Source organism: Myotis yumanensis, unplaced genomic scaffold, assembly GCF_028538775.1.
Source record: "Myotis yumanensis isolate MYYU_CA2020_CCGP unplaced genomic scaffold, mMyoYum1.0.hap1 SCAF_37, whole genome shotgun sequence".
NCBI lineage: Eukaryota > Metazoa > Chordata > Mammalia > Chiroptera > Vespertilionidae > Myotis > Myotis yumanensis.
In genome coordinates, this window is record NW_027223788.1 from 350,234 (window position 1) to 411,181 (window position 60,948).

General features: G+C 47.0%; 1 protein-coding gene across 2 annotated transcripts; it reads left to right on the forward strand.

Annotated features, from left to right (window-relative positions):
* The first annotated feature begins 37,169 nt into the window (after nt 1-37,169).
* On the forward strand, nt 37,170-53,972 carry GHITM (growth hormone inducible transmembrane protein). Of its 2 annotated transcripts, none has more exons than XM_070402849.1 (9): nt 37,170-37,270; nt 38,146-38,287; nt 39,055-39,154; nt 40,258-40,369; nt 41,252-41,393; nt 44,514-44,622; nt 49,891-50,079; nt 50,533-50,704; nt 53,679-53,972. In XM_070402849.1, the coding sequence occupies exons 2-9, from the start codon at nt 38,156-38,158 to the stop codon at nt 53,761-53,763; spliced, it is 1,041 nt and encodes a 346-aa protein (XP_070258950.1). In that variant the 5' UTR covers nt 37,170-37,270; nt 38,146-38,155; the 3' UTR covers nt 53,764-53,972. The 2 variants fall into 2 exon arrangements, with proteins under 2 accessions (XP_070258950.1, XP_070258951.1); XM_070402850.1 differs by having other exon boundaries at nt 37,195-37,240.
* Nucleotides 53,973-60,948: the final 6,976 nt, after the last annotated feature.

Below are 60,948 nucleotides of genomic sequence, written 5' to 3' on the forward strand. Positions count from 1 at the left end.
TCTTTCTGTGAAGGCCCCAGTGGGTGGTGAGAGCCGCCCAGGCCGCAGTCCGCGGAGTGGCTGCTCCTGCTGTGTGGCCAGCAGCTGATTCCCATGCGGAGGAAGCGTCGCTTTGCCATCGGTCACCACACCGAGCCCTCCAGGCCCCCCCCCCCCCCCCCCCCGGGTCCCTTCCTGGTGTGAGTTTACATAAGTAAAGACCTGAAGGTAGAAACCACACAGTAAAATATAATAGAAATCATTGTTAATTCGGTAGAAAGTTATTGCTTAGGTAACTAAAAGGTAAAAATATTACTCAAAGGCAGTGATTTCCAACTGGTGTGCCGGGAATTTTAAAACTATTTAGTCGGGGCACCGACCTCTTTTCCCTTAGATGTCAAATGAAAAATGCCAACAGCCAGCACAATAGCCATCTGTGGGAATGAATAAAAATACACCTGTGTTTTGGTCAAATTGGCAAAAAATACATGTTTTGGTGCCACAGGATTTTAGTCATTAGTGTTCTGTGCGCCCTGCGATGGGTCCAAAAGCAAGAACCAGCTGCCCCCGAGGGTGGGCAGAGCAGGGCGGGGCTGGGATTATTAAGTGTCATTTAGAGGAGGGCGTGTGGCACTGAGGCAGGGGCTCCCAGACGCGCCAGCCACCCCGGCGGCTCCCTTCACCCTCCTGGTTTCAGGCGGTGCAGCGCCGGGCAGAGCCACGGGGTTGGCAGAGCCCCAGCCACAGCAGGACGAAGCGGAGGAGCGGGGCTTGGACCGGAGCTCAGCAACCTCATCACTAGCACATTTCCCCCCACGCTGGCTTCAGCCGGCCGGTCCTTCAGCGTGTCCTGGCTCTGGAGGAACCCAAGAGTCCCTGGAATCATTTCGTTTCTGTGGATGCAGGGAGGAGAGAACAAAAGGTGGGCTCCCCTTTCTCTGTCACTCTCTCCTAGCCGTCCTCCCCACAAACAGCCCAGGGAGGAGAGAGAGCAGGACTTTCCCCACAGGCTGTTCCTGCATCCTCCCCTGAACCGTCCTGTAACCATCGCAGCCCCAAACTCCTCTCATTTTATCTGATGTCATTTTTCAGTTTTAACATAGGCTAGATATATAGATTATTTATACAACGGACTAGACTCTAGTCCGCTCGGTGCACAAAATTCGTGCATGGAGGAGGGGTTCCCTCAGCCCAGCCTACAGCCACTACAATTGGGGACCCCTCAGGGGATGTCTGACCACAGGTCGGACACCCCTCTCACAATCTGGGATTGCTGGCTCCTAACCACTCACCTGCCTGCCTGCCCGACTGACCCTAACCCAGCCGTGGCCAAACTACAGCCCACGGGCTGAATCTGGCCCGTTTAAAATGAATAAAACTAAAAAAAAAAAAAAAAAAAAAAAAAAAAAAAAAAGACCGTACCCTTTTATGTAATGATGTTTACTTTGAATTTATATTAGTTCACACAAACACTCTATTCATGCTTTTGTTCCAGCCCTCCGGTCCAGTTTAAGAACCCATTGTAGCCCTCGAGTCAAAAAGTTTGCCCACCCCTGCCCTAACCCCTCTGCCTGCCTACCTGATCACCCTTAACTGCCTCTTCGTGCCTGCCTGATCGCCCCTAACTGCCCTCCCCTGCCAGCCTGATCGAGCCCCCAACTGCCTCTGCCTGCTTGATCGCCCCTAACTGCCCTCCCTTGCTGGCCTGATCTTGCTCCCAACTGCCCGCCCCTGCTGGCCAATTTGGTTCTGATTGGTCAGTTTCTATGCTAATCAGCATCAAAAGCTCCACCTCCTAGGCAGCCATTGGCCCCTCACAGTTGATCCAGATTTGGTTCTGATTAGTCAGTTTCTATGCCAGTCAGCATCAAAAGCTCCACCTCCTAGGCAGCCATTAGCTCCTTAGATTCACCCAGATCTGGTTCTGATTGGTCAGTTTCTATGCCAATCAGTCTCTCTGGGCCTATCAATGGGGCCTGATCAGATATGCGGGGCTGATCAGCAGCCCCAGTGGAGGCCTGGAGAGAAATGGAGGCACAGCTGTTGGCCAGGCTGGGAGAGAAAGAGAGGCAAGTTCTGATCAATGATTGCCACAGAGGCTATCAATCAGACCCTGCCTCTCTCTCTGCAGGCCTCTCTCCAGGCCTGATCCACAGCCCCCTAGGCAGTCAGTGCTGTGTCAGGGCACCCACAGCACCCCAGTCAATGCTGGGTTGCCATGGTAACTCAGCACTGACTTCTGATCTGGTGGAGCCTTTGGTGGTAATGACCCTGGATCTTTATTATATAGATACTTCTTGGCCATAAAAAAGGAGGAAATCTTACCTTTTGAGACAGCATGGATGGATAGACCTGGAGAGTATTATGCTAAGTGAAATAAGCCAATCAAGGAAAGACAAATACCATATGATTTCACTTGCATGTATAATCTAGTGAGCAAAATATGAACAGACTCATAGATATGAAACAGACTGACAGCTGTCAGACGGGAGGGGTGTTGTGTGGGGCTGGATGAAAAAGGTGAAGGGATTCACCAAAAACAAAATAACCTGCATCAACACAGAGAACAGTACAGTGATTACAAGAGGGAAAGGGGCGGGGGAGGTAGGAGAGGGTGGAAGGGAAGAAGACTTGACTTTGGATATGTTATGCCTAGAGTTCGGGGTCCCCAACAATCCACCACCAGGGAGCCTTTTCCGATGCAAAAGCAAAGGGTCTTTATTCAAACCCGGGTTTGGCTCTCAGCCTCTTTCCAACGCAGCGGTGAGCCGAGAGAGCGTGTCCCAGGAGAACAAAGGTTATATAGGGCTAGTTATTTGGGTGGACTTAGGGGGTGACGTGGGTTACAGAGATTGGTCATTTAGGTCAGGGTTTTTCAACAGGGTCTTACAGCACAAAGGTCAGGAAGTGACCAGCACACTCTGAGGCTTGGGCTGTCCCCCACTATATCCTTATTAGGACCTTAGCTGCATTCTTGGAGCTTCATTGGTCCACTCAGGTGGTGGTTGGGGGAGTTAGGACAATACCGGCATTCTTGTGGTCACTCAGAAAAGGAGGGGGCTTGGGCTGAGGGCCCAGCCCTACAAGACAAGATAGAGGAGAGGGAGGAGAGTGTGTTTCTGCTTTGTCCTTTCATGACAACTCGGCTGCCTCGCCCCAGGCCTGACTCCACATCGTGCCTCAGCCTGGGAGGGTCTGCTGGAACCCGCGACTCTCCTCGTCCCTGACCTGGAAACACACCCTGGCCGTGCAGCCAGCCTGGCCGCTTGCTGCCACCCCCCTTTTCTGCCCTGGGTCTGCCTCCTGCCCCGGTCCCTCGACGAAGGCTGTGGTCTCACTGCCCGACAGCACAACTCCATCCCCTCTCACCTGCTGCAGTGGCACCTGGACAACCAACCTGCACTGGCCCCGGAGAAGGGCGGACCCTGCCGACCTCACATGAGCTAAGAGAAGCAGGGAGCCTGCCCTGGGAAAGAGCTCCCTCTGCGTGGGTGACTGAGCAGATGCGCTCAGCACCAGCTGGGACTTCTGCTGTCCCCAGGGAAACAGGCCTGCCACCCGGAAGTTCTAGAGTTCCACTGCTCGACCAGTCGCTATGATGCACACTGACCACCAGGGGGCAGACGCTCCAAGTTCAGCTTGCTGCGGGCGTTGGTGGGCTGGACTGGAAAGTGAGGTGTGAGGTGAGAGCCCTCAGGAAGCTCCCAGGGTTTGGCGGAGCCTCGGGCGAGGCTGCTCCATCTGAGAGGCGTGATCCAACAGCCATGGGCTGTGCAGCCCTCCGCAGCCTGAGTTATCAGTGCACAATTTATAATCTTCAGAGCTGCTTCTTTTTATTTGTTAAACACTAACTACTCCAGGAGAGTGGGTAGCACCATTAAGGGGGGACGGGCCAGGTGCAACTGCGTGAAGCCAAGGGGCGGCCTCGGACTCCTGGGGATGCAGCAGAGAGGTGGGGAGGCGGGGCGGGAGGGGGGGGGGGCGGGGGCTGAGTTGGAGAAACCGAGTCCAAAACTTGAAAGGAAGCAGGAGGCAGCGAGGGGCAGAGGAGCCTAGAAAAGCTGCTGGGTGGGGGCAGCCAAGGAGCCCAGTGCCTCTCCCATGGGACAGGCTCCATGTCCTTCCCTCCTCCTCCCTGTGACCCATCATCCCAACTCTCCTCCCAGCTCTCCACACAGCCCTGCCCGCACTGCTGTCGGGGCATCCCACAGCCCCCTCCTTCCATCTCCCCGCTACAGGCTTTGGGGAGCTCCGCCCTCAGAAGAGAAAGGGGGAGGCTGCAGATAGGAGGGCGAAGGAGGAGGGGGCAGAGCAGGGCCCACCAAGTTAGATGGAGGGGAGGGAGGGAGAGACCCCACAGGACTGGGGACAGAGACAGGCGGGGAAGGAGGGACGTGCAGAAGCTCACCCTTGGTTGCAGTAGAAATCCTGACCCCATTTTACAGACCCCAGCAGAGTGTGTGTGGGGGGTGGAGGGGGTGGGGAGGGGCCAAAGATAAAAGAGTGTGAGAAGGGACTGGATGGATGGAGAGCAGTGACGTTTGATTCATGGCCTATTTATTTTTATTTTTGTTAATATATTTTTATTGATTTCAGGGATGAAGGCAGAGGGAGAGATAGAAACATTAATGATGAGAGAGAATTGATCTGCTTCCTCCTGCATGCCCCCTACTGGGGATTGAACCTGCAACCCAGGAATGTGCCCTTGACCGGAATCGAACCCAGGACCCTTCAGTCTGCAGGTCTTGGCTATATTCACTGAGCCAAACCATTGAGGGTGACCCATGGCTTGTTTAAAACCGCTGCAGTAGGCTGAGCAGGGGGTCTTACCACGATGGTGTTACCTGATAATGAGGGTGTCTCTTATGTTGGGGTAATTGGAACTGCAGTGAAGTAAAGACACACCCATGGAGCCTGAAAAGTGTTTCATGCATACGATGCAACTTACTTCGTGTGGCAGCTGAAGAGGGTGAGCAGAGCCTGGGAAGGACACAAGGGCTCCAAGACCAGGGGCTGGAGGGAAAGTGTGTGCTGAACATTCTATGCTGTGAGTTACAATCTACACCAGTGATTCCCAAAGTGGGCACTACCGCCCCCTGGTGGGCGCTGCAGCGATCCAGGGGGGCGGTGATGGCCACAGGTGCATTTGTTTTAACTTTTTTGTATTACCTTTCTATTCTGAGTTCAATAAATAGTTTCATAAATTCAAACTTCAATGTTTCTAATTTACACCTTTCTTTACTATATTTTACGAAAAAGGTAGAAACATTAATACATATATCTTTCTGTTTAATTGCTATTAAAATTTTTAAAAAATTAATTTCCAGGGGGCGCTGAGTAATATTTTTTCTGGAAAGGGGGGTGGTAGGCCAAATAAGTTTGGGAACCCCTGATCTACACTAATAAAATAGAAACATGCAAATTAACCATCTCTCAGCTACACCCACCAGCCAATCAGGAGCAAGTATGCAAATTAACCAAACTAAGATGGTGGTGGCCACGGAGCTGGAGCAAGCAGGAGGCTTGGGTTGTCCCTGGCGATGGAGGAAGCCAAGCTTCCTGCCTGCCCTGGCTGGCCCTGGGCTCTGCTCAAGGCTACAAAGTTTCAATTATAGAAGATAAATAAATCCTAGGTACTTGCTTCCAGATACCTGCTTCCAGCCGGCCCTGGCCTCCGCTCAAGGAGGCACTGAAAAAAAAAAAGAAAAGAAAAAAAGGAGAGGCTGAGAGCTTGGGTCGTCGGGGGGGTGTGGCCAGCCTCAAACGGCCATCAGCCCCTCACCCAGGCTGGCCAGGCACCCCAGCAGGACCCCCCCACCCTGAAGGGGCTGTGGCCAGACTGAAAACAGCCCTCAGCCCCTCACCCAGGCTGGCCAGGCACCCCAGGGGGACCCCCACTCTGAAGGGGGTGTTGTCAGCCTGAAAACAGCCCTCAGCCCCTCACCCAGGCTGGCCAGGCACCCCAGGGGGACCCCACCCTGATCCAGGACACCCTTCAGGGTAAATCAACCAGCCCCCACCTGTGCACGAGGACTCTATCTATACTAACAAAAGGGTAGTATGTTAATTAGACTGGAAGACCTTCCAGGAGACCTTCCAGATGTTCTTCTGGACAAAGTCATGGTGGCAGGGCTGAGGTAGAGGTGGTTAGAGGCCAAGAGGGGAGGGCAGTTGTGGGTGATCAGGCTGATGGGGGGCGGGGCTGTTGGGGTAAGCAGACCAGCAGGGGGGCCAGTTGGAGGCAAGCAGGCCATCAGTGGGGGGCAGTTGGAGGTGATCAGGACAGCGAGGGGGGGGCAATTTGAAGTGAGCAGGCCAGCAGGGGGGCAGTTGGGGGTGAGCAGGCCAGTGGGGAGGAAAGATGGGGGCAAGCAGGCCAGCAGGGGCGGGCAGTTGGGGGTGAGCAGGCTGGCAGGCAAAGTGGTTAGGGGCAATCAGGCAGGCAGGTGAGTTGTTAGGAGCCAGCAGTCCCGGATTGTGAGAGGGATGTCTGGCTGCCGGTTTAGGCCCGATCCCTGTAAACCGGCAATAGGACATCCTTCTAAGAGTCCCAGATTGGAGAGGGTGCAGGCCAGGCTGAGGGACACCGCCCCCCGGGCATGAATTTTGTGCACCAGGCAATTAGTCTATATATATAAAAGCCTAATATGCTAAGTGTCCAACCCAGCAGTCCACCGGCCAGTTTCTATAACATGCATTGACCACCAGGGGGCAGATGCTCCAACTGGTAGGTTAGCTTGCTGCTGGGGTCCAGCTGATCGGGACTGAGCGAGACAGGCCAGACATGCCCTGAAGCCCTCCTGCGGTACCTCCCGGCCACCGGCCCTGATCAGGACTGAGTGAGATGGCCCTGATCGACCCTGATCACCAGCCAGGCAGAGGGATGCCACCCATGCAAGAATTTCATGCACCAGGCCTCTAGTATCTTCATAAAGCACAAAAAGTGATGAATAAAAAAATGGCTCTAAACAATTACTAATTCTCTTTTCATCTAACACTCAACAGTCTCACCCAGTTGGTATGAAATCCTTTCTGCCTGGCAGCCCCATAGGATCTCATCTGCAGCCAATGAGGTCCTTGTGATTGTGTTTCTGTGGCCAAAATGGCCTTTAAATGGTGGATGCGACTCTGCTATATAAGCCTGAGCTGCAGGGGTCACATCATTCCACAGGTGCCAACTTGCTGCACTCCCCAGGCCACTCCCTTGAAAGGCACCAGGCCCTTACAAGCCCAAAGTAACCAAAGTACCTGTGAGTCCTGCAGGACCAGCAGGGCAAACCCCTCCCGGTTCCACCTGTGCTACTGAAGGCCTCACGCCTGAAGGCCTCACACCAGGAACTCCACGGGGGGAGGGGGATTGGGGTGGGGGTGGGACTCCCTCCAGAGGCTGCAGGGACGGAGCCTCATCCCTCCTTGGCGATGCCTGGCGGTGGCTGGGTCCCCACATGCCACCCCCCCAACCCCTGGCCCAAGGCCCACCTGCTAGAAGGTCGCAAAGGGCATGGGGTGCCTTCCCAATGCTCCAGTGACTGCTGCCCCCAGAGAGAGGGGAGGCCTGGCTCAGGTGCAGGAGGCATGGAGAGTGCAGTGCAGGCTCCAGAGTCCCCCCAATTTTCAGCCCCACCAAAGCTGTTTGCAGCTGCTTTTCCATGCAAGTGGCCTGTCCTGGCTCAGGCTTCAGACTTTCCAAAAAACTCTCAAACAAGTTGCAGCTGGACTCAGTGTGCCCCATACCTATCAATAAGAAGCTCAAGACCTGGCATAGGCACCAGCTGGTCCTCACAGCCCATTGGCCTGGAGGTCAACTCCTCCCAGTGATGCCAACAGCAATCAAGGCTCAACTACAACAGGACAGTACACACAGACCACACAGGGTTGCACCTAGAGTACCCAGCTCAGGTGACTGGGGAGGCTAAGCCACTGGGCCCTACAGGACACCTACTACACAAGACAGTCTGGGAGACATAGCTGCTCTACCTAATACATAGAAACAAACACAGGGAAGTAGCTAAAATGCAGAGACAAAGAAACATGTCACAAATGAAAGAACAGAAGCAATCTCCAGAAAAAGAACTAAATGAAATGAAGCAAGCAAACTACTGGGTACAGAGTTCAAAACATTGGTTATAAGGATGCTCAAGGATCTTAATGAGAGCTTCAAGGGACTTAGTGAGAATGTCAAGGAACTTAGAATTTCAAGGTTCTCAGTGAGAACATCAAAGACATGAAAAAGGATCAGTCAGAAATGAAGGATACATCAACTGAAATGAACAAAAATTTACAGGGAATCAACAGCAGAGTAGAGGATTCTGAGAATCAAATCAGCAATTTGGAATATAAGAAAGCAACAAACAACCAATCAGAGAGCAATAAGAAAAAAGAATCCAAAAATAAAATGGCAATAAATACAGCTCTATCAACAATCTACACTAATAAAAGAGAAACATGGTAATTAGCGTACGACCGCTACCCTTTTCATTGGCTAATCAGTGAGTATATGCAAATTAACTGTCAGCCAAGATGGCGGCCGGCAGCCAGTCACTGAAGTGAGCATGAGGCTTGCTTGCTGCGGACTCCAACGTTCCCTGACTCACTTGCCGGCCTCTCAACTGCAAGTTTAAGCAACTATGTACTATGTTGCAAATAAGAAGGTAAACAAAACACCAGAAACCTGCGGACTGAAAGCCAGCCGGACTGAAACATTGTATCCATGTTTTCAGCAGCGAGGCCTCAGGGCTAAAGCTGGCCCAGAATAAAAAAAAAAAAAAAGAAGAAAACAAGGAGCGGTTGGGAGCTCCAGTCACTCGCCACCCGGAAAACAGCCCTCAGCCCCTCACCCAGACTGGCCAGGCACCCCAGTGGGGACCCCCACCCTGATCCAGGACACCCTTCAGGGCAAACCAGCCAGTCCCCACCTGTGCACCAGGCCTCTATTCTATATAGTAAAAGGGTAATATGCCTCCTGGCACCGGGATCAGCGTGACGGGGCAGCGCCCAAACCCCCTGATCGCCCTGCGGCTCTGTGTGTGACAGGGGGCGGGCCACAACCTCCCTATCTGCCCTGCTCTGTTCGTGACAGGGGAAGGCACCCCAACTCCCTGATCAGCCCTGCTCTGTGCCTGATAGGGGGGAGCTCCCCAATCCCCTGATTGCCCTGTGGCTCTGTGTGTGACAGGGGGGAGGTCCCCAACCCCCTGATTGCCCTGGGGCTCTGTGCTTGACAGGGTGCAGCGCCCCAACCCCCACCCCCGCCCCCATGGGCCCTGCTCTGCGTGTGACAGGGTAGAGCCATAACCTCTCCATCGGCCCTGCCCCGAGTGTGACAGCGGTGGCGCCCCATCCCCCTGATTGGCCCTGCTCTGTGGGTGATAGAGGGTGGCACCCCAACCCCCCTCCACGGGCCTTGCTCTGTGTGTGACAGGGTAGAGCCATAACCTCCCCATTGGCCCTGCCCTGAGTGTGACAGGGTGCAGCGCCCCAACCCCCTGATCCACCCTGCTCTGTGTGTGACAGAGGGCGGTGCCCCAGCTCCCCTATCAGCCTTACTCTGTGAGTGACGGGGGGAGCTCCTCAAACCCTGATCGGCCCTGCTCTGTGCATGACAGGGGGGAGCTCCCCAACCCCCTGATCAGCCCTGCTCTGTGCATGACAAGGAGGAGCTCCCCAACCCCCTGATGGGCCCTGCTCTGTGTGTGACAGGGTACGGACCCCCAACCCCCCTGATGGGCCCTGCTCTGTGAGTGACAGGGGGCAGCGCCCCAACCCCCTGATTGGCCCTGCTCTGTGAGTGACAGGGGGCAGCGCCCCAACCCCCTGATTGGCCCTGCTCTGTGCATCACAGGGGGTGGTGCCACAACCTCCCCATCGACCCTGCCTTGAGTGTGACAGGGGACGGTGCCCCAACCCCCCAATCAGCCCTACACTGAGCGTGACTGAGGGTGGCATCGCAACCTCCAAATCCACCCTGCTCTGTGCATGACAGGGGGCGTCGCCCCAACTCCCCAATCAGCCCGGCTCTGAGCCCGACCAGGGGCTGCACTTAGGGATTGGGCCTGCCCTCTGCCACCCAGAAGCAGGCCTAAGCCAGCAGGTCGTTATCTCCTGAGGGGTCCCAGACTGCGAGAGGGCACAGGCCAGGCTGAGGGACCCCCCCATCCCCCCCCAGTGCACAAATTTTTGTGCACCGGGCCTCTAGTCCTATCTAATAAAAAAGTAATATGCAAATTAACCACCACTTCACGATAAAGATGGCAGCGCCCACAGCCAATAAAGAGGGAATATGCAAATTGATGCCACAAAGATGGCAGCGCCAGCCGGAGCCATGGAGCCAGTGGAGCATGCAGGAGGCTTGGCTTCCTTGGTTGCCCCAGGGACCAAGGAAGCCAAGCCTCCCAGCTGACTCCATGGCCAGCACCCAGACAAAGCCATAGTGGCAGGACTGAGGCAGAGGTGGTTAGGGGTGATCAGGCCAGGAGGGGAGGGTAGTTGGGGGTGATCAGGCCAGCAGTGGGAGAAGTTGGGGGCAAGCAGGCCGGCAAGTGGGGGCAGTTGGGGGTGAGTAGGCCAGCAGGGGGTGTCAGTTGGGGCCAAGCAGGCCGGCGGGGGGGGGCAGTAGGGGATGAGCAGGCCAGCAGGGGGGTGCAGTTTGGGGCGATCAGGCTGGTGGGAGGGCAGTTGGGGGTGAGCAGGCTGGCAGGCAGAGTGGTTAGGGGTGATAAGGCAGGCAGGCAGGTGAGCAGTTAGGAGCCAGCGGTCCCGGATTGCAAGAGGGATGTCCCAGATTGGAGAGGGTGCAGGCCAGGCTGAAGGACACTGCCCCCCCCCCCCCCCCGCATGAATTTTGTGCACCAGGCCACTAGTTGAATATAAAAATCAAAATAAATGAACAAGAAATCTAATGAACAAAATAAACTAATGAATAAAATAGAATCAGAAGCATGAAAATGTGGACCAGACTGACCAGTCTCAGAGGGATGTAGGTTAGGGGAAGAGATTACCCAAAGATCTTATATGCAAATCTTTGAACCCCAGGATGAAGCCAGACCTGGGCCCCAGGTGCCAAATGCCCACACCAGCCCTCCCAGCATGGCCCCCAAGAGTGCTCAGCTCTGCCTTTGGGCCCCAGGCCAGAAGATGACCCCAATCATGGATGCCAGACACCAGCACCCAAAGTTGAATCCTGGATCTTGAACCTAAAGCCAGACCCCAAACCCCAGATGGCAGATGCCAGACACTATACCTCAGGCCAAATTCTAGACCTCAGAATGGAAGCTGGATCCCAGATGCCAAATGCCAGACAGCAGACACCAAAGCTGGACTCCAGTCCCTGGACCTAGAGCTAGACATGGGATGTTAGACACCAGACTCACTCTGGACCCTGACCTGAAGCTGGACCTGGATCCCAGATGGCAGATGCCAGAACTGGACTTTGGACCTTGTATGTCAGACACCAGATACCACAAGCTCACCGGAGGGGGACTCTAGACCCTGGAATTGAAGCTGGTGCCAAGATGCCAGATGCCAGATGCCAGATGCCGGAGCTGGACTCCAGTTCCCAGACCTGAGCCAGACCCTGGACCTGGGTGCCAGGCTCCGGACCCCAGGCCTGAAGCCACAGAAGGAGAAACAACAGCGTGGGCTTCTTGACATTAGACACTTCTCTGTAAAAGACAAGTCACAAACGGGAGAAAATATTTGCAAACACACATAAAGGATTTTCACTCAAAATGTACAGAGGACTCCACTAAACAACCCTCCTAAAAATGGATACCTCATGACAGAAATATACAGATAAAAAATAAGCACAAATATAAGTTCAACACCATATTCCATTAGAAAACTACAAATTAAAACAACAGTGAGGTAGCACCTGTGGGAACTGCTGAACTCCAAGGAATGGACAGCAGCTCATGCCTGCAAACCTGGTGGAGGCCCTGCCTCCTGCTGCCGCAGCCCCTCCCAGGCGTGACCCGGAGCTCAGTCCTCTGCGCAGCAAGCTGGGGTCAGGCCCTCCCTCCGTACCTCCTGCCAGCAGATCTATGCAAAATGGACCATTTAAAACTACTGCTGTTTGGGAGAAACCAAGATGGCGGCATAGGTAAACACCGGAGTTTGCTGCCTCGAACAACCACTTCAAAAAGACAACTAAAAGACAGAACGGACATCACCCAGAACCACAGGAAGGCTGGCTGAGGAGAGACTCTTCAACTAGAAGGAAAAACAACAGCATTACGAGGCTTAGAGGAGGCGCAGTGTGGAAAATTTAAAGGTACGGTGGTGTGGCGGTGCGCGCGCAAAGCGGGCTGGTGGCTGAGGGCACGGTTGTCGTTTTCAATCAGGAGTGAGTCTCAGACTCTGGGCTACAGATCCGGGCGAGTCTCTAGGGACCCTGACTCAAACGGGAGAAGCGGGACTGTCTGGCTACGGTCCCTCCAAGGTTTGCTGCGGTTGTGGGGACAGAGAGGCAGAGCCCCTGGAGACGGACTGAGAGCAGCCATAGCTGCTCCCTCCCCCCGCCCTGTTGAGCCCGCCCCGCCCAAGCCCTGCGCAGAGTCATTTGCCGATCGCCTCAGGCAAAGGCTGGACTAGCGCCTCCCCAGAGGACTGAAGTTTTCCGCACAGCTGATTCCTACAGCCAGTCGGCCTGGTGGTCAAATCCCTCTAGTGTTAACTACAACAATTAAGGCTTGGCTAGAACAAGACTGCGCACAAAGACCACAAGGGGGTGCACCAAGAAAGCATAAAAGATGCGGAGACAAAAAAAATGACAGAAATGGAGGATATGGAGCTAAAAATCGCAATTTTGAGGGTTTGCTATAAACTTGAGCAGAGCCTCACGAAAACTAATGAGACCCTCGATGCTACGATAAAGAAATTAGAAAGTAAGCATACACGGACTGAAATAAAGAATATTATACCCAATAGCAGACCAGAGGAGCACAAGAATCAAACCAAAGATTTGACAAAAAACACCCAACTGGAAAAGCAAAATGAAAAAAGAATCCGAAAGTGTGAAGATAGTGTAAGGAGCCTCTGGGACAGTTTCAAGCAGAATAATATCAGAATTATTGGGGTGCCAGAAGATGAGAGACAGCAAGATATTGAAAACCTATTTCAAGAAATAATGACAGAAAACTTCCCCCACCTGGTGAAAGAAATGGACTTACAGATCCAAGAAGCGCAGAGAACCCCAAACAAAAGGAATCCAAAGAGGACCACACCAAGACACATCATAATTAAAATGCCAAGAGCAAAAGACAAAGAGAGAATCTTAAAAGCAGCAAGAGAAAGAGACTCAATTACCTACAAGGGAATACCCATACGACTGTCAGCTGATTTCTCAACAGAAACTTTGCAGGCCAGAAGGGAATGGCAAGAAATATTCAAAGTGCTGAATACCAAGAACCTACAACCAAGATTACTTTATCCAGCAAAGCTATCATTCAGAATTGAAGGTCAGATAAAGAGCTTCACAGACAAGGAAAAGCTAAAGGAGTTCATCACCACTAAACCAGTATTATACGAAATACTGAAAGGTATCCTTTAAGAAGAGGAAGAAGAAAAAGGTAAAGATACAAATTGTGAACAACAAACATGCATCTATCAACAAGTGAATCTAAGAATCAAGTGAATAAATAATCTGATGTACAGAATGAACTGGTGATTATAATGAATCAGGGACATAGAAAGGGAATGGACTGACTATTCTTGGGGGGGAAAGGGGAATGGGAGATTTGGGAAGAGACTGGACAAAAATCATGCACCTATGGATGAGGACAGTGGGTGGGGAGTGAGGGCGGAGGGTGGGGCGGGAACTGGAAGGAGGGGAGTTATGGGGGGGGGGGGAGGAACAAATGTAATCTGAACAATAAAAATTTAATAAAGAAAAAAAAAACTACTGCTGTTTGGAAAGCTCCTTCTAAACATTCTATCTGCATATTTGTTTTACAATCTAGGGACCACATTGGGTATCATGGGGGTTATGTGGGGTTCTGCACAGAGTGGGGAGCAGTGCCTCAGAGCCCGCTGGCCAAGTCTGGAGTCTGGGCAACAGGGTCCACACTGATTGGCCAACTGCCCAGGACCCACCCCGCAGCTGCTCCCACTGGCCTTAGATATCGCCCCACTTCTGTGAGGCACAGCTGCCAGGCCCACACCTCCCCTAGTAACCAGCCCTCACCCATTAATTTAGGGATTATTGGGCCAATCAAGTAAGATCAGCCAGTTACCAGATGTGATTGTACACATAAAGTTTAATGAGAGAAAAAAAAGGAAAATGTGGACTTTACAAAATTAAAAACTTCCACTCTGTAAAAGCACTTGTTCAGAAAGCAAAAAAAAGCCACAGCTGGGAAAAATATTTGCAAAACACATATCTGATAAACGATTTCTACTTAAATTATACAAAGGACTCTAAAACAAACAGCCACACTGAAATGGATGAAGATCTACACAGATCCCTGGCCATGGAGGAGCACAGCGTGGACAAAACATGGGCTTCCCTGGAAGTGACCTCCTGCTGGTCCGGTCAGAAATGCCTAGCTGGCAGGTCGTGCTGGGAGTCATGTCCCAGCCCATCGCCTCTTTACTGAAAGGCTTCTCTTTGCCTTAAGCAGCCCCGTGCGTGGTTCCTCTCAGCCAGGGTAACAGACCTTGAAATGCCCCTTTCAGACCCTCTTTCTAAAGTGTGAATGTGTGTGATCGTAGCTGGTTTGTAATCCAATCCTGGCCTTGCTTTCTCTCACCCCCATTCATCTTTCCTAGTTCTCTCCTCGTTCTGAGTGCATAGAAGGAGCAGACACGCGGATACTCTGGGGAGCGTCTGCGATTCTGTCCTCAGCATATGCTCTCACTGTGGCTTCAGATAAACTGTTATAAAAATCCTATACAGGTTTGGACACTTCTAATGTTAACAACAGATGTAAATAAGCTACAAAAATGAGCTCAACACCATGTATCACCAGGGAATTACACATCTAAACAACAGGGAGACGGCACTGCACAACTGCCAGACTGTTCAACTCCCCACAGATGAGAGCTCAGTGCATTGGCAGCAGCCCGTGCTGGAAGGCTCATTCAGCACTGATGGGAATCAGCCACTGCAGAAGCCAACAGCTCTCACTCAGGGCTCAACAATCACGCCTCTAGTGTTGATACAACTGCTTTGAAAAACTGTGTCCAAATAAAAAAAGGGGTGTAATTATGCACAGCAGTTTTATTCATAATGGCTAAAAACTTAAAGAAATTAAGTGGTCCTTTGGCAGATAAATATAAAAGCAAATTGGGGTACAGCCAGGAGAAGGGGAGAACATGCCACCCAAAATATTCTTCTTTGGCATAAGGATTACTTTGAACTGATTAATTACAAACAAACAAGCAGCAACACAGGAGGGTCTCTGAACCAAGCGCAAGTTGCCCTGCTGTGAGGCCAGGCCCCGCGGGAGGCGAGGGCAGGGACAGCAGTGCCGTGGTGAGGCCACTGGCCCGGAGCCGGGGCCTTTGGCGTGACTGTCCTGCAGCTTTGGTTTGGAGCCATTTTCTTTGGGAGAGGTCACACGGAACAGGTGGACCTAGAGTTCGCAAGTAAAAGACAAGTAGGTAAAACTCCGTCCTCATCTGATGGAAACAGTTGCAAAAATACCTTTTATGTCATCTAAGAAAAGGCTCGTCCTCTCTGGCGCACTCAGGGTACTAAGGCCCACTGGCAGCAAAGAAGTTCAAAGCCACAGTGTTCCCATTTCATCAAACCCAGGGCACGATTATAAGGTGCACCATGGGCTCATGCACCACTGAGAAGAGCACTGCCAATGAATATGCCTTTCAGATGCACCCTAACTGAAAGCTGCAGGCACCTGAGGACGGTGTTGGCCAGGATTCACGAAGGCGAGGGACCAGCGAGGGTTGGCAGGGTCCCGCCACAGCGACAGAGGAACCTGGCTGCCGCAGTGGAGAGGACAGAGAGGTTGTGCTGGGCAGAAGGCCCATGATGACAGCCCTGAGGTGGTGGAGATGAGCCATGTGGTGCAGCCACAGAAATGGTCAGGTTGACAGCGAGGGCGATGGGGTCTAATCAGAGAATGGCAGAAAGAGACGGAGGTTAACGAAGGGTAAGCGGTGATGATGAAAACCGGGAAGCTGATGGTTGAGGAAAGTGGGGTAAAGACTGCCATGAAGAAGACACCCATCTACTGGCCTGGAAGGAGCAGGATGGAGTGAAGAAGTGATAGGAGGAAGGGAGAGGAGAGAGGGCCAGGAGCTCAGTCTCTCAGAGAGCAAGGATGTGGGATGAAAGAGCCAAACCTGCACCTCATGGGATGGAGAGGGACATTGGCAGAGAACACGGGAGGTGGCCCGATGGTGGGAAAGAGGCAGACACTATGGGTCTCAGGTGCTGAGCTGCCGCCAGCCCATGGCTGCTGACTGTGTGTGTGGCCGATTGTGTGCGAGGCCTGTGGGTTTGGGGTGTCTTGGGGCAGCTGTGGCTGAATCTTCAGTTTTCCCGGGTCTTTCATACACGTCTTTACACCCCTAAGGTCTTCACACCAGGCCAGCTCTCTGGAAGCGAATGTCGCCCCAGCCTTGGGCAGCACCTTAGCCAGAGCAAAGCTGACGGGCTCTACCCCAGCTGGCAGCAGGCCCACCTCCCAGAGCTGAGCAGAGGGGTGGCTGTCCCAGCAAAGCTTCCCAAGGAGGCTTGTGCTCAGCTCCTCCTCCAAGTGGGCACCTGGAGTGGAGTTGTTAGGGACAGAACAGAGTAGTGAGGCCTGGCTAGAGTGGTAGTTGTAGGAAATGTTAATCATCTCTGTTAACCTGGATTGTCTTGTCCTGATTAGAGAAAGCACATTCTGACCTGCCTAAGAGCTGTACACCCAGAACATGGGCGGGACCCTCAGGAGTGGTCCGTTCTCCTTTTCTGAGAACTGCCTATCATCCTGGAAAGATTAACAACCTTGTTGCCCAACAATCTGATCTCGGAGGCACCCGCCCTTTGCCACCCAGCCCGCATGGCCTGTAGCCCATTACCATTATGTCTCGCCTACTTCCCGTGCCTGCAATGCCCAGTTTCCCATGTAAGCTTTGTCCTCCTGCCCAATATAAGCGGCTGGCTTATGGGTGAAGGGTGGGCAGTAGAGCAGATTTTCGTGGATGACCTGCTGCTTGCCCACACTGCCAGCAGGACTGGAATAAATGCTCACACTGGACTCAGCCTGCTTAATTGCCTCAAGTGGTGACAGGCAGCCTGGACCCATTCGTTGTCTGGTTTCAGAGTCCCCAAGGCACCTTCAGCCCCAGGTCGAGGCAAGGGGTCCCAGCAGCCTACCTCCCCAGTGCTCCCTGGTGCTGCAGTCTGGCCGGTACAGGCCTCTCTGGGATCTTCCCATACCCAAGCTTTCTGCTCTCAAACCTGAGTTCCTTTTGGTCTAGTCTTCCTGGGCTCACTTTTACATACAAAATATGTATTTGGTTTGCATCCCACTGCCCCCAGATGTGGTGACTTACTGAGGCTCTCTAAGCACACACATTCCCAGTGTATATGGGAAGGTAAGGAGCCACTAGGGGAGGGTGGCATAAGGCATGCATAGGTAAGAGCCAGTGAGAAGGCACTGGTTCATGGTGTGCCTAGCACTGTGCCAGGTTTCATCTCCAGGGCTCCAGCTTCCAGGGCATAGATGACTAGGTCTGACACATTCCTTTTGTTGTTGTTGTTGTTGTTGTTTTAGATATATGTTCTTATTGATTTCAGAGAGGAAGGGAGAGGGAGAGTGATAGGCACATCAATGATGAGAGAGAATCACTGATCAGCTGCCTCCTGCACACCCGCACTGGGGATCCAGCCCGAAACCTGGCATGTGCCCTGACCTGGAATCAAACAGTGACCTCCTGCTTCATAGGGTGAAGCTCAGCCCCTGAGCCACACCTGCAGGGCTCACACCTTCACTGGCTCAGAAGCCTTTGGAGATTTTCCCTTTCACTCATGTTATTTCCAAAATTCACACTAGAGAGCAGCAGAAAATACCTTTTCCTGGTGACCTTCACTCGGGTTTTATTCCCAAGATAAACACTAGGTGGCAGCAGAGAAGAGTGTTTCCCTGCCTCAGGGGTTCTGCCTACCTGGCGTTAAAATGAGAATCCAGTCCTCTGGTACTAAACTCACTTTTAGATAAATCCTGGCTTAGCTCTTCACATGCCTTACCTGACCTACTGCTCCCATTTTCCATATGAAGCAAAGACAATTATTATCTCCACTAGAGGCCCGATGCACGAAATTCGTGCAAGAGTAGGCCTTCTTTCCCCTGGCTGCCGGCACCAACTTCCCTCTGGTACCCAGGACTCGGGTTTCCCTTGCAGCCCTGGCTTCATCTGGAAGGTTGTCCGATCTAATTAGCATATTACACTTTTATTATTATAGATTCTAGAGGTTTTTAAACTAAAGTCTGATTCTGATATAGTTCAAAGTCCAGAACTGACCAGCTGGCGCAGCTCAGTGGTTGCGTGTTGACCTATGAAGCAGGAGGTCACGGTTTGATTCCAAGACAGGGCACACACCCAGGTTGCAGGCTTGATCCCCCGTGGGGGGTGGGGGTGCAGGAGGCAGCTGATCAGTGATTCTCTCTCATCATTGATTTGTCTATCACTCTCCCTCTCCCTTCCTCTCTGAAATCAATGAAAAAATATTTTTTAAAAAAACAGCAAAGATTTTTTAAAAAGAGTCCAGAATTGAGGCCTAAATGAGCCGAGATGAGCTAGAAGAGCATACACACACATTACTCTGGACAAATGGAATAACCCAAATGGTCCTTGTATCTCTGGTTGAATCTTGGTTATTCTATTGGGAAAAAATGGCCCAACTTGCTATGCATTCACCCCAGCAGAGTTTTGCTGTGGGGCTTGGGCAAGCAGCTGGGGAAGGGGACACGTGTGGAGGGAGGAGGTGGCCAGCCCTTCCAGGAGCACAACCAGCGCCAGGCCCTGGAACAGTGACCTCTCACTTCTGCACCTGCTTGTCAGCTGGCGTCTTAAAGTCTGCTCCTCCATCAGGAGCACGGGGCTGCTCCGCCCATGCACCCCCCTCTGAGGTTTCGACAGACAAGAGGTTTCTACCTGCTCAGAATGGAGTCTAGAGCAGTCGTTCCCAACCTTTTTTTGGCCATGCCCCACCTAAGCATCTCTAAAATCCTTAATAATGATTCTTATCATTCAAAAAGTGAACTCCTACTCACATGGGGGAAGCCTAAAAGGCTACTAACTTGATTTACACAAGCGTCCAAAGAACATGGCATCCATGAAAGAGAAAAATAATAGAGTGAAAGGGCAGCTGAAGTACTGAGGAAACAATCACTAAGAAATTATTTTAAAAATAATAATATTATGAAGTGATAGGAAAAAGTAGCAAATAAAGTTTCAAAACATAGAGAACTGAAATGCATATCACAATATATATTTCTATACTGTATATGAGGCCCCTAGAACCACAAGAAATGCAAAATATTCATTGTTAATAACTCATTCTCAAATTGCCCCCTTGAAAATCAAGCTGCCCCCCTAAGGGGTGTGTGCCCCACATAGGGAACCACTGGTCTAGAGGGACAGTTTCTTCTCAAGGAGAGCCTGAGCCCCAGACAGGTGCAAAGCCGGCTGCTGGCCTCACCACCTACCGGCTGCGTGACTTCAGGCAAAGAAATGGAAACTCGGCCTCCTCATCGGTCCATGTGGCTGGGAGCTTCAGTGAGGTGGTGCATTTAGCTCCTGCCCAGCGTGTGATCAGCACTCACTCTCCCTCCCTCTTCCCTTCTTAGTGCTTCCCTGCCTTCTATGGGCCAGATAAACAGATCATTAAACCACACGGCAGGTATAAACCAATTTGAGGAAAGGTTAGCTGCCCACATAGGATCCTGGGCTTCAGATCAGAACTTTTTGTATAGTTCCGCCCGTCGCTGCCCACAATCACCACCTTGCGTAGAAGGGGGCCTGCACCAGCTCACAGCCAGGAGCCTCTTGCCTGTGTTGTTTTCTCCCAGGGCTGCTGCTGAGTCCTTTGTGCCCCCCCCAAATCCTCCCCTCCCCATCCCCGTGAATGCTTGCAGCACCTGCGTGGGCTAGAGTTTACCTGGTAGTCTGTCACCTCCAAGAGGTCTCTGTTAAATAAAGCAATTCACATTAAAGCCTGTCAAAGACTTTTAAAAAGAGAGTTTAGCAAATCATCTCCTTTTAGCAGAAGGAGTTCTTCTATTGGTGTTGAAATAGCACCCCCCCCCCCCCCCCGCCCACACTAACTCTTTCAGGATGGTAGTGACCAGCCCCTCTGGCCCTCACACCTGCCCCTCTCTGGCCTCCTGGGCTCTGTGCTCACTGGTCTGGGTTCCTGCTCCCCACTCGTCCAGCTCACCCTCCACACTGACCAGGTGATCTTTCTGAATCAGGGGCCTAAGCCTGCCCCTCACTGTGAGGAGTACTACACCACAGCTCCCTTCAGCCCGGAGATGAAGTCTCTGTCCTGGGCACAGTGTGGAGACTGTCAGACCCATTCTTCTCCTAGTTCATTTCCTGTGGCACCAGCATTCGCTCCCTCGGGTGGGAGATGTGGGGCTTTCACAGGCAGAGGCACCAGTGGGGATGGTTGGAAGGCAGACCGAGTAACAGACGTGAAGAGGAATACTGTGTCGATTGGTGTCCCATTGTAACAGTTCTCTAAAAACCCAGGACAGGAGAAATGAAAACTTAAGAGAAACCTAATGATCAAACTGGAAATGTAGAGGAAATGAGTGATTTCCTGGTAAAAACAAACATTTTCATAAATTTAAATATAATGGACCCTAAAATAAGGAAATAGGAGCAGATTAATGAGCTGGTTCTTCTCTCTTCGTTCCTGGGTTTTCCTCTCCTGCACAGGGAAGGGGGGGGGGGGGGGGGGCGGACAGAGCTGTCCCAGCTCAGAAGCCCTGTCTTCCTCTCCCCCAGCCAGCTCCCAGCAAGGACACCATGCAGGAGGGGGTGGGGGGAGGGGGTGTGGAGAGCGGGGGAGAGTGCCCATTGGGACACCAAACAGGGGGGTGCCCAGCGAGGACACCATGCAGGGGGAGGTGCCACCAGTACACCATGCTGGGGAGGCACAGGGATTACTGAGTTGATGTGTCAGCCAGGATGTTTTCATTTGCAAGGACCCTGAGCACACTTACTGAAATAATATAAATTGACACGTTTTATAATATAAACTAGAAGCTCAGTGCACAAAATTCGTGCACTCAGGAGGTCCCTCAGCCCAGCCTGCGTCCTCTCACAATCCAGGAACCCGAGGGCCTAAGCCAGTGATGGCGAACCTATGACACGTGTGTCAGAGGTGACACGCAAACTCATTTTTTTGGTTGATTTTTCTTTGTTAAATGGCATTTCAATATATAAAATAAATATCAAAAATATAAGTCTTTGTTTTACTATGGTTGCAAATATCAAAAAATTTCTACATGTGACACGGCACCAGAGTGAAGTTAGGGTTTTCAAAATGCTGACATGCCGAGCTCTAAAGGTTTGCCATCACTGGCCTAAGCCATCAGTTGGGCATCCCTAGCACTGCTGCTGAGGCAGGAGAGGCTCCCTCTCGCCACCGCCTCTGTGCTCACCAGCCGTGAACCCGGCTTCTAGCTGAGTGGCGCTCCCCCTGTGGGAGTGCACTGACAACCAGGGGGCAGCTCCTGTGTTGAGCATCTGCTCCCTGGTGGTCAGTGCACATCATAGTGACCGGTCATTCTGCTGTTCAGTCAATTTGCATATTAGCCTTTTATGATATAGGATAAATTAATAGTTGCAAGAGGCAAGTTCAAGAGTAGGCTTGGACAAGGCAGGTCCAGGTTCTCACACTCTCAGAGTGGGACGTGGCCCCCATCCCCCCACCTCTCAGTGCCTGGTCCCCTATCCCCCCACCTCTGAGTGCCTGGTCCCCCATCCCCCCACCTCTCAGTGCCTGGTCCCCTATCCCCCCACCTCTCAGTGCCTGGTCCCCTATCCCCCCACCTCTCAGTGCCTGGTCCCCCATCCCCCCACCTCTGAGTGCCTGGTCCCCCATCCCCCACCTCTCAGTGCCTGGTCCCCTATCCCCCCACCTCTCAGTGCCTGGTCCCCCCATCCCCCCACCTCTGAGTGCCTGGTCCCCCATCCCCCCACCTCTCAGTGCCTGGTCCCCCCATCCCCCCACCTCTCAGTGCCTGGTCCCCCATCCCCCACCTCTCAGTGCCTGGTCCCCCATCCCCCCACCTCTCAGTGCCTGGTCCCCCCATCCCCCCACCTCTCAGTGCCTGGTCCCCCATCCCCCACCTCTCAGTGCCTGGTCCCCCCGTCCCCCCACCTCTCAGTGCCTGGTCCCCCTTCCCTCACATCTCAGAGCCTGGTCCCCCATTCCCTCACATCTTAGTGCCTGGTCCCCCATTCCCTCACATCTCAGAGCCTGGTCCCCCATGCCCCACCTCTCAGTGCCTGGTCCCCCATTCCCTCACATCTCAGAGCCTGGTCCCGCATTCCCTCACATCTCAGAGCCTGGTCCCCCATTCCCTCACATCTCAGAGCCTGGTCCCCCCGTCCCCCCACCTCTCAGTGCCTGGTCCCCCCATACCCCCACCTCTCAGTGCCTGGTCCCCCATTCCCTCACATCTCAGAGCCTGGTCCCCCCATCCCCCCACTCTCAGTGCCTGGTCCCCCCATCCCTCACCTCTCAGTGCCTGGACCCCCATCCCCCACCTCTCAGTGCCTGGTCCCCCGTCCCCCCACCTCTCAGTGCCTAGACCCCCATCCCCCACCTCTCAGTGCCTGGTCCCCCATTCCCTCACATCTCAGTGCCTGGACCCCCCATCCCCCACCTCTCAGTGCCTGGTCCCCCATTCCCTCACATCTCAGTGCCTGGACCCCCATCCCTCACCTCTCAGTGCCTGGACCCCCCATCCCTCACCTCTCAGTGCCTGGACCCCCATCCCCCACCTCTCAGTGCCTGGACCCCCATCCCCCACCTCTCAGTGCCTGGTCCCCCCATCCCCCCACCTCTCAGTGCCTGGTCCCCCAGCCCCCCACCTCTCAGTGCCTGGTCCCCCATTCCCTCACATCTCAGAGCCTGGTTCCCCCATCCCCCCACTCTCAGTGCCTTCAGGTGACCTCACTTTGAGGCACAGCCTCTATCACTGCAGGAGCCTTCCAGCACCTCCTGGCTGAGGCCACTCACTACCACTTCAACTGGGAAGCAGTTCCATGTAAAGTCATCTACCTGGAGATAACATCAGATTCTACAGCAGCGGTTCTCAACCTGTGGGTCGAGAACCCTTTGGGAGTCGAAGGACCCTTTCCCAGAGGTCTCCTAAGACCATCGGAAAACACATATATAATTACATATTGTTTTTGTGATTAATCACTATGCTTTAATTATGTTCAATTTGTAACAATGAAATTGGGGTCACCACAACATGAGGAACTGTATTAAAGGGCCACGGCATTAGGAAGGTTGAGAACCACTGTTCTACAGTTTAAGGGTTCAGTCCTACAAGACTGCCCCCCCCACACACACATTTTAGACGCCAGCAGCAAGCTCATGCTCTCTGTACTTCTGACCAACAGACTACAGATAGGAGGTTGCAATGACCCTCCAACTCAGAGTGCCTACCTGAGTCTAGGCTGGACCTGCACTTCTGATTGACAGGCTGTAAATCAGAAGTTTCCACAGCTCCCTCCTTGGGTTCAATTAATTTGCTATAATGGTTCACAGAACTCCAAGAAACAGGTTACTTACCATGTCACCGGTTCTTAATAAAATGATAGAACTCAGGTACAGCCAGAGGAGAAGGCGCTGGCAAGGTGTGTGGGAGGGCGGAGCTCTCTGTTCCAGGTGCCACTCTTTCTGCATCTCCAGGTGCTCTGCAACCCAGCAGCTTGTCGAGCCCCTCCTCTTGGATGTCTGTGAAGGCTTCATTACACAGGCATGATTGATTAATCATTGCTATTGCCAGGTGATCCAGCCTCCCGCCCTCACCCCTCCTGGGATAGGACTGAAAGTTCCAGCTCTTCTTCACAGGTTGGCTCCATTGGCAACAAGCCCCATTAACATGACAGACACCTTTACTACCCTCTACAGTTGGGAAATTCCAAGAGTTCAGGGAGGTGCAAGACAGGAATTGTAGACATCTGAATGAGCAAATACAGGCAGTCCTCGGGCTACGTCGGAATGAATACGATTACTTCGTTACGTCGCCATCTCCCATCTACACTAATAAAAGAGAAAAATGCAAATTGGTGTCACTCCACTACCCTTCCCATTGGCTAATCAGGGTGATATGCAAATTAACTGCCAACCAAGATGGCGGCCGGCAGCCAAGAAGTTTGAAGCGAACATGAGGCTTGCTTGCTTCAGTGACGGAGGAAGCCAACGTTCCCTGCCTGCGGCTGCCGGCCTCTGAGCTTGCAGTTTGAAACATTGTTACAAATATAGAAGCTAAACAAAACCCCAGAAACCTGCTTTCAGCCAGCCGGGATCTCAGAGCTGGAGTTGGAACAGTGTTTTGATTATAGAACCCAAACAAACCAGATACCTGCTTTCAGCAGCCGAGGCCTCAGAGCTGGAGCCAAGCCTCAGAGCTAAAGCTGGCCCAGAATAAAAAAAAAAGAAAAAAAGGACAGGTTGGGAGCTTCAGTCACCCACCAGCCTGAAAACAGCCCTGAGGTCCCTCACCCAGACTGGCCGGGGACCCCCACCCTGAAGGGGGTGTGACCAGCTGCAAACAGCCATCATCCCCTCACCCAGGCTGGCCAGGCACCCAAGCGGGACCCGCACCCTGATCCAGGACACCCTTCAGGGCAAACCAGCCAGCCCCCACCCGTGCACCAGGCCTCTATCCTATATAGTAAAAGGGTAATATGCCTCCCAGCACCAGGATCAGCAGAGCAGCGAGGCCTCCCAGCACCAGGATCAGCGGAGCCACGAGGCCTCCTGGCACCGGGATCAGCGTGACAGGGGGCAGCGACCAAACCCCCTGATCGCCCTGCGGCTCTGTGTGTGACAGGGGGCGGGCCACAACCTCCCTATCTGCCCTGCTCTGTTCGTGACAGGGGAAGGCGCCCCAACCCCCTGATCAGCCCTGCTCTGTGCCTGATAGGGGGGAGCTTCCCAACCCCCTGATCGCCCTGTGGCTCTGTGTGTGACAGGGTGCGGCGCCCCAACCCCCTGATCGGCCCTGCTCTGTGTGTGACAGGGTGCAGTGTCCCAACCCCCCCGCCCCCCACGAGCCCTGCTCTGTGTGTGACAGGGTAGAGCCATAACCTGCCCATCAGCCCTGCCCTGAGTATGACAGTGGCGGCGCCCCAACCCCCTGATCGGCCCTGCTCTGTGGGTGATAGAGGGCGGCGCCCCAACCCCCCCCGCCCCCCACGAGCCCTGCTCTGTGTGTGACGGGGTAGAGCCATAACCTCCCCATTGCCCTGCCCTGAGTGTGACAGGGTTCAGTGCCCCAACCCCCTGATCCGCCCTGCTCTGTGTGTGACAGGGGGCGGTGCCCCAACTCCCCTATCGGCCCTACTCTGTGCATGATAGGGGGGAGCTCCTCAACCCCCTGATTGGCCCTGCTCTGTGTGTGACAGGGGGGAGCTCCCCAACCCCCTGATCGACCCTGCACTGTGCGTGACAGGGTACAGAGCCCCAACACCCCTGATGGGCCCTGCTCTGTGAGTGACAGGGGGCAGCGCCCCAACCCCCTGATTGGCCCTGTTCTGTGAGTGACAGGGGGCAGCGCCCCAATCCCCTGATTGGCCCTGCTCTGTGCGTGGCAGGGAGTGGCGCCGCAACCTCCCCATCGACTCTGCCTTGAGTGTGATGGGGGCGGTGCCCCAACCCCCCAATCGGCCTTACCCTGAGCATGACTGAGGGTGGCATCGCAACCTCCCGATCCACCCTGCTCTGTGCATGACAGGGGGCGGTGCCCCAGCTCCCCAATCAACCCTGCTCTGAGCCCGACCAGGGGCTGCACCTAGGGATTGGGCCTGCCCTCTGCCACCCGGGAGCAGGCCTAAGCCAGCAGGTCATTATCTCCCGAGGGGTCCCAGACTGCAACAGGGCACAGGCAGGGCTGAGGGACTCCCCCTCTCCCCCCCGCCCCCCGAGTGCACACATTTTTGTGCACCGGGCCTCTAGTTCTATAAAACAAAAGGCTAATATGCAAATTGACTGAATGGCAAAATGACTGGTTGTTATGATGCATACTGACCACCAGGGGGCAGATGCTCAATGCAGGAGCTGCCCCCTGGTGGTCAGTGTGCTCCCACAGGGGGTACGTTGCTCAGCCAGAAGTCCTGAGCCAGGTTCACAGTTGGTGAGGGCAGCAGTGGTGGTGGGAGCCTCTCCCACCTCTGCAGCAGCAGTTGGACAACCCCTGAGGGCTCCCGGACTGCGAGAGGGTACAGGCCAGCTGAGGGACACCCCTGAGTGCACGAATTTCATGCACTGGGCCTCTAGTTTATTTATATAAAAAAAAAAGTTCCATCATTTCAACATATGTACATATGTGTTTTATGTTTTTTATTATTTATTTTCCACAAGTAAAGGTCAGAAATTGTTATCTTTCTTTTAAATTTTTTTACTGTTTCACTTCATTACTGCTGTGTATATGCTCCATGTGAGTGACATAGGTGCTTATGTAGGTGGGTTCCGACTTACGGCGAAAATCATGTTATGTCGTGCTGTAGGAATGAATCTCCGACGTAACCTGAGGACCTACAGTATATATTTCTTGTGAATCACAATATTGCAGGAGATATGATTGATGTAGTGTATGGTTGCAAACTTGCAATGAGTAGTAAATAACCCATAGGTATCTAATGTAAAATATAATAAATATGACAATATTGTACTATCCTGTATAATAAAAAGGTCATATGCAAATCATCCGAATGGCGGAATGACTGGTCACTATGACACACACTGACCACCAGGGGGCAGCTGCTCAATGCAGGAGCTGCCCTCTGGTGGTCAGTGCACTCCCACAGGGGGATCACTGCTCAGCCAGAAGCCCTGAGTGGGGCTCACAGCTGGCGAGTGCAGTGGCGGTGGCAGAAGCCTCTCCTGTCTCTGCAGCAGTGCTAAGGATGTCCAACTGCGGGCTCCTGGACTGCAAGAGGGTGCAGGCCAGGCTGAGGGACCCCCCCTGTGTGCACAAATTTCGTGCACTAAGCCTCTAATAATCATATAATGTGATAGAGGTGCTAACCATTGCTATTGTGAGAATAACCAAGTTACCTTTTCTGTCAAAGACCAGTTTAGGCAGCTGCCATTCTAACCCGCATGACTTGCAGCTCCTCTAGGGGCCACCATCTTGAAACAGCGAAGGCCAACCCCTCCCTTTAAATTAGCCAATTGCAACAGGCTGTGTGCCTGAGCTCCAATCGAGAGTGAGGAACAGGTCACGAGCATCAGGGTTAAAAGGCCGAGTGGACCACCCGCTCAGTGTGCGTGCTCCTGGACCATGTGCTGTGCACCCTTCTGTGCAGGAATAAAGCCATTTGCCTGCTGCCTGGCTCCCAAGTGTGCTTTGTGTTCTACTGGGACCCCTGAATTTGGGGGCTCATTTAATTTCTAACACTATCGTAGCAATCATATTACAATTGTATTAACACATTGTATACCTTAAGTTTATACAATGTTTTATGTCAAAAACTTCAACAAAAATAAACAGAATATAAACAAAGAAATAATAAATAAACATGACACCTGAAACTTTAAAACACCTAGAAGAAATCAGGGAAAAAGCTCCTTAACATCTGTCTTGGCAATAATTTTTGGATATAAAACCAAAAGTATAATCAACAAAGGAAAAAATCAACAAGTGGAGCTACATCAACCTAAAAAGCTTCTGTACAGCAAAACACATAGACACACACACAACAATATGAGAAGGCAACCAATAGAATGGAAGAAAATATTTGCAATCCATATACTATACTAGAGGCCCAGTGCATGAAATTCATGCACTCAGCGGGTATGGGGGCCCTCAGCCCACCCTGTGTCCTCTTGCAGCCCAGGAGCCCTGGGAGATGTCCAAGGGAGAGGCTCCCACCACTGCCACTGCGCTCGCCAGCCATGAGCCTGGCTCAGGGCTTCTGGCTGAGCGACACTCCCCCAATGGGGGCACACTGATCATCAGGGGGCAGATCCTGCTTTGAGCATCTGCCCCCTGGTGGTCAGTGTGCATCATAGCAACTGGTCATTTCGTTGTTCGGTCGATTTGCATATTAGCCTTTTATTATATAGGATACTATCGATAGCCAAAATGTAACCGTGGGGAATTATAACCCACCCAACATTCTTTTGACATTGTTTCTGTAAATTCAGACTCTGACTAATATGCAGCTTGTAGACAAATAGCATATTTACATAAGAATCTTAGGATCTAACTTCAGAAGATACAGAAGCTGGCCCAAGCCAGTTTGGCTCAGTGGATAAAGCATTGGCCTGCAGACTGAAGGGTCCTGGGTTCCCAGCTTGATACCCAGTAGGGGGTGTGCAGGAGGCAACTTGATCAATGATTGATCTCTTACTGATGTTTCTACCTCTCTCTCTCTCTCTCTCTTCCTCTTCCTTCCTCTCTGAAATTAATAAAAATTTTTTTAAAAAAAACTAAGAAGATACAGGCTTTCAACTTCAACCATCCCAGCTCTGGGAAATTTGCTGATGTAGAACCAGGATGACAAAGACCAGGATGACACTCACAGGATCATTATTTGACCAGTTTCAATATCCTTATAGGAATGGACTGTGCTGGCCTGCACATAGAGTACTTTTCAACCCCTCTGCCTCCTTATACAAACCTCTGCCTGCACTGAGATATGGAGATGGGCTTTGTGACAAGAGTCCCCTATTTTTTCAAGTGACCAGCACTTGAATAAACCTCTTTCCTTTTTCCCCCAGCATCTGTCTCATGAGTTTGGTTTTTGTGGCAGCAGCCAGCCAAACATGGGTTCTGGTTACAGTTTTGCCAAGCCAAACAGTAGAAGTGGACTCTGATAAGTACCAGAGGGCCTGGGCTAGGCTGTGGAAATAGCAGGGGCCACAATAGAGTGTAAAAAGGGGTATTTTTACACTCAACTTGCTGGAGGCCTGGGAGTTGCTACAGTCCTGGGAATAGGCCACAAGGCCTGACATCTTCTCCCACCTCTTCTCTAGCCTCTTAGCAGCAGCCTAGGGCACTAGATAAACAGCTCACTTTTGAGCACTAAAGAAATACAGTAATCACCAAGGATCCAAATGGGTAATTCAAGTTTAACTGATGTATTTTAAAGTTATTAAAATAAATTATAGGTTCATTTTGCTTGGGTTTGCAGGGATAAATTCATGTTGTTTATTTCTGTTACAAAATTTTTCAAGAAAATGGCTTGGGTAAATAATTAACTTTATTTTTTTTTAAATATATTTTATTGATTTTTTACAGAGAGAAAGGGAGAGAGATAGAGAGTTAGAAACATCGATGAGAGAGAAACATCGATCAGCTGCCTCCTGCACCTCTCCCACTGGGGATGTGCCCGCAACCCAGGTACATGCCCTTGACCGGAATCGAACCTGGGACCCCTCAGTCCGCAGGCCGACGCTCTATCCACTGAGCCAAACCAGTTTAGGCTTCTTTAAAACCTCATAATGTTTTTAAGAAATAAGAGATGTAACTAAAATGAAGGAGTTTTTATAAAGCTTTTCAGTAATAATTACGTACACCTAAAATCTTTGGTAACTTAAAACTGGAATTTTGCTGGGATAAATTATGCAAATTAAATATCTAGATATTTTGAAATAACAGGATACTGCAATATTAATTGATATGAATTTGCTTACTTTGCGCTACTTATTGCAGAGGAGCTAGAAGATAGATTTGGATCTGTTAATGAATATAGTCTATATTTTATTTGAAATATGTCTCTTGAAAATGTGAGTGTATTTTCTAATAGAAAATCATGTTTCTGAAAGTTATGAAATGTGTTCATAAATTTACCAATCCAAAGGATGCTAATTATCTATTTTTTAGTTGTCACTGAAAATTGAGGTTTCTAAGAATTAAGAATTCTAATTAATTTGGGGAAAGGAATATAGTTTTGGTAATATAGAATTGAAAGTAGGTTGTTCCAAAATTGGTTATTTCTGAAAGAGTTAAAAGAAAGGAAACTAAGAGACTAGGAAAGTCACAGAAGGACTGTGTAAATTGCAGAGGGTTTGTGTACATTGCAGAATTGCATAGAAGGAAGAAGCAAAAAGAGAAAGAATTAATGAAATAAAAAAGGCAAGAAAGGGATGAAAGAAGGGACATACATGTTATAGGAAGAAAGAATACTGGAGGAAGAATACTCAGGAAGGAAAATGGAAATGGGGAAAAAAGAAAGAAAGGCACATACATAGATAGTAAAGCAGAGTGGTAATTTTAATGACAAATGAGAAGGTTGAAAATCTCCCTTTGATTTTTTAAAACCAATTATAATTTCCTCACAGGAACCCAAGGTACAATTGACAGTGGGGAACAAATTAATTGCTTTCTTACTCTGATATACTTTCTTTGTAATTCTGAGTGTTATCTTAAAATGGATATTAGACTGTAGTTCAGTTAATTATCTGTTAATTTTTTGTTGTTACAAAAAAACAAATTCCTTTGTCAAGTGCATTATAATCAGATCTATAACTACGTCATTTAAAGTATTTCTTGTCATTGTTTTATTTGCAAAAATGTTACATCTTTTGACTTATTCTAAAGTATGAATTTCTGAGAATAAATTTTCAGATCATACCTTTGAATTGAATAAAAATTTCTAGAACTCTAAGGAATAACTGGATTCATAGAAAGACTGGCGAATAATCAAGATAAATAAGAATTAATTATGGAACTGAATGAACTAAAGATTATTATTCTTATGACTTTATTCAAAATAAAGCTGATTTTTAAAAATTTGTTTGTTTTCTTAGAGAAATTTGGTACATTGTATCTTGATAAGAAATATTAAAGTTTTTATATTATTCTCCCTACTTTATCCCTCCAGAATTTAAAAACTCTTAACGAATGAGTATTATTATTTTCATGGCAATATGTTTGTTTGCATAAATCCACTAGGAACCTGATTTCTTCAAAACAGGACACATAAAACCAGTTTCCAATTGTAGTTTTATTAACCAAAACTTTGACTGGAATATTATGTTTGAGAGAGACATGCTTAGACTCTGGATGTCAGCAAAAAGCTTTAAGGAATGAATATTGACTCTGAAGTCGATAAAAGCCCCTTAGAAAAATGGTCTGGTACTTTGTTTATTTACATGGTCCATGGTAGTCTTCCAGTAAGGAATGAATGTTGTTTTCCTGGGAGATGGCAAGGAAACAACCTGAAGACATTTTGGGGACCTCAAGAACTTGAGGCATTTACCTAACCTTATGGTATTGCAGGCAAAGCCTGGTGGCAACTGTGTCACTTGATTATTTTGCCATAATTAAAAGTTCAGTCTGAAACTTTCTTGTGATGGTCCAACAAAGCAGATTTAAGAAATTCTATATGCTCAATTGCTCTTCTTGCCATGTTTATGCAAATAATTAGGCCAAATTGAAACTGGACTTGATGTAGTAAATGAATTGGTCTTGATTTGGCTCTTTGATAAAAATGAAGGTAATTTTAGGAGAAAATTATGTTTCAATAGAATACACAGTTATGGAGATTAGACTGTAGTTCAGTTAATTATCTGTAAAAATTTATTTTTCACATATGAACTAGACTGTATTCTAAATTTTTCCAGTTTTCTGAAATATTTTGTCTAAAACCCCCTAACTTCCATGGAAATGGGAGAAAAATTGACAGTGGGGAATTGTAGCAGTAGAAAATTGTAACCTGTCCCACTATTCTTTTGACATTGTTTCTGTAAATGCTGACTCTGACTAATATGTAACTTATAGATGAACAGCATGTTTGTATAACAATCCTAGAAATTAATTTTAGAAGATACAGACTCCGACCTTCAGTCATCCCAGTTCCAGGAGATGTGCTGACTTTAGAGCCAGGATAATGTAAACCAGGATGATGAAGACCAGGGTGATGCACACCAAACCATCGCTTGACCAGTTTCAAGATCCTTATAGGAATGGACTGTCTGGCCTGCACATAGCGAACTTTTCAACTCCTTCCCCTTGATTTCTTTGTTCTGCTTTTCCTATCCCTCCTTTCAAAATCTCTGCCTGCCCTGAAATATTGAAATGGACTTTGTGACAAGAGTTGCTCATCTCCTCAGGTGACCAGCACTTGAATAAACCTCTTTCCTTTTCCATCAGCATGTGTCTCACAAGTTTGTTTTTTGTGGCAGCAGGCAGCCAAACTTGGTTTTCCATTACAAAAACATATGAGGAGCTCATGCAACTCAATAACAAAAACAAACAAAAAGAAAAATATATTGATTTAAAATGAGCTAAGTACTTGAATATAATTTTTTCCAAAGAAGACATATAAATGGTCAACAAGTGCTAGAAAAGATGCTCAACATCACTAATCATCAGGAAAATGAAAATAAAAAACACATTGAGATGTGTGGCTGGTGTTGTTCAGTGGTTGAGCATTACTTATGCACCAAGAGTTTGATTCCCTGTCAGGGCACATGTCCAGGTGGTGGGCTTGATCCCCAGTAGGGGTTGTGCAGGAGGCAGCCAATCAATGTTGATGTTTCTCTGTCATCAATGTTTCTATTTCTTTCCCTCTCTCTTCCTCTCTCTCTAAAATCAATAATAAAAAAATATTTTCAAAAACACATTGAAATCCCTTCTCACGCCTGTTACAATGGCTATTATTAAAATAAACAGGTGATAAAATGCTGTTGATATATGTTGAGATAGATAGTGGGTCTTAGAGAGAGGAAAAAGAGAGGTTGAGGAAGCTCTTTCTTGCTCTTATTTGCAAGATAAAAATCAGAACATTCCAACACTAGAGTGGCAGCATTGGTTTCTATGGCACAGGCTGTGAAATTGTAAGATAGCCATAAAGTAACCAAGCAAGTGGTTAAAATGCCATGTCTCAGCTGAGAGCAACTTCAGTTTATACTTCAACTTGTAGTAATTTTTAAATATATATTATTGATTTCTGAGAGGAAGGGAGAGGGAGTGAGAGATAGAAACATCAATGAGGAGAATCATTGATCAGCTACCTCCTGCACATCCCACTCTGGGGATCAAGCCCACAACCCAGGCCCTGACTGAGAATTGAACCATGACCTCCAGTTCATTGGTCATAGCTCAACCACTGAGCTTTGAAACCTATAGAAAGAAGGACATAAAACCCTTGAACTCCCACTAGGGGGTGCTCATATCAGCTGAACTGTCTGCTTGTGCTTTATGCCAAGTGTATTTTTAATAAATTTGCTTGCCTTGCTTGCTTAATAAATTTTCTTGCTTTGCTACAACATTGCTGTCTCTCATCTGAAATCTTTCTTAAAGTTTGACAAGAGCTGTAAAAGGGCTCTTGTCAGGGAGCTGTCCACTAACACTAGGACAGTGCCAGTGTTTGTTATAGGTAAGTGAGTCTTGTTACAGGTTCAAGGTTCATGTGCCTGCTGCTTCAAAAGAAAGGCCAATATTCCATACTTCAGAGTAGTGAAAGGCGTATTGATCAAGAAGGCCTAGCTCAAGAAGATGGGAGTGTCTAATGGCTTTCACAAATCCATCTTAAGAGACCTCAAGTTTCAAGCATCTTTTATTGTCAAAGGAAGGGAGGAAGGGTGAGGCAAGAGGTGGGTGCAGGCAGTAGACAGTTAGTCATCTAGGTGTCAAAAGAGATCCAAGGACGATTGCAAAATTTCTAAATCTAAATTCCCTTGTTCCTGGTCGGTCTGCTGATCTGGGTCAGGTTCTGGAGACTCTTATGCTAGGTGTACCAGTTAATAATGCAGATTTTTTTCAATAGATGGAGTTACACATATGTTGATATATATGCAATTTGATATATATGCTATTTTGTTGTATTGACAGCAAGCTTCAAAACTTCATATGTCTGCCGAGACCGGTTTGGCTCAATGGATAGAGCGTTGGCCTGCGGACTGAAAGGTCCCAGGTTCGATTCCGATCAAGGGCATGTACCTGGGTTGCGGGCACATCCCCAGTAGGAGATGTGCAGGAGGCAGCTGATCGATGTTTCTCTCTCATCGATGTTTCTAACTCTCTATCTCTCTCCCTTCCTCTCTGTAAAAAAATCAATAAAATATATTTTAAAAAAACTTCATATGTCAAATTTGCTGAAGGTGTTAACATCATAGATATTTTTATGCTTAAAAGTGTAGAATTTTGTGCCAAAAAAAGAGCATTTGAGGGAAATTTTAATTCATTACTTTATTTTGAAGAAAAAGTTATCGTATACTTCGGGAAGCTTATGGTGAACATGCTCCATCTCAAGATACTTGTTAACGCTGGTTTACATGCTTTAAAAGTGATGATTTCTATGTGAAAGACAAAGAATGTCCAGGTCAGCTGGAAAAGTTTGAAGACCAACAATTATAAGCATTATTGGATGAAGCTGCGTGTCAAACTCAAAAACAACTTGCAGAAAGATTAAATGTTGCTCAGCAAACAATTTTCGATCATTTACAAGCAATGGGAAAGATTTTAAAGCAAGGAAAATGGGTGCCACATCAACTGAACAAAAGACAAATGGAAACCCAAAAAGTCATCAGTAAAATGTTACTTCTACGGCACGAAAGAAAATCTATTTTTGCATCTAATTGTGACTGGCGATGAAAAGTGGATTTATTTTGAGAATCCCAAATGCACAAAATCACAGGTTGATCCAGGTCAACCATCAACAATGACTGCAAGGCCAAATCGCTTCGGAAAGAAGACTATGCTCTGCGTTTGGTGGAATCAGGAAGGTGTGGAGTATTATGTGCTTCTAAAATCAGGTGAAACCGTTAATACTGATTGTTATCGACAAATAATCAATTTGAACCACACTTTGATCATGAAACGACCAGAATGGGCCAGAAGAAACAGCAAAGAAACAGCTTCATGATAACGACCATCACACACTTCAAAACCAGGTAAAGACACATTAAAAGATCTGGCCTGGGAAGTATTAACTCACCCGCTGCATTCACCAGACCTTGCTCCTTCAGATGACCACTCGTTCCGATTGATGGCACATGCACTTTCTGAGTGAAAGGTTCAGAGTGAGCTGGGGTCGCGCACCTATGACATGAGGCCATAATGTATCAAAAGAGATTTTATTCCGACTGCGTGGGTGCAGGTGGGCTGAGACCGAGAAAGGCATCAGCGAAGAGAGCAGGGAGAGAGAGGTTTTTATTGATTTTTGCTGACTGCAAGCCACTCTGCTCAAGTAAAGGCCTGGTCCGCCCTTGGTTCCTCCTATGCCAGGTGCCTTCTGGTTATCTGAGCTATGCTGTGCTCAAGGCTGCAAGCTTTCCGCAAGATCTCTGCTAAGCACAATAAGTCTTTCTCTGCCCCATTATTCTCTTTAACCCTTTCACTGAGCAGCACTTCAATATGTACGAAGAAGTGGAAAATTGGGTCTCTGAATGGTTTGCCTCAAAACAAGAAAAGTTCTATTGGGGTGGTATCCACAAATTACCTGAAAGATGGCGGGAATGTGTAGCTAGCGATGGACATTACTTTGAATAAAGCACTTTTGATGTTTCTCTTGAAATTATCATGTTTTCTTTGATTACAAAATCTGCATTATTAACCAGTACACCTAGTAAATCTTTGAAAAAATTAATTACTTTGTGCATATTTCTCCACCTCTTGGCTGACAAGGAGTTGCTCAAGCCTCAAACAGCATTCCTGTAGTTAATTAGCATCATTGCAGGAGCTATCAGTCTGAAGGCCAGAGAGAGGAGCATTTCACTCTGTTACAGCCTCAGTAAATATTTAATGACTAAAAGAGTGAAAGAAAACACAAACAAAAAACCTTCATTAAATAGGAAAAATAGCTTTTCACTACAAATTCTGTGCAATAAAAATGTTATAGGGCAGTGAGAAGCTAGAAAAATTTTAGGACAAGTGGGATAGGGAAACTGAGACAGGAAAGTTAAAACAAGGCCAAACAGTGAGGGCAATTTGCAGCTGGCCTGCAGATTACAAGCCATTATCTTTGAGAGCAAATGGCTAGAGCCTCCCTCCTGAGAGAATGCAGGCAGGAGTGGGAGGAGAAAGAAGAAAGGCGGTTTCCTTTCTTTTACTCAGCAGAGAAGCCAGCATCCTCAAGGCTGGACAAGATAAAGCGGCAGACGCTTCTCATGTGTCCTGGGAAGGCCACACAAAGTAATAAGGAACCTTGAGAATTAATTTGCACCAACATATGCAGCAGGGAATTCTGAAACCTGTAGCCAGGAGGGTACATAACGCCTCCGCCCCGCCGCCCCCGCCCCACCCGACCTGCTCTGCAGATTAGCTGAGCGCCTGTCTGCGCTGCATAAGCCAGATGGATAGGTTTGCTAGCCTTGCTTCTCTGATAAATGTGCATGCTTTAATTTTAAAAATAAATTCACTTTAAGACAATGTGGTGATTGCCCGGATTCACTCATTTGAATGTATTCCTCGGAGTAGGACAGTCACTGAGTGGGGACTTAGGGGCTGTCCCAGGGCACCTGCCTGTGAGAGGCGCCGGCACAGAACACCTGCCCAGCCAGTCCGGGGCCTGTCCCAGGTGCAGCAGCGGGGAGGGGGGGGGGGGGGGGCGCGTGTACAGGTCGCGCAGCCACGAAGACAACTCCGACCCCGCCAGCTCACTCCCCGCCGCCGGTGACTTAGATCCCGTCGGGCTTCAGGCGCTAACCTTGGGCCTCCAACCCAAGGAGCCAGTTGGCGCCGGTCTGAAACCGTCGCCTTTGACTGTTTATACTTCCTGAGGAGGCACAGAGGCGACGAGAGCGAAGGATCGGGAGGTAGAAAGATTTTTAATTCTCACGCTACGTCTGGCACGTGTTGAATAATTTTGTAACCGCTGCAAGGAACACCGTTCAGACAAAAGCAAAAGTAGGCCCACCCCCTCCCAGCCCGCAGCAAGGCCCGACCCGGACGCCGGCCTCGCCCTCCCAGCCCCCTCGCACGGCCCCGCCCCTGGCCCCGCCCCTCCGCCCTGGTGCCGCCCTCTGTCGCAGGGCGTCCTGTGATTGGCTGTCGGGAGTGCGGCCGCTTCTCCGGACGTTGCGTCACGCCGCGAGCGGGGGAGCTGCGCGCGCCGACGGCGGGGACGGGTGGACGGGCTGAGCTGCGCCCCTGCGTTTCGCTGCCGGAGGGTCCGTGCGGTTGAGGCGACCGGGGCTGAGGTGCGGCTGGCTCCCCGCTGCGGGCACCCGAGGTCGCCGCGCTCTCGGGGTCCGCTGGGGGCGCGAGGGCGGTGGCTGCGACACAGCTCGCGTCGCGTCGCCGGAGCCGCCCGCGTTGACCTGTGGCCGGGCGGCGCGGGGCCTGGGCCGGCGGGGCTCGCCCTCGCGGCCTCTTCTCCCCGGACGGCGAGTGCTGAGTCACCCCGCCGCCCCGCAGAGAAGGGGTGCCCGCGGCGGTGTGGGGTGCGTGGACGGGGCGAGGCTCGCGCGGGCGCTCGTAGCGGCCCGGGGCTGGGGCGGCCTCTCGGGCGCCTGGAGGGCCAGGATCCGAGTCCCCGGTCCGACTCCCGGGGCCCCTCCGGCTGCGGCGCCGGCGGCCGCCCGTCCTGGGGACAGGGCCCCGCGAGCCGGGCCTCTGGTCGGTGCGGGGCCCGAAGGCGTCCCCGCGAGGGCAGGCGGGCTGGTGCCGGCGGACCGGGCTGGAGCTCGGGGTTCCCGGGGCCGGGACGCGGGGACGGGCGTGTTGAACGGGAGTTGAGCTTCGGGTGCGGCCCCCCCGGAGCGGGGAGCGTTGGGACCCGCAGAGCGAGCCTCGGGACCCACACCTACAGGTGCACCCGGGAGGTTTCAGGAACTGGAACATTTTACATCCTGTTGGAAGGGAAGTCGTTTTTGGCATGTTTGGCAGAAATGTGCTTGGGTCCCGTTGATGTCTGGTCACCTTGCGATGCAGGATGACCTTGAGAGTTGCTCGTCTCTCTGGGTTTTGTCGGATGAGTTTCCTGAATTAACCAGACGCGCAGGGGTTTAACATCTGGAAGCTACGTGAGTCCGCCCCTTCGCCGGCTCACGGTGGCCTCTGTCTGTCCCCCCAGCACCTGCGCCATGCTGGCCGCCAGGCTCGCGTGTCTCCGGACGCTGCCGCCCAGGGCCTTCCGCCAGGGCCTGCACACCAAGGCCGCCCCCGGGCTGCGGGGCCCCGGCGGGCAGGGCCCGTGGCCCTCCGTCCCCCGCCGGGTAAGGACCGCCCCGCCGCCAGGCATTTCCCGGAGCAGTTGCCTGAGGAAGCCCTGGATTCGCGCTTCCTCCCATTAGTGTTGTGTCTTTTTGTTCCATCTTCATCTCGTGTGAAAGAGAAAGGAACCGGACGCCTCCGTTTTTACAGCTCTCGGTTTCTCATGGAAATCACTAGGGGGGATGGGAGCGATGGGGGAGCCGAGAGTGAGGGACTTGGCGGGGACTAGCACCCGCTGCCAATCGCGGACGAAATGTGTCATTCCAGCTTTTGTTAGGAAATAGTCAGCTGTCCGGTAAGAGAGAAAGCGATTTCCTTAGATGATAGATTCCTCCTGGCATTCAGAGAAGTATACAGAACCTAGAAGAGATTTACCTTTTCAATGGACCGTTTCACTGTTGAAAAGGAGCTAAAATGGAGGTAGTAGTCGTTCCTCCTTTTGGCTTTATGTTAAGGAAAGAAACTTTCTTGAGCCCATTTTCCAGATTAAAAAAATGTAGCTAATAAAGTCTGTAGTTTATGAAATGTACATTCTAAAACTTAAACTAAGAAGTTGTTATAAAGAATTAGCAAGTCACTTTGAAGATAGAGCACAAATACAATAGGGTCTCCATTTAACATTTAAATTGGCTACCGTGCTTTAATAGTGAAAGTACATGCATATAAAGCACCAACTTAAATGGAGGTTTCTAGTGCAACGAGATCCTGTCTTACCGTTAACTTTCTGTTTTGTTGTGGGTGGTGTATGTCTTGTTTTCATGTGTATCAGGAATATGCCACCAAAACAAGAATTGGGATCCGGCGTGGGAAAACCGGACAAGAACTCAAGGAAGCAGCATTGGAACCGTCAATGGAAAAAATATTTAAAAGTAGGTGCCTGACCAGATTTTCATAAAAGCCTAGTGTTGAGGGAGGGTCCTATTAACTGGCTGCCCTAGAGGCCTCTCGGAAGCAGGACCTTCGGTTCTCAGTTTGCAATTCAGCTTTGCAAGTTGAGAAACTAGATTGTTAATCTACCCAAAGCCAGCCCAGGCTCCTTAACCTTGCAAAATGTCCATCTCTTATGCGGGAGACAGCCCTCATTGGTATCCCTTGGGGTATTTCTGGTCAGTAAATTGGCCCTAGAAACCAAATTATATGAATCCTATAGCCATAGAATAGTAACGTTTGTGAACAAATTTAGACTAAAGGGAGTAAGCTGGTCTTTATGAATACCTTTAACCAGTTAGAGTTAATAAATTGTTTCTTTCTTAGTATTAAAAGCAAAAGCACCCTCTCCCTTAATTCAGCGGCATAAGCATGGGTTATGTTTTTCTTTGATTCTTTTTTTCTTGACTCCATATAAAGCACCATCTTTGTTAATGTCACTGTAGACACAATGCGATCTAACTCTTAACATTTCTTTCTCATGTTTAAAATTATTTTATTGCTTGATAGATTTTAGAGAGAGAGGAAAGGGGGGAGAGAGGGGAAAAAAAAACATCTATTCTACTTTATATGCATTCATTGGTTGATTCTTGTATGTGCCCTGAACAAGGGTCGAACCCGAAACCTTGGAGTATCGGGATGACACTCTAACCAACTGAGCTACCCAGTCAGGGCTCTTTCTCATCTTTGCTTTCTAATTGTCATGAGAACACACCCCAAACTCTTATGAGTAAAATAACGTATCACAGAAGTCTCCCCACATCTACAGATACACTGCCTCTAATTTTGTTGGAGTGAGATGAAAGTTTAACCAAGTCTGATCCTTTTTGTACTAATTATTACACCTATGTTTCAGCAGTGTTCTTACTAGTCCCCTAATTCTAAGGCCATTTCTATATATACTAATTATAGCTATTACAAAGAAGTGTGGTGTATAGTTTGATTTCCCTCATTTACTGTAAGTATGGGGAAAGGCTTACTGCCAGCATTTTAATTTAGTTAAAACATGATGGTGTTAACCTGCATTTCCTCCTGTGTTCTGCAGTTGATCAGATGGGAAGATGGTTTATTGCTGGAGGGGCTGCTGTTGGCCTTGGTGCATTGTGCTACTATGGCTTGGGAATGTCTAATGAGATTGGAGCAATTGAAAAGGCTGTGTAAGTAAATTGTTCCCAAACAGTTCTAGCCTTAAAGCCTCCAATTTTCTTCTCATACTTACCTTTGGCCACTTTGGGAATGTTTTATGTCTAGTCTTCTTGTGTAGGAGAAAAATGAATAGAGATAGAATCTCTTGTTTCCATGACCTATTCAAACCTAAATAAACTTCTTTTTCCAAGGTTATATGTATTCAGGTAAGGAGAAAATGTGTCACTTTGTATATAAGCCAAATGCTTATGTCTTTTATTATGATGGTCGTGCTTATTTTTTAAAGCAGATTTATTAAGGCATAATTTATATAAGTTCACCCATTATGAGTATACAATTCAGTGATTCTTGAATGTATAGAGGTTCAACTATCACCACAGCTGTTTTAGAACATTCCCATCACTTCGAAAAGATCCCTTATGCTTAATTGTAACCCTTCCATCCCCAGTCCCAGGAAACCATTAATCTTCTTTTTGCCTTTGTAGATTTACCTTTTTTGGACAAGTAGTCAGAATAAAATCATGCTGTGTGTGGTCCTTTGGGCCTGGATTCTTTCACTTAGCACAGTGTTTTTGAAGTTCAGCATTTTGTAGAATGCATATATCTCATTCTTTTTTGTGTGTTTTTTATTTTATTTTAATTTTTTCAAACCTTTCCATCACCATTTATCCCCTCTGTGCCCTCTTCCACCTCCACCCATTCTCCCCTGCCCCTTATATGTCTTTTATCATTTACGTTTTACTTCAATGTATGCATCATTTCCATTCCAAATGAGGTGAATAAGATTTAGAGCAGTAACATATTTCCCAAGACCTCCCAGCTAATCTGATTCAACCAAAATTCACATTCAGAATCTTATAAATTAACTTTTTTTTTTTTTTTTTTTTTTACAGAATTTGGCCTCAGTATGTGAAGGATAGAATTCATTCTACCTACATGTACTTAGCAGGAAGCATTGGTTTAACAGCCTTGTCAGCCCTGGCAGTGAGCAGAACTCCTGTTCTCATGAACTTCATGATGAGAGGCTCTTGGGTGGTAAGTCAGCTTGTTTTTGTTTACCTTTTCTATTCCATATCAAAAGATTAGACAAAAAATACTGGGACGGGTGTTAAAGGGAAAGAATACCTTACTAAATTGAACAGGTTTTTGTTCAAATAATATATGAAATTAGTAGTGCAGCTGAGATAGAGTAAGAAGTACACAGTGAAGTACGTCAGCTATTCTTTGTTGAATACGCATTTTATAGTGGCAAAGGGGTGGAAACCAAACTTACAGGAATGTCCTACCTAGCAGCAGATACCAAACTGCCTGTATTTTGCTTATCTTATAGCAATTTACTAAAATTAAGGGGGATTCCAGGTCAGTGGGAAATGCATATCACAAAAACCCTAACATTCTATACTATTAAAAGTAGAAAGTGCCACAACTATTCTGAGTTTTCTTGACCCTGTATAAGGAATATTGAAAGAGTGTTTCTTGTGCATTTGTTATTTTACTAGATACCAAAAACTGATTTCAAGTGTGGTGACTATTTTTCTACTCTCTGGTTGAAGAAATAAACTAGAGTAAGTGGTAAAGAATATACAATAAGAAGTAGAAAGTTTAAAATCAGTGGAAAGATTATTTTTGTCTTGGACTAGTAGGGAAGTTCCATGAAGGACATTTTTATCTCATCAGGGCCATTGAAGCCTGGCATTTCTTATTTTCGGAGAGTACAAGGGTAGTCCAAGTTTGCAAAACAGCTTGAGCAAAGAAAGTGGTCATTAAAAATGACTTTACAGTTCATTAGCATATTTGAGGGTTGGTGTGTGAAGAAGACAGAAAGGAGCTGTGTGATTGGCAAGCTGAGAGGAGTGCCTAAGCAGTGGGAGGCCATTACAGATAACTGGAACAGCAAGAGGCTGATGGGTATTCGAGCATGGAGAACTAATGTGGAAGAGCGGGCGTACTAGCTCTGCCTTTGCAAGATCTGATGATAAGAGTGTGAACTAGAACAATGTGAGGCTGGACTGGAAGGGAAGATGGGAGAGTCTATGTCAGCCGTGGGCAAACTATGGCCCGCGGGCCGAATCCTGCCCGTTTGAAATGAATAAAACTAAAAAAAAAAAAAGACCGTACCCTTTTGTGTAATGATGTTTACTTTGAATTTATATTAGTTCACACAAACACTCCATCCATGCTTTTGTTCCGGCCCTCCGGTCCAGTTTAAGAACCCATTGTGGCCCTCGAGTCAAAAAGTTTGCCCACCCCTCGTCTATGTAATACTTAGAGATGTCCCATGTCAAACCATTCTCCACCGGTAGCCCAAATCCATCTAGCCTCCAAATCTGTAATATTTCCACAACATTATACATTCCAAAAGGAGAAACACTTACAGTAGCACAGCCATGTGGACAGTCAGTATTCTTAGGATATTACTTCTCAGTTGGGTGTCATGAATTGCCTAGCCCCGTGGTCGGCAAACTGCAGCTCGAGAGCCACATACGGCTCTTTGGCCCCTTGAGTGTGGCTCATCCTAAGCCTTAGGAGTACCCTAATTAAGTTAATAACAATGTACCTACCTATATAGTTTAAGTTTAAAAAATTTGGCTCTCAAAAGAAATTTCAATCATTGTACTGTTGATATTTGGCTCTGTTGACTAATGAGTTTGCCGATCACTGGCCTAGCCTACAGGTTCTAGAAGACAGAGAATAAGCATGTGCATTCTCACCAGGAATGTTAGTTTAATCAGTAGTACGTAATTTACAATAGTACCTTTTGTAATTAAGCAAGCATGGCTATATGAGGGAGATCAAGATATGCAAAGGAGTTTAGCCCCTAAAATAAGACGTTAAAGAAGGTTTGTGCATGGGCCATAGTCTCAACTCCCTGTGGGCATTAGATCACTCTCATGTGCTTTTGCTCTCGTACTTAAGTAAAAGTTTAGAAAGCCAGTCAGATGCTACAGTGGTGAAGATGTAGTCTTTGCGGGGGATGCCATGTCTGTAGACACTGATCACTCTACTAAGTGTCTTTGGAACAGAGGAGAGTCATCTGACACCTCTTGGCAGCAAGGGGACCCACCCTAAACTTTCCCAGACAAAGGGAAGTCCTTGAGTAAGTCAGACAGGAAAGAGTTCTTGGGCACAATGAACAGAATTGCAGAGACATGAGCTGGAGGCATGTCTGTAGCCCTACTAGTTCCCTGCAGCTGGAGTGGAGACTGGAAAGCTGAAAGGCAAAAAGTGGAACTGGATCATGAAGGACCTTAAAAGAAAAAAATGTGTAAATTGTGATAAATAACCTGAAAATGCTTTGCACAGAGATGTATGAAGTAGTTTTTAGTAATTGTGCATTGGAAAATGTTAGAATAGAACTCGGCATGCTTTTCTGTTTAATGTGAATTAAAGCAGCAGGTGCCTGCGTGTCAGACAGACAGTGCAGACGATGAGGCAGGTCTGGAGCATCGCAGGGGATTCTTAGCAATCTGGAGAAAAGCCTTCCCAACCAGGAGCATTCGCGTTCAGTTACAGTGTTTTTTTAGTAATTGGCCAAATACCTGCTACCTGATTCTGTCCAAAAGCTACAAGTTTACAGTTTTTCCTTTAAATTTCCTGGATATTATCATCTTTCTTCCATTACCTATATTTCTTTCTTGTTATATACACAAGGGATCTTTACAAGTCATAACAATGGAAATCGAAGGCAAAGAAAAGGAAAGGACCAAGTCAGCCAGAAAGTTTGAAGGAGAGAAGCAGTTTTATTTCTCATCTTTTCCATGTGCTTTTATTTTTTCAGGTTTCTTTTAGCAAGTGTGCTGTATATATTTTAATTGGTATATCATGACTAATATTTTTAAATGCTATTAGTGCTATACTAAAATATAATTTAAAATAATTCTGGGACTTTTAAAGAGATTTTGTGAAACCTTTGTCTAAAAATAATAAAGTTTTTTAAAGATGACGTTATTAGTCAAAGCTTAACTCATTCACTTAAAGCTGTCTGCAAATTTAAGGGCACTGGCACTCTTGTAACTTGGCCAAACGGAAATAAAGGCCTTTAATATGTTGGGAAAACATGGTTTCTTGGAAACACTAACTGAAAATTAGAACTTGTGGGTTTCTACTTTGTTATTGTATAAAGATAGATTTTTCTTAGTAATTTGTGTCTTTCAGACAATTGGTGCAACCTTTGCAGCCATGATTGGAGCTGGAATGCTGGTACAATCAATACCTTATGACCGGAGCCCAGGCCCAAAGCATCTTGCTTGGTTACTGCATTCTGGTATGTTCTAGTTTTCAGTTGTTATTAAAAAAATCTTGAATACTACCTTTGAGGTGGCTTTTCACAATCATAAATGCTTTGTACATAATTTAGTTAAGCTTCATGTTTAGAAAACACTTGTAATTTTCTACTTACTACTGTTTATATACTAAGACCAGGGACATCCCCAGTATTACACTTGCCTCCTGTATAGTCTAGTACATGCAGAGATTTTCTTTTCTGTGTTTCATCTAATACCAGGAGGATTTCAGACCTGATACCCATCATTTGAGAATTGTTTATATTGTGTATCTTTAAATTAAAATGGTGAAAAGAAGAAGAAGAGGAGGTTTTTGCAGTGCAGTATTTCAAGAAAGCAGTCAAAAAACTGTTTGGAAATACACGTTTGTGTCTGATGCGTTTAGGATAGTTCTTGGCACAAGGTAACATTGGGCAGCAAAGGCTGTCAGCCGTGCTGTTGCAGGGCAGTTTTCATATCCTTGTAGGTAGATGTAGTGAATTTTTTCTTAATTGTTGCAAGACAAATATTTGAAAGTTCAGACAAAGTTTTCTGCCTCAAGTTTCCTGGAATAGTTTGTTTCTAGGTTGAATAAAGAGCCAACCAGACCGAGAAACAAAAATGCTTAGGTGCATGTTTTCTACCACAAAACAAGACATTGTATAAGCATTTCCCTGAAATTTCCAGGGAAACAGACTCTGAAATGTTCTAGCATGGTTAGTAAATGAAAATCAGGTTTTTGGCACTCAGTAACAACTCTGGGGTGAAATATGTAATTTATATGATTCCTATGCTATCTTTATTTTGCTAACTATGAGACAGCATGATTTCCCAACCTTGTTTTCAAGTCTCTTGGGTGTTAGATTATTCTATCATAGATGTTCTCCCTGGAGCTTTGCAGGAAAAATCACTGGTTGGGAGGGAGATGGTCCCTTTTCTTCTATTACCAATGACCTGCTTTTCAGAAAAAAATTATTTAGAATACTAGAATGTGCATTTGTTAATAAGACTTTCATTGAATCACCAAAATTCTCGCCATCTGAATTTTAACATTTACATTTATGTTTCTAAATCTCTTGGCTACTGAGTAATTTTGCACCTGTTTCCCATTTTAGACAATGAGTTCCTTGAGAAAACAGGGTTAGTGTCTTTTTATCTCGGATAAATAGGCAAGAGGCAGCCAATCAGTAATTCTCATCATTGATTTCTCCCTCTTCCCCTCTAACTCTCTCCCCCTCTTCCCCCTGTCCTTAGTCCAGTGGTTCTCAACCTTGGCTGCACATTAGAATCACCTGGGAATCTTTTTTAAATCCTGATTTCTGGGCCTCATCCCCCAGAAATTCTGTTTCTTTGTTATGGGGTGGGGCCACAACATTAGTAACAAAGAAACAATTTCCGGAGGATGAGGCCCAGAAATCAGGATTTTAAAAAGATTCCCAGCTGATTCTAATGTGCAGCCAAGGTTGAGAACCACTGCCTTAGTCTCTTAGTCACTTGTTGAATTGAATTAAGCATTTCTACCTGCTTTGCTTACAAAACCCCTTTTAATCTGATGTCATTGTAGCATATAAATTACTTGAGTGGGTATTTTTTTTTTTAATATGTTTTATTGATTTTTTTGCAGAGAGGAAGGGAGAGGGAGAGAGAGTTAGAAACATCGATGAGAAAGAAACATCGATCAGCTGCCTCCTGCACACCTCCCACTGGGGATGTGCCGGCAACCAAGGTACATGCCCTTGACCGGAATCGAACCTGGGACCTTGCAGTCTGCAGGCCGACACTCTATCCACTGAGCCAAACCGGTTAGGGCTTGAGTCGGTATTTTATGTTTGTTGTGGGGGTGGGGTCCTTAAGACCACTAATTCACTCAGCAATTGTTTAGTACTCAGAGGTGAGGTTTATTACAATGAAAGGATGCACAACCGAATCAGCAAGGGGGAAAGATAAAGGCAGAGTCTGGAGTTGGAGAAATACATGATCTTTCAATGCTCTCCTTCCTGGGGGGGCACACCAAGAATGGGAAAAGAGGAGGAACGTGTAGTTTTTCTGCCCAGGGAAGCCAGTAGAGACTCAGTGTCTAAGGTTTTTATTTTTAGTTTATTTATTTATTTGTAAATATATTTTTATTAATTTCAGAGAGGAAAGGAGAGGGAGAGATAGAAATATCAATGATGAGAGAGAATCACTGATTGGCTATCTCCTGCATGCCCCACACTGGGAATTAAGCCTGGAACCCAGACCTGTGTCCTGACCAGGAATCAAACTGTGACCTCCTGGTTCATAGGTCAATACTTAATCACTAAGCCAGGCAGGCCAGGCCCAAGGTTTTTATTGAAAGCTGATCATGTAGGCACCCTCCTAGCAACTATCAAAAACCAGACTCCCTGGGCCTAAGCCAGCAGGTGGTCATCCCCCGAGGGATCCCAGACTGCGAGAGGGCACAGGCCGGGCTGAGGGACCCCCCCCTCCCCCCCCAAGTGCACAAATTTTTGTGCACCGGGCCTCTGGTCCTATATAATAAAAGGCTAATATGCAAATCGACCGAACAGCAGAAAGACTGGTGGCTATGACGCGTGCTGACCACCAGGGGGCAGACGCTCAACGCAGGAGCCGTCCCCTGGTGGTCAGTGCACTCCCACAGGGGAACACCGCTCAGGCAGAAGCCCTGAGCCAGGCTCACGGCTGGCGAGCGCAGCGGCCGTGGTGGGAGCCTCTCCCGCCTCTGCAGCAGTGCTAAGAAGTCCGACTTCCGTGAGGGGCGGGCCTAAGCCATCATTTGGACATCCCCCGAGGGCACGAATTTCATGTACCAGGCCTCTAGTATTATAAAGCAACTTATATAGTGAGAAAGCAGTGGTTGGTGGTTCTTTTTTTTTTTTTTTTAACTTTTTTTATTTTAACAGAGGAAGGGAGAGGGATAGAGAGGTAGAAACATCGATGAGAGAGAAACATCAATCGGCTGCCTTCTGCACGCCCCCTACAACTAGAATCAAATCTGGGGCCCTTCAATCCGACCTTCCACTAAGCCAAACCGGTTAGGGCTGGCTGTTTGTTCTTCACAGGGATTGGTTATAATAGAATTTTCTGCAGTTACCTCCTGTCAGCCTGGGGAAACAGTTCAAATTTTGCTAATGACTTCTAGAGGCATAAGCAGGAAATGACCCAGGTCAAGTTAATCTTGTAAAATAAACTAAATTGAGCTTTATTTTTATGACTAAACTGGTTTTGTTTGCCTAGGGAACGTTCACATCTAGTCTCCATTTGTTTATTTTAATGTCACCATGTTGTACATTAAATCCTCAAACTTGTTAATCATAGAAATGGAAGTTTATATTTTTTACCAATAGCTCCACAGTTCCCCCATCACCCCCAACCCCCTACCCCCAACCCCGCAAACACCTGGTAACCACCACGATACTCTCTGTTTCTCTGAGTTTGACTCTTGGATTCTACGTATAAGTGAGATAATACTGTATTTTTCTTTCTCTGTCTGACTTATTTCACTTCACATATTGCCTTCGAGGTCCATGTATGTTGACAAAAATGGCAAGATTTTATTTTTTATGATTGAATAATGTTCCATTGTATATGTATATATATTTTTACCCATTTATCCATTGATGGACACCTAGGTTTTTTAATCTTGACTATTGTGAATAATACTGCAGTGAACATGGAAATGTAGCTATTTCTATGAGATCCTGATTTTAATTTCTTTTGATATAAACCCAGAAGTGGGATTGCTGGATTATATGGTAGTTCTGGCTATAATTTTTGAAGAACATCCACACTTGTTTTCTACAGTGGTTGAACCAATTTGCTGAATTCCTGTTTTCATTCACAATAATAATGAGGTATCCTTGTTAGTTTTATAATTGATTTGTCCTTAAGCAGCACACAGCTATAACCACTTAAGATTTTTATGAGAAAGTGTCATTGAAAAGTCTTTGAACAGTCTCCTTAAAAGTTTTGATAAAAATTTTGCTATCAAATGTAAAACTGATGGAAATCCCAACAGAAATATTATACAGAAGAATTTTTATTTAGTATCTTTTCCTAGAGCAAAAAATATTTTAAAGTTATTCATCATGAAATACAATTAATTACGTTACTACTTGATCTAGAAATGTTATTCTCACAAAAGGAACACACTAGTATTGAAATTTTAGTATGAAGACAGCTCTGTGCCTATTCTGTGAGTTAAACTACACACATCTAATGTTTAAGAAAAGGGTAACTTGTCCTACTCACCACTGAAATAATGCCTTATCTAAGATTTATTTATTTGTTTGTTTGTTTATTTATTTATTTTTGGTTAATTCTCACCTGAGGGTATTTTTTCCATTGATTTTTAGAGAGGATGGAAGAGAGGTAAGGGGGAGGGGAGAGAGAGAAACATCGATGCGAGAGAAACACATTGATAGGTAAGCCTCCTGCACATGCGGGCCTGTAACCCAAGTACATGCCTAGACCAGGAATCGAACTCGGACCCTTCAGTCTGAGGGCCAAGGCTCTTACCACTGTGCCAGACTGGTCAGGGCAAGATTTATTTTTCAGTTGAATTCTATTTACTTGGTTAATTATATTGATAACTTTCACTGTAATTTTTATGAGGCTGTTTATAATGACAACTTAAATTACTTTTTACAAGTTAAGATTTCATTCCTTATTACACAATGTAACAGCAGTGTCCTTGAAGTTTCTACATTTTAAAAATACATACTTTTTTATTGATTTCAGAGAGGAAGTGAGAGGGAGAAAGAGAAAGAAACATCAATGATTGGAGAGAACTATTGATCAGCTACCTCCTGCATGTCCCCTACTGGGGATCGAGCCCACAACCTGGGCATATGCCCTGATCGGGAATTGAACTGTGACTTCCTGGTTCATAGGTCAACATTCAACCCTGAGCCACATTTAAGATTAGCATAATATACTCATTTTCTCATCTTACTTTGTTTAAGACTAAAGTTAGGTTTGAATCCAAAAAATTAACTACAGCATGGAATTTGACAAAGTCACTAAAAATGTAGGTTAGTATTTGTACTTGTGAGTTGTGGCTGTTTGACTAGGAATAATGCTGCTGCTGTGATTTTAGAATCTGGATAGTCCCAAGTTTTGGTTGTAGGATTGTGGGGGTAGTGTTACCTAAATAAGGGGAAGGCTTTTCGTATCGTACTGTTTAACATAAGGTAAAATACATTCAAAGGCCATGTTAGAAATGGCATTTTCCCTTTGGTTGTTTAGTAAAAACCACTTGCTTTCTCCAGGTGTGATGGGCGCAGTGGTGGCTCCTCTGACGATATTAGGGGGGCCTCTTCTCATCAGAGCTGCATGGTACACGGCAGGCGTCGTAGGTGGCCTCTCCACTGTGGCCATGTGTGCACCCAGTGAGAAGTTTCTGAACATGGGAGCACCCCTGGGAGTGGGCCTGGGCCTCGTCTTTGTGTCCTCACTGGGTAAGCCACTGTGCTTTGACAGTTGGTTCTTGGTTCGTGATGTACCATAATCATCTTATGTACTCAGGTTTCCTACTGGGGGGAATATATTTGGTCATTTTTTAAAGTTGTTTAAAAGATCTGTGCTAATTAGACTGGATTTTCTCATTTGGCATCATAGCAAATCATTACTATTGGTTTACCAAATGCACCTAAAATGGCTAAGTTGGTCTGCAGAACATGAGCATTGCTCTGATGCAAGAGCCTTCCTGTAATGTGGGTAAGCCACCCTTTGCAGAAATGAGTATCATGGGTTTTGAATTGTATGTATATAAAATTAGACCATGCTTATAACTGAGATGCTTTTTTATGTTGGTATACCAAAGAAAAAATTTAAAAATAGCATTAACTATATATATAGTTAGAGAAAAGTCCCTTTTTTAAAATACGCTTTTTTCCCCGTTTTGATTTCAGGATCTATGTTTCTTCCACCTACCACTGTGGCTGGTGCCACTCTGTACTCGGTGGCAATTTATGGTGGATTAGCTCTTTTCAGCATGTTCCTTCTGTATGACACGCAGAAAGTCATCAAGCGTGCAGAAATAGTGCCAGTGTATGGAGTTCAAAAATATGATCCCATCAATTCGTAAGTAGTCTTTAATGTCTTTGTTATATAAAGACATTTGTTTCATTTTGTCCTGTTTTATGATTATATTAGTTTCTTAGGGCTGCCATAACAAACGGTACAAACTGGGTGGTTTAAAACAAGAGAAATGTATTCTCTCACAGTTGTAGAATCTAGAGGTCTGAAATCAAGGTGTCCTCAGCGTTGGCACCTTCAGAGGCCTCTGTGGGAGCGTCTGTTCCTTGACTCTCCTGCCTTCTTGGCAGAGCCAGCATTCCTTGGCTTGTAGATGCATCACTCTGACCTCTCTGTCTGCACACGGCGTTCTTCCTGTCCTGTCTGTTGCTGTCTCTCCTCTTCTTATGAGAACGGGAATCATATTTGATTAAGGCCCACCCTACTCCAGTATTCATCTCAACTCACATCTTAATTATGTTAGCAAAGATCCAGTTCCCAATAGAGTCACATTCACAAATAACCAAGGATTAAGACTTGGACATACCTTTTGATTTCAACCCACAACAATGGCTTTGTCAGATTTTACTATTTTATTTCTATTGCTGTTTGGTCTATTCTCTCTCTAGTAAGCTGTGTATCCATAGAAATTTTATTCTATTGCAACTAAGTAATATTTAGGTATTCAGTTAATTCAGAATAATTAGCCTGATGGTGTTCTTGTTGGCCATTTAATTTTAATATTTAATAGACTTTAGAACTGAAGAGAAGATGTATTAGTTGGGTATTCATTGGAAAGTGTAAATAATTGACTTGAAATGTTTAATCGAAAAGACTTTTACTAAAAATTAGAAATACCTTAGTATGGAAATTTCATTTGGAGATATTCAAATTTAACTGATATTAGTGTTACATAATAATGCTTTTTTCCTTTTCTCCACCAAAGTAGGTAATTTTATTAAGCAATTTTCTTTGAGTTTCATGGTGTTACCACATATTTTTAAAGTAACTTACTTTTTAAAAATATTTTTTATTGCCTCCTACATGCCCTTCCCTCCCACCACTCGGGGCGGGGGGGGGCGGGCGTCTTGAGCCCGCAACCTGGGCATGTGGCCCTGACTGGGAATCTAACTGTGACCTCCTGGTTCATAGGTTGACACTCAACTACTAAACCATGCCAGGTGGGCTAAAGCAATTTTTTTAAATTATATTTGTTGGAGTGATACTGGTTAATAAGATCATATAGGCTTCAAGTGTACATTTTTATAATCCACTAGAGGCCGGGTGCACAAAATTCGTGCACTCTAGGGGGGGCGTTTCCTCAGCCCAGCCTGCACCCTCTCGCAGTCCAGGAGCCCTCAGGGGATGTCCGACTGACAGGTTAGGCCTGCTCCCTGTGAGTCTGGCTTCCGGCTGAGCGGCACTCCCCCTGTGGGAGCACATGGTCTTTCCGCCGTTCAGTCAATTTGCATATTAGCCTTTTATTATATTGGATGATCTGTTTATTGAGTGGTGCGCCCACCATGCAAAGTCAGATCATCTTCTGTCACCATATACTTGGCCCCTTTACTCTCTGCCCCCCTCTGGTGATCACCATCCCTCATATTAGATCCCTCATATTAGTGAAATCACATGTTTCTTGGCTTTTTCTGACTGATTTATTTCGCTTAGCATGATATTCTCAAGGTCCATCCATGTTGTTGCAAATAACAGTATTTCACCTTTTCTTATAGTTGAGTAGTATCTCATTGTGTACTAGTATATGTACCACATCTTTACCCAGTCGTCTACCAAAGACACTAGTTGTCTCCATGTCTTGGCCACCATGAATAATGCTGCAGTGACCATAGGGCAGCGTATATCTTTATGAATAAATGTTTTAGAGTTTTTCAGGTAGATGTTGCTAGGTCATATGGTAACTATTCTTAATTTTTCGAGGAACCGCTATACTGTTTTGCGTAGTGGCTGCATTCCTACCAGCAGTGAATGAGGGTTCCTTTTCCTTCACAACCTCTCCAACACTCGTTATTACTTGTCTTGTTGATAATAGCCATTCTACCAGGTGTGAGGTGGTATCTCATTGTAGTTTGGATTTGCATTTCGCTAATAGTTGATGAAGTTGAATCTTTTTTCATATATCTGTTGGTTGCTTATATGTCTTCTTGGGAGAGGTGTTTGTTGAGATCCTTTGCTCATTTTTCAATTTGGTTTTTTGTCTGGTGTCCCATGTACAAAAATTAATTCAGGATGGATTAAGACCTAAATATAGGATCTGAAACAATAAAGTACATAGAAGAAGGCATGGGTACTAAATGTATAGACCTTGGTCATAGAGAAAATATCAGGAATTTGACCCCAAAGGCAAGGGAAGGAAAGGCAAAAATAAATGAATGGGACTATATCAAACAAAAAAGCTTCTGCACAGCAAAAGAAACTGCCGACAAAACAAAAAGGCAATGAATAGAAATGGGAGATGATATTTGCAACCGACAGCTCCAACAAGGGGTTAATATCCAAAATATATAAAGAACTCATACAACTCAATTTATTTGTCTTTTTTTTTTAATACTAAAACTGTAATGATGGTTTTTAAAATGCTGCTATAATGCTTACAGATTCATAACAGTTTCTTGGATGAAGGGGGAGTAGGGCCTTAAGGAAAGGGTATATTATATTTAAAAATGCCAGACTTGTGTCTAACACATTTTTGTAAAGGTGTTTCTTTGGTTTTGTTTGATTCTTGTATTGTCCTCCCTCCTACCCCCCATCAAGATATTATACTTATAGTAGAGTATTAGAGGATAAAATAATGACTTTTAAACTGCTCATTGCCATTTAAAAGATTAATCTACCAGAAGAAAATCTTGACTATTTTCTTGTCGAGGACTTCCTTAGTTGGCATATCTTGTTTTAAAATGTTCATCTTATATACCTAAGTTAAATAATCAGTATTGCTTTTTCTTCTTTCCTAGATTAAGAAATAGTTGTTGTCATTGTTATTAGAATTACATCCTTAAGCAGGCATTATTTTATTTTCTAGGATGCTGGGAATCTACATGGATACATTAAATATATTTATGCGAGTTGCCACTATTCTAGCAACTGGAAACAGCAGAAAGAAGTGAAGTGACTCTGCTTCTGACATCGTTAATGCGTCAGATTCCTCCTGGCTTGTCTAGTAGGGCAGGTATTCATTAAGTAGTTTGTTGAAGCAGCTTTTGTTGAAGTTTAGAAGATAAGAACTTGTCATCATGTTTGAAATGTCCCAGTAATGTGATCCTTCAGGTCTGCTTTTTCTTCTAGAGAATAAATTCAGTAGTTCTCTGCCAAATAAGCGCACCCGTGTTTAGTTCTCATTTTTGAGTGATTCTGAAATGTTTTAATGAACGTGAAAACTGAGGTTTGTGTTGTGAGAATTTTAAGTGTTTTATCTTAAATTTGTTTTGTTTTGTTTGTTAAGTAAAAATTAGCAAACTTATGTTTACCTGTTTAGATTTTGGAATGCATAATATTAACAAGTAATGTCATGAGTGGCATGGAGGTTTGGTAAAGGGACCAGAAAGAAATAAAGGGTCACCTGCAGCTTTTCTTTGAATACTGGCTTTAGGACTTGCTATTTGGAAACAAGTCATCACTTTAATATTTCTCTCCTGAGCTTACGAAAGCATTGAGCACAAAACAAAGGCATAGGTGATAAAATTTCCTGCTGTTCCTTTTCAAGCCTCTTTCCAGTGTAGATGTGACCATGTTAGCTTCTCATTGTTTGACATTGTTAGGATACTCCAGAATTGTAATCATACGGAGAATTCCTAGTATAAAATATGTGTATGTGCAAGCTTTACTTTTGAATATTCTAGAACAAAATATTCCTTAAAATACTTTCTCAGGATAAAATATTCAAAGTATACAAACAATTGCTGAATTTTTTGCATATTTATTGAAATGTTTAATAGAATACATGCTTGTTTTTTTTCACCTCTTCAACTTTTGAAGCTTTATTAGAAAAACCTGTTGTGGTTTACACTGTGAAAGGAGTTTTTCTCCTGAGACTTGGTTTCTCGTGTTCCTTCTCAGATGAAGCACTTAAAGAAGGAAAGCAAAGCTACTCTTTCTTCATGGAGTACATCAGTCAGAATTGTAATGGGCAGAATTTTCCTTCTCTCCTTCATAGACTGTTCCTAAACTCTCTTGTGACATTTGTAAGTGTTTGAGAACAGAAGAGTTATTTTTGGAAGTTCTTAATGAATGAAGTAAGTGTGTATGATTATTGAGATGATTGGTGTGTTTGACAAGAATTTATTACAGTAATCCAGAAAAAACTATTCTAACCACATCAAGTTACCAAGGACACTTATTTTTGAAATATTAAAGGTTCCGATGTTGATTGGTCTGTAATTTTTCCAGCTGAACCATATGCATATTTTTTGAATAGGGGATTTTTTCAAGAAAGCAGCTTATTCTCTTCCCAATATAGTATATATAGTGCAGTGTGATTACGAGCATGCACTGACAGCTGGACTTACTTCCTACATGACCCAGGCATTACTTCATGGCACTGTGCCCATTTGCTCATCTAAAATGAAGAGGACAGCAGAGCCCACCTGCAGGTGACATGTGCTGTCACTTCGTAAACACTGGGCATTTTAGCTAGTGGTTTATTTGTTTTTGTTATTTTCCCCCTGAGAACAATTCTATTTTTTCCTACTTTGCTTCTGGTACAATGTTAGTGTGTCCTTAAAGTGAAATCTTAAAGGTCCTTTTGTCTTCAGTCACATTTTGGAGCCCAGAGTTTATATCTTTATGCTTGGATGGTATCACACACACAAAACAAACTATAATTTTAAGCATGGCTCTTAGGCAGAAGCTAATCCAGGAAATCAAGGGTGTTGGTTTTTTAGTGACCTAGTTTTTTACTTTTTCTGAATTTGCTAAGACAGGGAAGAGCTTTCATTAAAAACTGTGTCTACCATGCTAGCTGGCCAGGGGAGGCACATCTCCGTGCAAACAGCCATTGTTTGTTATGGTGTCTATACGAGAGCAAAGGACTGAGTTTCCAAGCTGTCCCAGGAGGAAGGCTTCAAGTACATACAGTAGTTACAGTGCGCAAAACGGGCATTTCATACAGCAGGAGGATGACGGAGGAACATGGAGAAAGATGGCAAGAAATGAGAAGTTCCCTTGAAACCTGGTTTCCTGCTCCCAACGTTTGTTCTGTGCTTAGAACACTGACCCCTTGGACTTTTTTGTGCTCTTTGAAGTGTTAGCATCATGTTTCCTTTAAAATTGTTCATCTGTATAGAATGTGTCCACATTGGAGTTCCTGAAACTAAATGATACCCAAGATTTGTATCATTCCAGTAGTCTAGAGAGGCTGGGGTGTGTGTGTGTGGTAAGCCCTTTGCACAAATGATAACCTTTCTTTGAACTAGGTGCTGCTGTCTTCATTTTGCAAAGGAGTACACTGAAGCCCCCAGGTTTAATTTTTGTAACAAGATCATATGGCTGGGAAGGAGAAAGTGGTAGAGTTGAATGATCCTCCTAACCTGTTACACTGGGAAGTTTGTGATGAATGCCATAGGGCTGGAATCCTATTTGAGAATCAAAAGCACTGTACCAGTTAAATAGGTAGGCTGGGAGTCTATTGAACACACCCAGGACGCCAGCATTCTAGTGTTTATCAAAAGGAATTGACCTTGGTCAAATGGTGGTGATGCTTTACTTCCTCAGGTTCTATTTTTTTATTGTATTGATTTTTTACAGAGAGGGATAGAGAGTTAGAAACATCAATGAGAGAGAAGCATCGATCAGCTGACTCCTGCACACCCCCTACTGGGGATGTGCCCACAACCCAGGTACATGCCCTTGTCCGGAATCGAACCCGGGACCCTTCAGTCCACAGGCCGACACTCTGTCCACTGAGCCAAACCGGTTAGGACTCGGGTCCTATTTTTTATAGAGTATCAGAAGTTCCAGTGCACTTGGAGCTACAAATCAAGCCTTTTTTTTTTTTTTTTTTTTTTTTTTTTTTTACAGAACTAGTGTATCTTAAAATCAGTGGCATTTTAGAACTGAAGAAATGCGGTGTTTTCCAGTGATTTGTTTTCCATAATTTCCCAAGAGTTCATTATTCTGTAAGAACAGGTATCTAAAGGATAATCTTGGTAATTGCCAATAGCAATGAACTTTTCCTGATGATTCAGAGGTAATCTTTCACAAGACAGTACTAGCCTAGCCCCACCCTGTTATGTGTCTCATAAGGCTTGAATGCAGAACGACCCAAACAGGAAGACCAGTGGAAGCTGAGAGCATGAATGATTTGGTTTGATCTGACTTTGTTAGGAAGAGTCAGGGTTTTGTTAGGTTGGTTCAGTTTGGTGCTTCCTGAAAGAACTAACTCGGCACCAGCTGTGGGGAGAAACATGAGTCCTTGTGTCTGCCCTGTCTGCCCTGCCATCAGGCCATCGAGAAGACAGGCATCTGATGGGCAGAGGCAGGGTGGCAGCAGGAGAGAGCGAGCGGGAGGAGGCCGAGGTGCTGCTGGCTAAGAGCAGGGGGTGCTATAGCCGGAAGCCCCTAGGATCAGTGGGGAGTTTCCGGCACAAACATAACTGTCAATCACCAAAAGTCCCTCCTTAAGAGAGAAGTCAACAGATATATATTAGATGCTGTATTAGATACCATGCTGTGAAAATGTGAGAAACAGCAACGAATGACCCAAGGTAGTTATGAAATAGTTGTCTAGAAACTCAAAAGCATAATCCAGACTGAATGCTGCAGGAGTGCAGAGCAGGGACAGGTGTGTCAAATGCCCACAGGAAGGCAAGTTTCCCCCACATCCTGCAGAGGGCTGGTGGCTGGAAGGAGCTTTGTGCTTTGGTGGGAAGGGAATGTCTGGGACACCCCCACACACAGCATCATGGGAAGTATCCTGACCTACCTGGCAGAGGACCCAACCTCTGCCAACACACCAAATGTGCCCGTGACTCTTTGTGTCTCGGGTTGTGTCACCCTCGCCGTCCTGGGTGCCTCAGCAAGGGAAAGTATGTGATCACCTACCTCTAAGAAGGCATTTAAAAAGAAGTTGGAAAAATTATGGCAGGGTCTTCACTGTTAATTCTAAGTGGCAGGGAAAGGGGCACTTGGTAGGAAAATGAGGTGTTTGTTGTATTTTCCAGTATATTATAGCAAGGAAAGTACATATGGTGAGAAAGTCCATTGAAACATACTTTTCAAAAGAACCATGAAAGCAGAACATCTCCACCCTGAGGCCTTGGCACGTCTCATCTCCAAGTGGAACTGGACCCAGAGTCTTCAAGGTGCTTGTAGCCCTGACAGGCTGTTTGCAGTGAGCCCAGCGTTGAAGTTTCCCCAGGACTGCCGAGCCCTGGCCACACCTCAGACATCACCCTGTCCCTGTGATGCCAGGTGGGAGGGTGGGGATGGGAAAAGCTGACACTTATTTTCTGGGAAGCCTGCTGTCAATCCATCCCAGCCAGCTCCAAGGGCTGGCAAAAGCAGAGACTTTGGCACCCCCTTCTCCCTGCGGCCCACGCCTCATGCTTGCTCTACGAGTTCTCCCTTCTCTGTCAGAATCCACAGCTGTGAATGGTGCTGGCACCCGCCATTTAGGCCTGAATTTTAGTGGGGATTTTTTTGTCCTGAATTGTGGCAAGAAAACACAGTCATTGCTCTACACGCATGTCAAATTTGCGGCCTGTGGGCCGCATGCCTCATTTATTTAAACAAGGCATGGGGCCTTCCGGCCGAAAGTTTGACATGCTTGCTTTACATTGAAGAAGCACTATACATCCTTGGACATAAGTGGGGGTTGCTATTTTTTGGAGACGGGTCGCACCCCACTTCCAGCAATCAACCACCTAATAATAAGAAAGATTATCTTCAGATACCAGGATGCGTTAGCATTGCACTCTCTTCAAAAGGATCTGTTCCTCTCCAGCCGCAGCTGCTGTTGTAGTTCACAACAGACACTAAGGAACAGGACAGCTGCGCAGCTGTTCCAGGGCTGCTCAGTGGCAGAGTTCTGGTTATCCATGCAGCCCAAGGCCCCAAAGAGGTGCTATCTGACAGCCCAAGTCAGAGGGAGAGGCCTGCCCCCACCTCAGTTCTCTTCATGCTCCTATAAATGAATTTAAATGAGGGACTCTAGATGATGAAGTTGTGATAAAGCTAATTTATTAAAGCATGCACATTTATCAGAGAAGCAAGGCAAGCAAACCTATCTGGCTTATGCAGCGCAGACAGGCGCTCAGCTAATCTGCAGAGCAGGTCGGGTGGGGGCTCGGAGGCATTATGTACCCTCCTGGCTACAGTTTCAGAATTCCCTGCTGCATATGTTGGTGCAGATTAATTCTCAAGGTTCCTTATTATTTTGTGTGGCCTTCCCAGGACACATGAGAAGTGCCTGCCGCTTTATCTTGTCCAGCCTTGAGGATGCTGGCTTCTCTGCTGAGTAAAAGAAATGAAACCGCCTTTCTTCTTTCTCCTTACCCTCCTGCCTGCATTCTCTCCTGAGGGAGGCTTTAACCATTTGCTCTGGAGTGTGAGTGAGTGTGCTTGGCTGGGGAAGATAATGGCTTGTTATTTATAAGCTGGCTGCAAATTGCCCACACTGTTTGGTCTTGTTCTAACTTTCTTGTCTCAACTTCCCTATTCCTCCTGCCCTGGCATGTTCCTAGCTTCTCACTGCCCTGCAGTAGAGCCTGGGCCATGTGGCACCTGTGCTTTTTAGAAGACCAGGGTCCTGAGTCCCCCTCCAGAGCCTCCATGGAAAGGGCAGAAGGGCAGGGGGCTCAGAGGCAGTGGCCTCACAGGTGCTCCAGCAGGACAGGGAGTGGCCACAGGCGGGAAGACGGCCCCCTTGTGTCCTGGAGCAGAAGGCAGCATTCCAGCATGAGCCCCGGGAGGAGCCCAAGTCCTGCTGGCAGCCACCATGGTGGGCAGGTGGCTGTCTGTCAGGGCTGTGGGTGGATGGCCTCCCAGTGGTGGAGAGAGTAACGGGGAGGGTGCAGAGCATCCAGGAACCAAGGGGCCAGCCAGGTGAGGGTGGAGGGAACAGACAGGATTTACCAGCCTTGACCCCAGAGGCAGGCTAGAGGCTTATGAGGAAGCGCAGATCAATGGTAAAACAGAGAGGAAGCCTTAGTTGTTTGTGCATGTTCAGGGTGGCATGTAGGTTATTGTCAATCCCATGAGCTCTGTGGAACCAACATGTCAGAAAAGAACCTCAGCGTTGGAGTCACACAGGCTGCTGCTAAGTTGCCATAACGTTTCCTGTGAGGGGAGGAGTGTTTCCGTGACAAGATGAAACTAAATGCCTGTGTCTCTGAGGCTGGGGAAGAATTCAGTGAGAAAAGAACTGAAGGATCACTGAAGTGGTCCCAGGAGTCTGACCCCTCCTCCTATTATAAATTCACCTGGAATTTGCTAAGCAAATGAGGGAGCATCATTGCAGGGCCAGGAACGCCCCTGGGGAGAGGAGTGGTGGCTCAGAGTGAAGGGAGGGACCAGCCTAAGGCTCTGGTGTAAGGGGAGGCGCTTCAGGCAGTTTCCTAATTAGAAACCAGAAATTTGACTGGAAACCGTCTCCTTCCTGGCATCCCCCTGTGTGAGTTAGGTGAGCCTCTAAGACATTTTCTCAGGAGGCTGCCAAGTGTCAAATCATCTTTGGAAATTATTCAACACCTCAAGCTTGATTATTTTTGTACCCAAACTGCATATGCTTAAAACTAACAGATGTTCCTATTAAAAATGCTTCTCATTTTCACCTCTCTCAGCTCAACATGAGATTTCAAATATTCTAAAGAGCCAGAGACATTTCTTCTTTTTTAAAATTAAGACATCCACAGCCATCTGTCTTTGAGATGTTAAGAAAGCAGTTAAAAATCCGAGAGCAGGGATTGTCTTTGGGGAGTGGGGCTTGGGGTAGAATTTGCACTTTATAGCCTGTGTTTTTAAATTACTGCAGGCAGAGGTTGCTGAAGTAATTTTTATAAGCATTTAAAAGCAGGTGGGATTCTGACATCTGAATCCATCCTTCCCGCCAAGCATGCAATCCCAGGAGCACCTGCGAATCTGAGAACAGGGTGTGTGTGGTTGTGCAGGGAATGGAAGCCAAGAGAGCCAGTCCTCCTGCTCTTAGCTCTCAGTGCCCTTATGATTCTGTTCTGTGTTGAGAAGCTGGCATCTATTTCTGACTCAATAGCTGAGTGGCTGAGGGTCCGCAAAATTACTCAAGCCCTGGACCTTGGAGCAGACGAGTACCTCTCTTCAGTAGCCAGTCCCTCCTACTG

What these genes read in the sequence shown, in the direction of transcription:
- GHITM (XM_070402849.1), top strand. Translation starts at nt 38,156, where the DNA reads ATGCTGGCCGCCAGGCTCGCGTGTCTCCGGACGCTGCCGCCCAGGGCC. An exon ending in GGCCCTCCGTCCCCCGCCGG is followed by an intron (nt 38,288 to 39,054) that starts GTAAGGACCGCC and finishes CATGTGTATCAG; the next exon opens with GAATATGCCACCAAAACAAG. An exon ending in AATGGAAAAAATATTTAAAA is followed by an intron (nt 39,155 to 40,257) that starts GTAGGTGCCTGA and finishes TGTGTTCTGCAG; the next exon opens with TTGATCAGATGGGAAGATGG.